The sequence below is a fragment of the Triticum urartu genome, chromosome 2, assembly GCF_003073215.2.
Source record: "Triticum urartu cultivar G1812 chromosome 2, Tu2.1, whole genome shotgun sequence".
Classification (NCBI taxonomy): Eukaryota; Viridiplantae; Streptophyta; class Magnoliopsida; order Poales; family Poaceae; genus Triticum; species Triticum urartu.
The window spans coordinates 139,456,753-139,527,966 of NC_053023.1; the positions used below are offsets into that span (position 1 = coordinate 139,456,753).

Here is a 71,214-nt window from a genome sequence, read left to right on the forward strand (position 1 = left end):
AGTACAGGTGGTAAAATTTGTTGAAAGTTGACAAACATAACATTGGTCAATGATGCAATTCATGAAAGAATTAATAAGGGAAGAGAATATTCACATGCAAATACACTATCTTGGACATCTTTTATGATTGTGAGCCCCCATCAAAATATTATATGCCAAAATTGTTGAGATTGGACAAGGAAGACAATGTAATGATTTATGTTTGTTCATATTCACATAGAAGTTATATTGTCATAGATCCTTTAACATGTGGTGCTTGCCCAATATCTTTGCTAGCCAAAAATTCTGCACTAAGTAGAGATACTACTTGTGCATCCAAAAACACTTAAACCCAAAATCTTGTTTTGAGAGTCCACCATACCTACCTATTGATTGAGTAAGATCCTTCAAGTAAGTTGTCATCGGTGCAATAAGGCAATAAAAATTGCTTCTAAATGTGTTGGATCATTTAGTGTAAGAGAAAATTGGGCGTTGTATGAACTTGTGATGGCAAAATAATAATGACAGACTGCATAATAAAGGTTGCTATCATAAGGGGCAATATAACGTGACATTCTTTTGCACTTAGAGATTGAGCATACAAATCGAAAAGCGCATGACAACCTCCGCTTCCCTCTGCGAAGGGCCTATCTTTTACTTTTATGTATTTACTTTCATGCAAGAGTCAAAGTATTCTTCCCTATTCCTTTTTATTTTTCTCTTTTTGCAAGCATCATGTGGTGAGGAAAGATGCAGGCACATATATCCAGTTGGATATGAGTGAGCATGAATTATTATTGTTGACATCACCCTTGAGGTGAACACGTTGGGAGGCGAAACTATAAGCCCCTATCTTTCTATGTGTCTGGTTGAAACGTTTTGCTCATGTGTATGAGGTGAGTGTTAGCAATCATAGAAGACTATATGATGGTTGAGTATGTGGACTTGCCAAAAGGCTCCGATACGAGACCCTTCCTGAAAAGATGATGAATTGTAGTTGCAAAGTTGTCTGAGAACATAGTTTGTTGGTTTTCAATAGAGTTTATGCTTTTACTTCGATGTTGTGATGAATTGTTACTTGTTCATGAGAAGTTATGTGATAAAGTTCTACGATAAAAGTTTGTTGATGTTATAATAATAAGCATGATGCTTCTATGTTCGTATTTTGTTTTTATCGACACCTCTCTCTCTCTAAGCATGTGGGCATGTTTTTTGATATCGGTTTTTCGCTTGAGGACAAGCGAGGTCTAAACTTGGGGGAGTTGCTACGTCCATTTTGCATCATGTTTTCCTATTGTTATTTACAATGTTTTTATGCATAATAATGCTTTATGGAGTAATTCTAATGCCTTTTCTCTCATAATATGCAAGGTTTACACAAAGAGGGAGAATGTCGGTAGCTAGAATTCTAGACCTGAAAAAGCTATGTCAAAGTTACCTATTCTACACATCTCCAAACGAGCTAAAAATTTATGAAGAATTGTTTTGGAATAAAAAATACTGGAGCAAATAACTACCGGAGGGGGGCACCTGGTGAGCACAAGACACCACGGTGCGCCCTGGTGGGTTGTGCTCAGCCCAGCCCACCTCCGGTGCCCATCTTCTGGTATATAGGTCATTTTGATCTAGAAAAAATAAGGGGAGTACTTTTAGGATAGAGCGCCGCCGTCTCGCTGCAGTACTTGGGCAGGAGCATTTTTGCCCTCTCGCGGAGCGATTCCGCTAGGGGAACTTCCCTTCTGGAGCGGGAAATCAAAGCCATCGTCATCACCAACCACCCTCTCATCTTTGGGAGGCCAATCTCCATCAACATCTTCAATAAAACCATCTCCTCTCAAACCCTGGTTCATCTCTTGTGTTCAATCTTTGTACCGGAACCTCAGATTGGTACCTGCGGGTGACTAGTAGTGTTGATTACATCTTGTAGTTGATTACTATATGGTTTATTTGGTGGAAGATTATATGTTCAGATCCATTATGATATTTACCCTCTGATGTTGAGCGTGATTATCATTTGTGAGTAGTTACTTTTGTTCTTGAGGTCACGGGAGAAATCTTGTTGCAAGTAATCATGTGAACTTGATATGTGTTCGATATTTTGATGATATGTATGTTGTGCTTCCCTTAGTGGTGTCATGTGAATGTTGACTACATGGCACTTCACCATCTTTGGGCCTAAGGGAATGTATTGTGGAGCAGTTATTAGATGATGGGTTGCTAGAGTGACAGAAGCTTAAACCCTAGTTTATGCGCTACTTCGTAAGGGGCCGATTTGGATCCAAAAGTTTAATGCTATGGTTAGATTTTATCTTAATACTTTTCTCGTAGTTGAGGATGCTTGCGAGGGGGTTAATCATAAGTAGGAGGTTTGTTCAAGTAAGAACAACACCTAAGCACCGGTCCACCCACATATCAAATTATCAAAGTAGCGAACATGAATCAAACCAACATGGTGAAAGTGACTAGATGAAATTCCCGTGTACCCTCAAGAACTCTTTGCCTATTATAAGAGACCGCTTTGGCATGTCCTTGACCACAAAAGGATTGGGCTACCTTGCTGCACGTTACTTACCGTTATCGTAACTTGCTCATTTCTTGCTATCAAACCACCTGTTACCGACTATTTCAGTTCTTGCAGAAAATACCTTGTTGAAAACTACTTGTCATTTCCTTCTGCTCCTCGTTGAGTTCGACACTCTTACTTATCGAAAGGACTACGATTGATCCCCTATACTTGTGGGTCATTAGGAGGAAGGTGAAACTTCCCTCCCAAGTGAGCGGTTGATGGATGAAGAGCACTCCAAACCAACACCTCCATCCTTCAAATATAGTCTCACGAACTTGATATGGAGCGCGCTCCATAAGTTATGACAATTCATAGTCGAATGACAACTCCGCTAGAGTGTCATTTTGACCTAAAATCACCCTATTGACGATTATTATGGTGATCGGCCAAATATGGCAACTACTTCCTCCGTCCCGTAATATAAGAGTGTTCTTGACACTAGTGTAGTATAGTGTCAAAAATCGTATATTATGAGAGTATATTAGGGTTGCTTAAGCCAAAAAAGGGCTTGATGAATACTCTAAACCTAATAGCATCTCCAGCCATTTGGACCCCCAGCGCACCCGGCGAATGCCTCTTGGCGTTTGCACCAGCGGTTTTTTTCACCATGGGGGCGATCGAGTTTCCAGCCGTGCCCCAAGGTTTAGGCACCCCAGACGCCCAAAAAAATTGAACTTGTCTTTCCCGCTGCCAATAAACGCCACAGGTTTGGTGATCATCATGCCATAGGTCGGCGATCAAACATACCCAAAAAGTGGCAGCGTTGTTGGGAGATAGAAGCAGAACAGGTCAGCGATCAAACATACCTAGCGTCGGATTTCTCCTCCCTCTTGGAGGCGCTGTTCTTGGCATCGGTGATGCACTGCTCGATCGATGATTGCAGCCGTTCAACAACTGGTGCCGCGTCCCTTGCCACGTTGGCTCTTTTGTTTCCATCAGGGCGCCCTTCTGCCCCCGCTGGGGCAGGCGCGTCCGGCTTGTAGGTCTCCTTGCCTTGGTGAGAGCGAGCCGACACTCCCTCCACTTCTCGCATGACTCGATCCTGGAGAACACCTGAAGGAACTTGAACTCTTGGTCGATGTTGTCCTAGTGAAACATGTTGAACATCCGAACCATTTGCACAACCAAAGAACAAGTGTCAGCTAAGTACATAGCAAAAGAACTGAGACGACGACTGGCCAAACATGACCCTCGACATTGGCGCCACTTTTCGGGCGAGCCGCGACCTCCTCTAGGATCCCATGCCACTTATTACAGGCCGCCTGGATGGTCGCCAAATGGTTCGCCATGGCCTTATCGCCGTGATCCATGTGGATGTTGGCGAAGTCGGGGCCGACCAACTTGCGCTCGTCGAACGTCATCTTGATCCTTCTCTAGTACGTGTCGGCGTTCTGATTCGAGCCAGTGATCAGGTCGATGCTGACGGTCTTCGATGCTTTGGCGAGGCACTCGTCTTCCTTGGATGTCCACTTGACGTGAGGCTCGCCCGGCCTGGTTTTGGCCGCCTGCTTCTTCTTTCTCCCTTTCGCTGCTGGCTCTGGCTCCGCCTGTTCTTCCTCCTCCACCTCCTCCTCGGTGTCGTCGAGCTCATCATGAGCGGCTCGGTCGTCGCCGCTTCGTGGCCCGGGTTCCGCGCGCAAGACGAAACGATGGACACCGCCGTCGACAGGGATGACGAGCTCGACAAAGCCGAGGAGGGGGGAATGAAGAACATGTGGAGGAGGAGACGGAGCCGGCGCCGACGACGAAAGGGAGAAAGAAGAAGCGGGCGGCCAATGCCAGCCCGAGCGAGCCACGCGTCAAGTGGACGTCCAAGGAAGACGGGTGCCTTGCCGAAGCATGGAAGACCGTCAGCATCGACCCGATCACCGGCTCGAATCAGAACGCCAACACGTACTAGAGACGGATCAAGACGACGTTCGATGAGCGCAAGCTGGTCGACCCGTACTTCGCCACCATCCACATGGAGCATGGCAACAAGGCCATGGCGAACCATTGGGCGATCATCCAGGCACCCTGCAACAAATGGCATGCATGGGATCGTCGAGGAGGTCGCGGCTCGCCCGAAAAGCGACGGCAACGTCGAGAGTCAGGTATGTCCAGCCGCCGGCTCACTTCTTTCGCTGTGTACGTCCCCGACACTTTTTCTTCGGCTGCGCAGATGGTTCGGATGTTCAATATGTATCGCTAGGACAACAACGACCAAGAGTTCAAATTCCTTCATGTGTTCTCCCCGATCAAGTCGTGCAAGAAGTGGAGGGAGGTCTGACTCACACTCGCCAAGGCCAAGGAGACGTACAAGCCGGATGCGCCTGCCCCCGTGGCGGCGGATGGGCGCCCCGATGGCAACAAAAGAGCCAGGAGGGCGAGGGACGCGGCACCCGCTGCCGAACGGCTGCAATCATCGATCGAGCAGTGCATCGCTGACGCCAAGAACTGCGCCGCGAAGAGGGAGGAGAAATACAGCGCGCGGTGGTCGGCGTTGATGACACAGGACGTGAAGCTCGACCTTCTCAGGACCGACGTCGTCGCGAAGAAGAGGAACACCGACCTGGCGTTCTTGATGGTCGCAGACATGTCGACGATGGATGAGCAGGTCAAGGCGTGGTACTTGAGAGAGCGTGGCCTCATGTTAAACCAGATGCCCGGGCCAGCACCGACCACCGCCCCTACGCTCACGCCGACGCCGGGCCCGAGCGACGAAGTGGTGCCGACGCCGACCAACAGCCCGAGCACAGAAGCCACGTCGACACCGAGCACGTCTGCATCCATGTCGACCCCGGCCAGTCCCACGCCAGAGGAGCCCGCTGTTTGATGTGCTCCGTGTCTATGCTTCCTTCCTTTTGATCGTCGAACTTACGGGCATGTTTGATCGCCGAAGTGTGGCATGATGATTACCGACTTGTAACATGGTGATCATCAAACTTGTGGCGTTTTTTCGCAGTGGGAAAGATAACTTTGATTTTTGGGCGTATGGAGGCCGAAATCTAGGAGCGCGGCTGGAAACTTGACGCAAACGCGAAAACGCATTCGCCGAGTGCGCTTGGGGCTGAACGGGTGGAGATGCTGTTAAAGATCCCAGGGAAATGGTTACGTCCTCGCCGATGCGAGCGAAACAAACAGCTATCAACCAAAGGTCACTGGGAAACGCGGCCGTGCTATTGAGCCCCACAGTGACAGGAAGGCAGTGAGTCAGTCGGTCACCCCGGTCCAGCATGCAGTCCCCTGCCACTGCCAGTCTTCCCCATGGCCTATAGCTGCTAGCTTCACGTGAGCGCCCAAAGAAAACCAGCCTTCCCTCCCTCGCTGCTTGATTTGCTTGGCTTCGCTCCCCCTCCACCCCCCGTAAATCTGAGCAGCGCCGCATTTAATGCCCCTTCTCTCCTCCGGTCTCCCTCCCAAACCCCTCCTCCTCCCCCCCGTCCCCTCCCACAGATCAAATCCATGCGCCGGCCGCCGGCCGGCCGCGCGACTTCTTGATTCCTGGAAAGGCCGGTCCTTTCTCCCTCTCGCACTGATCGGCGGCGCCCTTTGACGCGAGAATAAGAAGAAGGAAGGAGGGTTCCGTTCCGTCAGGCGTTTCTTCCGTCTTCTCTCAGCCGTGCTGGTTGTCAGGGGCGGGGCGATGAGGCGGCATGGGTGGCAGCTCCCTTACCACCCTCTCCAGGTCTGTTCTTGCCTCCCCAGCGGTGAAATTTTGTGCATTTCCCCTTCTTTTCCGCGGCGAAGGACCAATGGACGGATGCTTGCGTGCTGCAGGTGGTCGCCGTTTCCGTGTTCGTGGCGCTGGCGTTCGCGTTCTACGTCTTCTTCGCGCCCTTCGTTGGGAGGAAGGTCTTCCAGGATGCCGCCATGGGGCTCTACACTCCTCTGGTAATTATCCTCTTGCCTGCCCCCTCTTCGTTGCTGACAGGGTGAATGAATGAGTGAGAGCCTGAGTGCCCTGTGGTTTGGCACATTTTGGATCCCAATCTTGGTGCTGCATGATGGGCCCATTAGGCAGTGGTTGCTGAACTTGGGGGAAGTGCCCAAACAAAGTAGTAGTTCTCACCTTGAAATGGGCTATTTAGCAGTCCTCTATATGCGGTTGAATTTCTGTATTTGCTCGTTTGTTTGTTGGAGGGTGGTACAAGCTCGCTTTGAGGGTAGTCTTCTGGCCAATTCTGGCATTGCCATGTGACATGCCTAACCCTGCAAGTCATTGTCCTGCACTCGTGGTTGGTAAATTTTGCTTTCTTCTCAAGGTTAAGAGCGGTATATGAGGGCTACTTTCTGAGTTTCTGTATGTGATGGCGGTGCAAACAATGTCATATTATTAAGGGCAATCATGAATTATGCATTCTGTACTCGTAGTGCTTCTTTGCACAATCCAGTTTAGCAGTGCCTTTGGGCAGTTCAGAATTTGTACACTGTATGGTTGGTAGGATTTTGTTGGACCTTGTGGCTGTGGTGGTTTGCTTTATATATAAAGCGGGGCAAAAGCCTTTTTCGGTAACTCTGTTTAATGTTATGGTTCATTGATCCGAGGGCATAGCCTAGGCCAGGAGGAGCCTATGGGCTGATGGATATGCGCAGGAAGATAACGGGGAGAAGATATACAGCAGATTGATAGCTTCTGGAAACTTTATTGGTTGATAGCTTCCAGAAACCAATGTGATTGCCTCCTTGTATAATGGGTGGCTACACAAGACTGTACTGCAAGGCTGCAATACAAATAGAACTCTTTCTCTTGCCCAATACATACTCAAAATTAACTAAGGCTCCTGCCTAAGAACATAAAAACTGGAAGGTCCTAGACCCTGAGGTCCTAACCAACCGGGCCACGCCGGCCATAGGTTAATCCCAACATAACAGTTTAATCGAGAGTGGCGTGATGTAAGTTGTATTTACTACAATTATATTAGTTGTTTCTTATGGTCCTATCTTTCCGATACCATGGTATGGTTTCGGTGCTGTCTTGTTATAATCATGCCAAGCTGAGAAAGGAGTTTCCATGGATTAGGTAATGTTATATCCTGCAAATGGGCTATCCCTGCATTATTCTTTACTTCTTTGTAGCCCACCGAGTGGCAGCAACATCATTGTCCTGCCCAAGTTCTTTGGAAAATGTTGTATCTATGCTGTAATGAGTTGGTAATATTCATGAGGGCACCTTTTTGGTCTTCAGGCATCTTTTTTAACATCTGTATACATGTATTACAGAGTGGCATGCATCATCATGCCAGCACACTTTTCCTTTCTTCATGATTAACCATGTATATTTCTTGTTCTTCGGGACGAATATTAACCATGTGCTATTACAGTCAGAAATCAGGGAATCATGGTCTGCTTACGATTCTGGATGAATTCTGATTTTCTTCAATACATTACATGATTAAGTTCACAAAACTGAAAATTTATTGTGATGATGGAAGGCACTAAAGCATGATTCAACACCTGGAGGTTGTCGTAGATACACTTCTTTGAGCACACTTAATGCTAACTGCACCTTTCCCTATTTTTTTGCCTGATAACACCTTTTCACTACAGTTAAATTCTAAACTGTGATTAGGAATTATTGTGAATATGTGGTGATATGACTATTTTATCAAGCCATACCCTTTATTATTATAGAAAAGAATCTATTCAGCAGAACTTGATTCTGAATTTACTTAGCACTGCAATGGTCGAAGCAGCTGTTTAACTTAACACCTGATAAAAGCGTGTAATCATCTTTTCTTTAGGTTTTATGTGTATTCCTTCTGTACATCTGGTGTGCTGCGACGGATCCAGCAGACCCAGGGGTCTTCAAATCAAAGAAGTACCAAAGATTGTATGGAGGCTGCAAGCATAGGCGTCTCAAGGAGTCCATACAAGGTGTTTCAGATGTTGGATTACAACTAGAGGGAACTGGAGAAAAGAGAGGACATGAGGTTGCTGATGCTAATGAGAAGTCAATGACTGAACTGAAGAACAAAAGCTCATCTTGCTGCAGTGCAACTTTCTCTGCATTTCTCCTTATATTCAGCCCTCTTTCTTTTGTTTTTTCCTGCTGCCGATCACGTGAATGGTCCTCTGAGCAGCACGACAGTGAAGACGGGATGTTTTTCTGCAGCCTTTGTGAAGTCGAAGTATGTTTCTTTCACCTGCTGGTGTTGATGTATGCTTTTGTATGCTAGTATTTAACGTGTTGCTTTTTGTGTAGGTGTTGAAGTACAGTAAGCATTGCAGAGTTTGTGACAAATGTGTGGACGGTTTTGATCATCACTGCCGGGTAACATACACCTAAATAAATATATCTCTTTTTATATATGATCATGAGCAATTCTCTTCTTATTTCGATTAGCGAGTATATATTAACTCGCATGAATTTCTCAATCTCAACAGTGGCTCAACAATTGTATCGGAAAAAGAAACTATAGAAGGTTTTTTCTTCTAATGACAACAGCCCTTTTCTTGGTAAGCTCATGTTCTCTATCATGCTTTGGTAGATTGTTTTTACAGAAATGCTGCAGATGGCTCTGATCTTAGTATAATCATGTAAGCATTTTCCAGGCATCAACTGCATTCTACAACACAGTCGTTCTTATGCATTTGAATTTGGTCATCATTGTTGGAGAGAGCATTTTATTCCTGGTCCTTTTCATCCTAGTTGACCATTGACAGGTCTGCATGGTTTGTGCACTTTGGACCAGCTTATCCTGCAATCAACAACTGGAGTATTGGTGCTAGTTCTCTGCTTTGTTCAGCGAAAGGAATTCTCTATGCAGATTGTGTCAAAGCTAGGAAGCAGCTTCTCTATAGCGCCTTTCATCATTGTGGTGGTATGTTCAATCATCCTACTTCTTTCTAATTCACTGTTGAAAGTGCTAAGTGTTTTACTCGATCTTTCTTGAATTAGTACTAAAATGATTGATCCTCGTTCACGCAGGCATCCTGTACCATCCTAGCTATGATTGCTTTACTGCCGATTGCTCAACTTCTCTTTTTCCACATCCTTCTCATCAAGAAGGCAAGTCCTGTCACCCATCTTATATTTGTAACCATTGTTATACTAGCGATTCCATTACTATCCCTGTGCTGTTGCCGATTAGCTTATATTTCAACTAATCAGACCACCTCACTCAAATATTTTGTGGACAATGTGAACTTGTGACACTTAGCCTGACACTGGGAACATTCATTTGATAACATGCATGTAAATATTGAGCAAACAACTGTTATATCATCGGTCCATAACTTTATGTTATCATATCACTGATAAACTGCAAAGAAAACAGTGAAAAATGATCTGATTACTTGGTTTTTCTCTGAATTAGCAAATATATTTTGATATCATGGATAGTTTGTATTCTTGCCTTTCAAGGTGGTCTCAAATTTTACAACTAAGTACCATTTTGTCAATTTGATGCAGGGAATCAGTACCTACGACTACATCATTGCCCTGAGAGAGCAAGAACAAGAAGAGGTTAGTGGGGAGCAGAGTCCACAGATGTCTCATGTAAGCTCCTATGGTGGGCTTAGCAGTACTAGTTCCTTTGGTGCACTCCGTCGTGGTTCATGGTGTACCCCTCCAAGACTGTTTCTTGAAGATCAGGTGAGAACCCTACATCATCAAACTTAATGAATAACGAGACAAAAATTAACATTAGAACTGGCGCTGTTGCCGGAAAAGTGAAGGTGGTTGTTTGCACATCATGTGTTACATTTATAGCCTCAGTAATTACTCATGTGAAGTGAAGTAATCATAGCTGTTCGATTATTATTTAAACAGTCATGCTGATCGTTGGTATGACTTGGAACATCTTGAAATTTCTTGACCTGTTATAATTTTGCATTTGTAAATGGCAACGAATGCACTTAGGTGCCATCATGAGTTCCACACACATGGTTATAGTAGATAGATGTATATGACCTTTTCTGCATCAGCATTTTCCCATCAGCTCACAAATAATCTGAAGCTACTCAAACTCCTTTGCAGTTTGACGTTATTCCATCAGAGGCTGGCTCTTCACATAACTCCGCTACCAAGAGAAAAGACGAAGAAGTAAGGAGGAAGAAAACCTCAGGGGCTGTGAAAATTAGTCCATGGGCACTGGCTCGTCTTAATGCAGAAGAAGTTTCTCGAGTTGCTGCCGAGGCAAGGAAGAAGTCCAAGGTTTTAGTGCCCATCAGAAGAGACGAGTACTCACTCGGTCATGAAACAGACAGTAGCTATGGAGGCATGAGCAGCAGGATTGATCTGGGATCTGATAACACAATGAGAACAAATAGGAGAGGAAGGCCCCATGGTGATCTCTCTCTTAAACCTGTTGCAAAAATATCCTCAGATGCCATCGACAGTAATGGCAGTGACATGATCAGTTTAGCACCGTTGCAACTTGAGGCGCGAAGTGCTTTTCATCCAAGTAGAGCCGCATCCTCCGCCAACATCGATGGCTCGTCTCCAGATAGCAGTTTGGATTCGCCTGATCTGCACCTGTACCGATTCTCAGGTGTCTCCTCGTCCGCAGCTGAAGACTTGCAGCTGGTAGCTCTCACTGCCCCGGGAAGCACTCCACATCACGGCATTCAGCTGTCTAGATCGACCAGTGACGGGTACGAAGCATCAGGCGGTGAAGACAGCGATCGCATCCCGTCAAGGATAGTGCACCGCTCCTCCAACTGGGCAAGCATCATCCTCAGCACCGATCAGGGTGTTCCCTCGTCGGGCGCCCTTGTGCAGAAGAACAGATTGCCTTAGACTTTCCATGCTCAGCTTCCTTCAGACCCAAGAATGTAAATGGCCCGCATCGTGTCCTAACTTGTTTGACGCCACCTCCTGTTCCGTAGTTTCGAAACCTGTTGTCTCAGCTATGCATTTTTGGAATTCGGTAAGGTAGGGAATGTAGAATTGTTTCGTTTCACCGAGTGCTCAAGTGCTTGTAGCTTTTGCTGTGAGATGACAATTTCAAAGATGTTGATATCTTCAGTATCTATTAGGGCCTCGGTTTGTTGGTTCGAAACTGCTCTTATTACATCTTTAGAGTAACCATTGCTGAAGTTGACTTGGTAGCTTCCTGCCACGTGGCGTGTGAGGAAAACAATGGCATAGTTGTCAACTAGGGTGCCTTAAGCATTATAAGAAATGGTACGGCCGTGCAGATTCAGTCCTCTGAATCATATTTAGCAGCCCATGTTAAGTACCATCTGACAACGTCCTGATATAAGTACTCTGATTAACCCTTTAGTCACAACCAAGTCAAACGTGCCCGACACACTAAGTAGATCTGAGACTAAATAACAAATACTGTCATATTGGACGGCACATGAGATAAGGTCAGCTAATTGAGTCAATTCTGCTTTGGTTAGTGGAAATCAAATTATGCTACCAAGCCCTAGCACGTCAGCGTTGCAAGCTTGTGATTGGTCAGATTCAGAACCTAGATTCTTAAAGAAAATGGGGAAGAAAATGAGGGGTTTTCAGGCTAACTCTCTGATACATTTCTTCAGTTCAGTGAAATTGCACCTCTGATGTATGTTTGTTTCAATTTATAAATTGCCTTGCACAGGCAAAAAAAAAGGGAATTATTCAAATGTTTTACAGTCATTTTGAGGCAAAAATGCAGTGCAGCTGTCGGTGCGAAGTATCCACTCGACAGGTGGCAGACACGAAGCTGAATCTTGCAGTCTTGCTTCATTTGGTTCTCTGCTAAATATAATCGCCTGATTCAACGAATACTACCACAAGTTTATCTTGGGAATAATGCAATCCAGTAGTACTAAATGGAAGTCAATATACCGTGTTCATGATCTAAGGTTGGAAAAGGAGTACATCTGTCATATAAAAACAGCGGTTATCAGTTCAAGTACCGCCTCGAGAAAGCATCGATAGTAAATAAACAAGATAAAAGATGCTTCATATGCACAATCTAAGCTTGAGAGTTGACAAAGTTTTTACTAAACAATGAAAATAGAACACAAGAATCATCATGGACATTTTTCTTGAACCTGGGTTTTCTAGAGTCCAGCAAAGCAAATGGAGAACTCCAATTCTGATGCAAGGAGAATAATTAACCATGTCTCAAGCTCAAAGGCGCTTACATGGCAGTGATCTGTAATGTTGGCACATCAGACTTCTGCAGTTGAAGAATAGGCCAACAAAATAAGAATGAAATCCATATCTTATGTGGTTAACAACAAGCATCGTTTAGAAGACAGACTTGAAGTTCACTGTAAAATAAATTTGGATAGAGTGCAAATTCATGAATCAAGTTTCAGAGCCATCAGTACCTTGCTATTACAATATGTTCCCTTCCGTATAGCCAAAAATGTGTTGAGGTGACAAAAATCCACAACAATTGAATTGATATACTAGTTACATCGTTTCAAAAGAATGCTACACACATTGCCAGCCCTCGAATCACCGCTGAGACAGATCAAGAATACACCAAATCTAAGTTTTCCCCGGTCTTCTCTTTTGCATCCGCGCCATTACATGAGCCTCGAAGAACCCCAAATGACTGCAAAAGGATTCTATCACCATGAACATGAATCGATCGTGGCACATTAAGCGTGTAATCATGGTGACACGACCACACCCTTCAATCTTGGCAAAAACCGGATGTTGCCCACCTCACTTATTTCCCACCAGAATATGAACAGATACACCTTGAGAAAGAAACCTATAATCTTCTTAATCACCTCACTGCATCTGACTTGTCATCCATCATCATCTCAATCTCCTCGACTGAGCCGCCCTCCTCATCCAGAATTGCCAAGCTCGATGATCGGCAAGTGAAGTAGAACACCGCACTCATCATCGAATCTATCAGCATCACGAAAGAGTACATGAGGATCAGCAATGGCCCCTCCCAGAGCCGAGATGAGCCATCCCCATAACTCAAGGTCTTCACCCTGTGCTCAAACAGCCCCTCGACGAAGGCCAGACCAATGGTGGACACAAGAAAGATGAGCAGACCGACATGGGTTTGGCCACGCATCAGCTGCACCGACCGGCGCAGCGCATTGACCCCGGCTACGTCCTCGAGAACGGCAATGACTCCGCCGAGGCTGCACACTATGATGGTGTGCGCGTACACGATGGAGAACGCAAGGACCGTGAGGAGGCCGGCGCAGACGACAATGTCCGGCGGGTAGAGCATGGACTTGAGCATGGAGCAGACGGTGACGAGGAGGGCGAGGAAGGCGGCGAGGCAGGCGGCGACGGCGGCGCACGAGAGGCCGTAGGTGGCTGCGAGGCGCGGCCACGCGCGGCGCGCGAGGAGGGAGAGGTCCGCGGCCGGGAGGGGCTTGCCGGCGTACACGGCCGCCACGGTGTAGGCGACGGCGGCCCGGGCGGCGAGGAGGAGCGTGAGGAGCGCCGGGAAGGAGACGACGGCCGCGACGAGCGTGGCGGCGAGGTGGTGCGCGAGCTGCTTGACGAAATGCGTGACGGGGACCCCCGAGGACGCGGCGGCGACGAGGAGGCGGCGCGCGAGCGGCAGCACGACGGCGCCCTCGAGCGCGGCGGCGGACAGGAGGAGGAAGCCGGAGGCCGGGCAGAGCAGGAGGAAGAGCACGTAGGTGAAGGCGTGCGGGTCGGCGCGCAGCACGCGCACCGTCTCCCGCAGGATCTCCAGCGCGTTCATCGCCGGCAGCCGCACCCCCGCGGCCCCGCCCCGCGGCTGCGCCATCCCGCCGCTCCCTCCGGGCCCGCGGCCTGGCCGGGTCAGATCCGAGGCGAGATCAGGCTCTTCGGACGACGACGTGCGCCGAGCAATGCGCGGCTGCCCTGCCGCGGCGCGGAATGCGGCTAGGTGGTGGGCGGCGCGAGGTGGGATCCCGGGGGGTGGCAATGGGGTGGGGGTGGAGTGGAGGGAGAAGCTTCTCTAGAGCAGAGATCGAGGGTAGGGCTTTTGTTGAAGGGGGGCGACGACGCGAGGGGAGGGCGAGCCACTGAGCCTGACACAGACTACCGACAGTTTACTGGTTTGTATGACACGCGGGACCCACCAGGGGGGTTCGTCTCCGGGCCTGCGGTATCGGTATGCCATGTGGGGGCGGGTGGAGGCTGGAGCTCGGTGAAGCTTCGTGGCACGCTCGTGGAGGGTGGGGTCTCGTCCCTGGGTTTCGGTGCTGTGCAGTTTTCTCGTGTGGGTCAGTGGGGAGGCCATGGAGAAGTCATTTGGGTCGCCTCCGTTTTGACACTCATGAACAGCGATGGCCACTGGTCTAGAAAACACTTGCAAATGCCGCTTTGGTTGACGCACATGTAAGTCATTATCGTTACCGCTATAGGAAGACTACAAAACCGGCCCACTTGTGGTTGGAGGGAGGGTCTACCATAGAGAAGTCAATGATGCAATTTTAATAGCTACTCAAGTGTTGAATGCAATAGTTTCTTGCGTGATCAATATCTATTTTTTTGTGCGATCGATATAACTTTTATTCTCTCCATTCACAAATATAATAGCATGTTAACTTTTTTTTGTAAATCAGATGTATATAAACACATTTTAATGTGTTTATTCACTCATTTCAATCCGTATTTCGTTCATACTGAAATATTTAAAACATCTTTATATTTGCGAATGGAGGGAGTAATAAATGTGAATGGTATGACGATGGAGCTGTGATAGTAAAAAGAACCAAGTCTAGCAACACAAATAAATCAATGAACTAAAGCTTACATTAGCATATGAGCAAAAGCAAAGTGATCAGATTAAGGCGGTCAACAAAACAGATTCTTTGATTGTCCCTAGCGTCATCGAGGGAATGCCCCATTAGTAAAAGTGAGCAAGATTGCTTTGTAGAGAAGCATCATATACTTTCCTTGCTTCACGCTCTTTAATGAAACAACATTTCCCTAGCATAGTGTCCCCTTTTTTTAATTAAAAGGAGGAAACCCTCAGTAGGCATTAGCAATGATACACACACTCATTTTTATTACATTATTCAACAAAGCCTGATAAAAAGAATACGTCGCCGAGACCCGCCATCGTCGATGCGGTAGAAGCACCACCGCCCCACTTCCTGGACCCTCTAGCCACCACCTGCTCTAAAACAATGCCCCGAGACTCTAGCATCCCCTCACCGCCACCTCTACGTGTCACCGACCAACCAAGAGCCACACCAACGACGGATCTGGGCGGGGATCAGATCCACGACCCACCGCCGGGACAGGGCATGGATATGACAACCGCCACCGCACAACCAGGGGAGGACGCCCTGGCCGACGTGCTCGATCTCCCCGCATGCACCGCTAGAGCCGCACCAGGGAGTCACTATCGTGAACCACCTGCCTAGGCACCTTCGGCGCCACGCCCGCCGCCACCGCGACTGACATAGGTGACAACAGTGGTAGGGGAGACATCAGGGTTGGGATCTTCTGGCAATGCTAGTATTGCCCCTTGACATCGTCCTGGGGAGCGACGCGAGGAGCATTTTTTTTATGTCCTATTAGGATATGTACTCGCTGAAGATTAGTCATGTTTGTTTGTGTTGTGATAAGAGTACAATGTTGAATTTGCATCGACATGTACATAGGCTAGTTTTTGCTGCAACAGTTACTCCTAGTCTCGTGATGCGATCCTAACATATCGCCCTTATTTTCCCATGCCCCTGCATGTGGGCATTGTACTAAATACACACGGTGAACATTGTCTACTATCCTTCTTGGTAATTAGAGCCTCGTCTCTTCCCCTAACTACCATGTGTCCAACAATGCCTTTCCTCCCACAACCCTTCCTAGTCGTACCTCCCATGACGACATTGATCTTTCCGTCAACGAGCTATCACCAACCCCCAAGACTGATGGCTCCTTGGCTTCTTGCCCTCGTGCACCCACCACGGTTGAGCTCTACACGTTTGGCGGCCTTCCTCTTACCACCTCTGCCGTATCCGCCACCACCCATCCCCTTGCGTCTTTCATCGCTGTAGACGCCTCCTTGTGACGCCCTCGATTCAATCGTACACTAATCATACATGCAAATGTGTACGATCAAGATCAAGGACTCACGGAAAAATATCACAACACAACTCTAGACACAAATCAAAATAACACAAGCTTTATATTACAAGCCAGGGGCCTCGAGGGCTCGAATACATAAACTCGAATACACAAGAGTCAGCGGAAGCAACAATATCTGAGTACAGACATGAGTTAAATAAGGTTGCCTTAAGAAGGCTAGCACAAAAGCAGCAACGATCGAAAAGGCAAGGCCTCCTGCGTGGGAGCCTCCTAACTACTCCTAGTCGTCTGCAGTCTTCACGTAGTAGTAGGCATCCTCCGGGTAGTAGTAGTCATCAGTGGCGTCGTCTGGCTCCTGGGATCCGTCATCTCGTCGCAACAATAAGTTATGGGGAAAAAATAAGTAGCAAAGCAACCGTGAGTACTCATCCAAAGTACTCGCAAAACTTACATCAGATCTAAACTAAGTATGCATCTGTATAAAAGGAATGGGTTGTATATGTGGACTGGGCTGCAGAAATGCCAGAATAGAGTGAAGGCCTAGTCCTATCGAAGACTAGCATCTTCTGGAAACCACCATCTTGCAGGAACAGGAGGGAGTAGAGTAGCATAAAGTAAAGTAGTAGTACTGTTATCAACCTCGGCCAGAGATCCTTTCTCGACTCCCTGTGAGAAAGCAATCCCAGAGCCATACTATCCAAGTGTCCACACATTCCAATTCTCATCACCATCCAGTTCTCATCACAAGTATCTAGTTCTAGTTGCATCGATCGGGATACAACTCCAAGTGTCCGTTACTGTAGGACAGGCTATCGATAGATGTTTTCTTCCCTGCAGGGGTGCACCAACTTACCCACCACGCTCGATTAACTCCAGCGGACACACTTTCCTAGGTCATGCCTGGCCTCGGCCAAACAATATGCCACAACCCGACCTAGACTTAATAGAGAGGCCAGCACGCCGGACTAAACCTATGCCCCCAAGGGTCATGGGCCATCTCCCCGGGAACTCCTGCACGTTGCCTACGCGGCCGATGAGCAGACCTAGCTACCTCCTTCAACAAGGCAGGAGCTTACGCAGTCCAACCCGGCGCGCGCCGCTCAGTCACTGATGTCTATTAAACTTCGGCTGATGCATACGACACAGAACGCCCATACTATGCCCACGTGATGGTTAGTGCTATCAGTCCAAAGGCCCCTCGGATCAAATATCCAAATCGTAGTGGATTAGGAACGCGCGGTAACGAGTAGAGACTCACGATCGATGTGACCCCGTCGCCCGTCTCGAGTACTTGCGGCAAGGGCTAAGAATGCCCGGCCACGCCTCGTAAGTATCTCGCGGGCACCTTCCAGGTCAACCCGACACCACATCACTCGCTATTAAGCTCGCACGGGTACCCCCTCAGGGTCGACCCGTCTTTAGTAACATGGTTCAGTGTAAAGTCATAGTAACCATAGTAACTGTGTGTCTAACACCAAAGGGAAAACCCGAGGAATCACCCCCGGTGAATTCCACTCGATGTTGTCATCAAGGTGAACGTAAGAGGATCCACCCTCGAGGTTCACATTTGATGGGTTGCACGACAGAGCCGTAACGGAAGTGGTTAAGGAGGAAATCACCCTCGATGACCTCGACCGTAAAGCTACACTACGGAGATCTCATCAGGAGTGATGTAAGAGGTTCCACCCTCGGCACTCGATGGTAACTCTGCAGAGTCGTACAACTAGGGGGGGTGATGTGCGGTGTCGGGGCCTGGACGTCGATCATGTTGATCGAGTCATCGAACATAAAGCGGGGCAACTGGGATAAGGTGGGGGTCATTGATGTATCACTAACCAACCTATACTAAGCAGTTTAGGATAAGCAGATAAGGTATGAGAGCAGGTAACAACAACAGGCTATGCATTAGAGTAGGATCATACAGAAAGCAGTAGCAGTTCTAATGCAAGCATGAGAGGGAAAGAAATGGGCGATATCGGAATGCTGAAGGGGGGTTTGCTTGCCTGGTTGCTCGGGCGAGAAGAAGGGTCATCGTCGACGTAGTCAATCACTAGGGTAACATCGGTCTCGGGGTCTACCGGAGATAAGAGGGGGAAGAAATAGTAAATATAAAGCAACATAGCACCACAAAGCATAACATGGCAATAAGATGTGCCGGGTGTGATCTAACGCGGTAGGAGGTGATACCGGCGAAGGGGGAAACATCCGGGAAAGTATCCCCGGTGTTTCGCGTTTTCGGACAGATGAACCGAAGGGGGAAAGTTGCGTGTTCACTATGCTAGGGATGCGTGGCGGACGAACGGGTTGCGTATCCTAATTCGTCTCGTCGTTCTGAGCAACTTTCATGTACAAAGTTTTTCGATCTGAGCTACGGTTTAATTAAAATGATTTTCTAAAGTTTTTATTAATTTTTGGAATTTTAATTATTTAATTCAACATTGTCCAGAATAGTAAAAGATGATGTCAGCATGACATCATGCTGACGTCAGTAGTCAACTCTGCTGTTTACTGGGTCGACTACGTGTGGGGCCATTCTATCATAGTCTAACAACTAATTAACATTTTTAATTAACTAATCAAGTTAATTAGGTACTAAATAGAGTTAATTAAGTTAATTAATTACCTAATTAATTAATTAACTAATTAATTATTTTTATTTTTAAATTACATTTTTAATTCATTTTTTATAAACGTTCTGGGGCCTGGGCCCCACATGTCATTGGCCCGAGGCCATAGTGGGTTCGGCGCTAGCGGGTGCCTAGAGCGGGCGCTGGGTACCCGCCCAGATCGACAGGGAGGAAACGGCGCTGGGCGCCGGCGGCCACAACGACGAGCGGCTTGTGGAGGCGCGTGAGGCGGACGGGGCTGTGGCCACGGCGGGGTGACGGGCGAGCAGCGGGCGACGGATGAGCAGTGGGGCCCCGCGAGGCCGTGGTGGAGCAGCCAGGTGCGGCCGAGGCCATGCGGGGGAGGCGCGGCCGGGAGGAGCTACCGGCATCCAGCTGCAGCGTGCAGCAGGGAGCGGGGGAAGAGGCAAAACGCGGCGGCGGAGCAAGCGAGCCGCAGCGGTAGCGGGGCGGCGCTGGCAAGATGGAGCGGGCGCCCAGGGGGAGGACGCAGTCGAAGCGCGCGGGCGCAGGAGCCAGCGTGCGTGGGGCGACGGTGAGCACGCGCGGTCGACCCGTGGTGACCAGACGGGGGGAAAAGGCACAGGGCCTCACCGGAGGTGTAGACGACCAGGGGCGGCGAGGCTCGATGGGGTCCGGTGAGGGGGAAGCCGGGGACGACCGGCGAGTTAGCGAAGGGGACGGCGTCATGCGCCAGGGGGGGGGGCGATGCGGGGATGAGGCGAGGTCGGCGGAGTCTGACGAAGAGGAGGTCGAGGATGGGACGGCGTCGGCGTGGACTAGAGGCGGCGACGGAGCCGTGCCATGCGAGGGAGGAGAGGCCGGGGGGGCGACGGGGTCGTGCCCCGTTTCCGATCTGGTTGGGGAAGGAGACGAGGGAGCGTGAGGGGTTCGTGGGGGTAGTGGGGGGGCGTGCGAGACGAGTGGGGAGGGGGGCTCCTGCGGGAGGAGTAGAGCGGCGCTAGGGTTAGGGCGCTCGTGGTGGGCGGTTGGGCCGGCCAGCTAGGCCGGCTTTGGCCAACTGGGCTAGTCGGCCCACTTGGGGGGGGGAGTCTAGTGCTTTTTTGTTTGAGTTTTAGTGTTTATTCATTTTTCCTATCCCCTGTTTCTTTTAACCTTTAATCTATTCTATTTTTATAATTTATAAAGTGTATCCCTAAAGTAGTGTTACAACATAATCCAATGCCACAAAAAGTTTTACCCCAAACAAAATAGTTTAGTATTTTATAAATACAAAAGGCATTTAATTAATGGGTTTAGCTACTATTTTAATTAGTTTAGTGCACTAAATCTTTTTACAAAAAAATGTGGTTCCTCCACCACTATGACTTAGGATTTATTTGTCCCATTTTGAACATTTTAGTTTTAACGTTTGAAAACTTTTGATGTTTGCCTTTATTTAAATTTGAATTTGGACATGATTTGAACCTATGCAAGTTTAGCAACAGTAATACCACTGACGTGGTAACGTTTAGCAGACGGTTACTGTAGCTTAACTATCCGGGTGTTACAATTCTCCTCCACTACAAGAAATCTCGTCCCGAGATTTAGGAGGGGAAGTGAGAGGGAAAGATCTGGTTACGAAATTATAACGAATCTTCTCGGTCTTGATTGCCCTTCTTGAATAGGCCGATCCATTACTTTGATGTCTTCCTTTCTCTGCTTCAGGTCAACATGATGTAGTACACATCCTTTCTTCAGGAACTCCGTCATACTTACGAAAGAATAAGGGGGTATACCAGAAGAATGGACCTCTGCAAGGTAGACTATCTAGTAGATATCATCGAGGAAGGTGGCAGAGAGTAACTCTCGAATTGAAACTTAAGAAAATATCATGAGCAAAGTAAGGAGGTGTCATGGGAAGTTTCAAGCAGGTAGGCAGTCGTTCGTTGCCTGAAACAAAGTGTGAAAGGGGTCTAGATCAACGATAATAAGCATTGCGTCTGATAATAGAATAGATCATCTATAGGACGGTGACTCATGAATTACATGTGAAGTTAAGTGCAAAGGATACTTCAAAATCAAGGATGTACAAGAGAGTCAGGTTTCGATCCTGGGACCTGTGGGTTATGGGCCCACCATGTGGGTTAAAAGTAGAAAGGGCGCTAGCATATGCACAGTCATGATAGCAAGGTAGGTCAGAGGATAGCCTGTCAGTTATGTTGGAAAGAACGTTGGTACCAAGGGCGAGGGACGAAGAGAACCATTTTCCTGCTTGTTAAGACGAGGCGGACCAATAGACAAAGTTCTCGTCCATCGGCGGCTACGAGAATGTCATCAACAATAGTAACAGGGTCTTACTGACAGAGTGATACAACGAGGTGTTTACATAAACAGGGAAATATTACTGCTTATATAATATAGATCACAATAAGGTTTAAACAAACCAATGGAAAGGAAAATGTAATTGTCAGATTAAACAGAACAATGGAAAGGAAAATGTGTTTAAACACAACTGTAAGGAGTATTCCCTTCCCAAGGACAAGTAGAGGATGATATCCATGACAGGATAGTAAGTAGATAACCAATTAGGTAAAGGCGTGAGGGAATTCATGATGTTACACGTACAACGGTGTTTGGATAAATGAACAAAGAAACATTTAACATTATGCTTCCAATGTTCTTGTGGGAGATCGGATTACCACAGACATGCTTCGAGATAGCATTGACATGGTTTCAAGCAAAGGTCAGACTTTGGATACACCAAGGATCCATCGGAAACAATTTAGAAAATAAGTCATACAATTTTAGTAGGGAAAAGAGGAGGGTGTGGCTGACGGGCTCAGTAGCAATCCATCGACATGTCAAAAAGGATGTATTTGGGAAATTATATGAACAAGTTTGTGTTGGGGAAGGCAAGAATGTTGTGATGATGACATAAATCATCGAGGTTGAGGATTGTATTTATCACCATGAATTCGATTGATATCCTGGAAAGCTCATAATGTCGATGATGATTACGACACATTTGTCGAAGGATTTCATGAAGATGTCACCGCGCAGAAAAGGAAGGAAGAAGTGAAAGGCTATGAGAACCAAGGATTCGACACAAGCTCAAAGTCAAGCTTGTTGTTCGAGGTGAAATGATAAGATGAGGAAGATCGACGTAAGCTTAGCTCATCGTCGAAAGTTGCTCCGGGCATAAGGACCAGGTAGCCCAGTTAAAATTAGCTTGATAATGATATAGCCGATCAGGCTAGGAATGATGTGATGGAGTATCATTCCAATGAGAATTCACAAGAGGTAGTGCAATGACACAATATCCTCGAGACAACAGGGGGCAATACTCGAGGTAGATCAAAATAGAGGTTTGACAGATGAGATGATATGCAGAAGACAAGTATTTTAACTTGTCCGGGAAATGGGATCAAGGAGAAAATATGGTCGGAACCACGATTGCAAAGATTCAATTTACAGATGCAAGATGAGCTTATACCAAGGGAACATTTGATTATAAGAGAATCTTCTATGATAAGATCTACATCGTTTTTATGGGCATGAACACAAAGTTCAAGGTCGACTCCCACTTCTTCAATGCATAACCTCTCATTTACTTCTCGCTTTTGACGAAGTTGTAGTGTAGAAATTTTTATCCAGCGTAACACCAGTAGAGTATGACCCATAGAAATTTCCGGGTTCACACAAATTAGGGAAAACATTAGTTCAACCCATCGGGGCATCTTAGGAACATTTGCAAAAACTTCAGAGGTAATTAACTCAAGCTCGGAAACAGAGCATGGTAGACAAAAGTAGGGGATACAATTTACCAAAGGCATTATGTATCAGGGAAGAATTCACAAGGTGATTAAGTATGAAGGACACTGCCGGATGGTAGTCCAACAAAGGATCTGATGACCCATAATAGAGCTGATGTGGGTATCGCTACCCAATCAGACAAAGAAAGAATGCAAGGAGATGAGATTATAGAAACAACCGACTAATTCAAAGTTTAATTAACAAAGGAATTAGGATTTCCAAAATGAAGGATCAGAAGAAGACGCTCTGAACAAATGATGGCTAAGTTGAATAGAATTAGAACGACAATCAATTAAGGTTTGGTTTGCCGAGAACCAGCTCATGTCCGGAGTGACGTCTGAGCCGGAAAGATCATCTAAAAGGATCAACTGATGATTGCGCGCATTCGCTCACCTGTTGAAACAATAGGAGCAAAATGACGGTGTCAAAGGATACTAATGAATATTGCTAGACATATGAGAAGCATCCATAATGTAAGCAGACAAGTAATTGCCGAGCAATAGTTTGAAGAGAATTCTCGGAAGATCAAATAGTATTTCAGAGAATCTTATGAATCATACGAACAACTGGGGATGTACGGATACTCGATAAGTGCGAGGAATTATCCATAGGGGTATTCATGTGGTAAAGAACTGCAAGGCAGTAAGCTCAAAGGATTCTTGGAAAAGGAGAGCAGTTCAGGGCATCTTGTAATAACAAGATAAATGGGATAGAACGTAAGATTGGTAAGTGTGTGTAGTTATCCATAAGGATATTTCGGTGGTAGGGAATTGCAAAGGCAACAGGCACAAAGTCTCGAGAGAAAATCGTCGAGTATCTTCGGAATCTTCTGATGCAGCAAGCGATCATCTGAAATAAGGGGCTCTCCGGGCGGATGTGATCACGAGATCCTAATGTTCGAGTTAGTAAAACCATTTACCCGAATAGAAGAGAGATCAGAGTCCCAGAGTATAGACAAGGAATAAAAGATCCTAATACCACCCAAATGACGACGTGGGCCCGTAAGACACACAACCATGTTAGTAAAAGTTTTTGTAGTGACTAGACTCAACTTCGGCCAAGGAGTTGGAAAGGGGGCTACCTACAGGCAGTCGGCTCTGATACCAACTTGTGACACCCTCGATTCAATCATACACGCAAATGTGTACGATCGAGATTAAGGACTCACAGGAAAAATATCACAACACAACTCTAGACACAAATCAAAATAACACAAGCTTTATATTACAAGCAAGGGGCCTCGAGGGCTCGAATACATAAGCTCGAATACACAAGAGTCAGCAGAAGCAACAATATCTGAGTACAGACATGAGTTAAACAAGGTTGCCTTAAGAAGGCTAGAACAAAAGCAGCAACGATCGAAAAGGCAAGGCCTCCTGTCTGGGAGCCTCCTAACTACTCCTAGTCGTCTGCAGTCTTCACGTAGTAGTAGGCATCCTACGGGTAGTAGTAGTCATCAGTGGCGTCGTCTGGCTCCTGGGATCCGTCATCTGGTCGCAACAATCGGTTATGGGGGAAAAAGAAGTAGCAAAGCAACTGTGAGTACTCATCCAAAGTACTCGCAAGACTTACATCAGATCTAAACTAAGTATGCATCTGTATTAAAGGAATGGGTTGTATATGTGGACTGGGCTGCAGAAATGCCAGAATAGAGTGAAGGCCTAGTCCTATCGAAGACTAGCATTTTCTGGAAACCACCATCTTGCAGCAACAGGAGGGAGTAGAGTAGCATAAAGTAAAGTAGTAGTACTGTTATCAACCTCGGCCAGAGATCCTTTCTCGACTCCCTGCGAGAAAGCAATCCTAGAGCCATACTATCCAAGTGTCCACACATTCCAATTCTCATCACCATCCAGTTCTCATCACAAGTATCCAGTTCTAGTTGCATCGATCGGGATACAACTCCAAGTGTCCGTTACCATAGGACAGGCTATTGATAGATGTTTTCTTCCCTGGAGGGGTGCACCAACTTACCCACCACGCTCGATTAACTCCGGCCGGACACACTTTCCTGGGTCATGCCCGGCCTCGGCCAAGCAATACGCCGCAACCCGACCTAGGCTTAATAGAAAGGCCAGCACGCCGGACTAAACCTATGCCCCCAGGGGTCATGGGCCATCTCCCCGGGAACTCCTGCACGTTGCGTACGCGGCCGGTGAGCAGACCTAGCTACCTCCTTCAACAAGGCAGGAGCTTACGCAGTCCAAGCCGGCGCACGCCGCTCAGTCACTGACGTCTATTAAACTTCGGCTGATGCATACGGCATAGAACGCCCATACTATGCCCACGTGATGGTTAGTGCTATCAGGCCAAAGGCCCCTCGGATCAAATATCCAAATCATAGTGGATTAGGAACGCGCGGTAACGAGCAGAGACTCACGATCGATGTGACCCCGTCGCCCCATCTCGAGTAATTGCGGCAAGGGCTAAGAATGCCCGTCCACGCCTCGTAAGTATCTCGCGGGCACCTTCCAGGTCAACCCGACTCTACATCACTCGCTATTAAGCTCGCGCGGGTACCCCTCAGGGTCGACCCGTCTTTAGTAACATGGTTCAGTGTAAAGTCATAGTAACCATAGTAACTGTGTGTCTAACACCAAAGGGAAAACCCAAGGAATCACCCCCGGTGAATTCCACTCGATGTTGTCATCAAGGTAAACGTAAGAGGATCCACCCTCGAGGTTCACGTTTGATGGGTTGCACGACAGAGCCGTAACGGAAGTGGTTAAGGAGGAAATCACCCTCGATGACCTCGACCGTAAAGCTACACTACGGAGATCTCATCAGGAGTGATGTAAGAGGTTCCACCCTCAGCACTCAATGGTAACTCTCATCAGGAGTGATGCAGAGTCGTACAACTAGGGGGGTGATGTGCGGTGTCGGGGCCTGGACGTCGATCACGTTGATCGAGTCATCGAACATAAAGCGGGGCAACTGGGACAAGGTGGGGGTCATTGATGTATCACTAACCAACCTATAGTAAGCAGTTTAGGATAAGCATATAAGGTATGAGAGCAGGTAACAACAACAGGCTATGCATCAGAGTAGGATCATACAGAAAGCAGTAGCAGTTCTAATGCAAGCATGAGAGGGAAAGAAATGGGCGATATCAAAATGCTCAAGGGGGGTTTGCTTGCCTGGTTGCTCGGGCGAGAAGAAGGGGTCGTCGTCGACGTAGTCAATCACTGGGGCAACATCAGTCTCAGGGTCTACGGGAGAGAAGAGGGGGAAGAAACAGTAAATATAAAGCAACATAGCACCAGAAAGCATAACATGGCAATAAGATGTGTCGGGTGTGACCTAACGCGGTAGGAGGTGATACCGGCGAAGGGGGAAACATCCGGGAAAGTATCCCCGGTGTTTCGCGTTTTCAGACAAATGAACCGGAGGGGGGAAGTTGCGTGTTCGCTATGCTAGGGATGCGTGGCGGACGAACGGGTTGCGTATCCTGATTCGTCTCGTCGTTCTGAGCAACTTTCATGTACAAAGTTTTTTGATCTGAGCTACGGTTTAATTAAAATGATTTTCTAAAGTTTTTATTAATTTTTGGAATTTTAATTATTTAATTCAACATTATCCAGAATAGTAAAAGATGACGTCAGCATGACATCATGCTGACGTCAGCAGTCAACTGTGCTGTTTACTGGGTCAACTACGTGTGGGGCCGTTCAGTCATAGTTTAACAACTAATTAACAGTTTTAATTAACTAATCAAGTTAATTAGGTACTAAACAGAGTTAATTAAGTTAATTAGTTACCTAATTAATTAATTAATTAACTAATTAATTATTTTTATTTTTAAATTCATTTTTTATAAACGTTCTGGGCCTGGGCCCCACATGTCATTGGCCCGAGGCCATAGTGGGTTCGGCGCTAGCGGGTGCCTAGAGCGGGTGCTGGGTACCCGCCCAGATCGACACGGAGGAAACGGCGCTGGGCGCCGGCGGCCACAACGACGAGCGGCCTGTGGGGGCGCGTGAGGCAGACGAGGCTGTGGCCACGGCGGGGCGAGGGGCGAGCAGCGGGCGACGGATGAGCAGCGGGGCCCCGCGAGGCCGTGGCGGAGCAGCCAGGTGCAGCCGAGGCCATGCGGGGGAGGCGCGACCGGGAGGAGCTACCGGCATCCAGCTGCAGCGTGCAGCAAGGAGCGGTGGAAGAGGCAAAACGTGGCGGCGGAGCAAGCGAGCCGCAGCGGTAGCGGGGCGGCACTGGCAAGATGGAGCGGGCGCCCAGGGGGAGGACGCAGTCGAAGCGCGGGGGCGCAGGAGCCAGCGTGCGTGGGGCGACGGTGAGCGCGCGCGGTCGGCCCGTGGTGACCAGACGGGGGGGGGAGGGGAAACGAAGAGGGCGGAGGGGGGAATAGGCACAGGGCCTCACCGGCGGTGTAGACGACCAGGGGCGGCGAGGCTTGATGGGGTCTGGTGAGGGGGAAGTCGGGGACGACCGGCGAGGTAGCGAAAGGGACGGCGACATGCGCCAAGGGGGGGATGCGGGGATGAGGCGAGGTCGGCGGAGTCTGACGAAGAGGAGGTCGAGGACGGGACGATGTCGGCGTGGACTAGAGGCGACGACGACGACGGAGCCGTGCCGTGCGAGGGAGGAGAGGCCGGGGAGGCGACGGGGTCGTGCCCCGTTTCCGATCTGGTTGGGGGAAGAAGACAAGGAAGCGTGAGGGGTTCGTGGGGGTAGTGGGGGGACCGTGCGAGACGAGTGGGGAGGGGGGCTCCTGCGGGAGGAGTAGAGCGGCGCTAGGGTTAGGGCGCTCGTGGTGGGCGGTTGGGCCGGCCAGCTAGGCCGGCTTTGGCCAACTGGGCTAGTCGGCCCACTTGGGGGGGGGAGTCTAGTGCTTTTTTGTTTGAGTTTTAGTGTTTATTCATTTTTCCTATCCCCTGTTTCTTTTAATCTTTAATCTATTTTATTTTTATAATTTATAAAGTGTATCCCTAAAACACTGTTACAACATAATCCAATGCCACAAAAAGTTTTACCCCAAACAAAATAGTTTAGTATTTTATAAAGGGACATTTACATTTATGGCCCTAATTTGCGCCCACTCTCAAATTTATCCCTAATTTCAAAGCCTGCTCAAATTTGCCCCTCTGCCGTTATGTGCACTTATAGAAATGCCCTTTTGTGCCGTTACCGTCCGGTCAAAGTTGGTCAAAGGGCTTTGTCCATCCTGAAAAAATAGCAAAAAAATCTAAAAAATCTAAAAACTTGTGGGATCAAATATACTCAGGTTCGCAAGGTGCATGCAAATTTTTGTGCTGTTTGGACATTCCAGGAGCTCATGTCAAAGGAAAAACAATAAATATGTAAGTCTGTGAACAGTAAAATCAAAAAAATATGAAATTTTTTGGCATCAAAGAGGCTCGGGTCTGCAAGCTGCGTGCAAATTTTTATTGTGTTTGGACATTGGAGGGGATTTTGGAGAAAAAACAAAATTTGGCTCGGGAAAAAACTTGGGAAAAAATGACTATTTTGTTTTTTCTTGCTAGAGCTCCTCGCATGTCATTTGATCACAAAAACTTGCATGTACCTTGTGCACCCAAGCCTCTTTGATGCCCAAAAAATTCATTTTTTTTTAATTTTCTTGCTATTTTATTTCAAATTTACTGTTCACAAGCATGCAGATTAACTGTTTTTCCTCGCCACGAGCTCCTGGAATGTCCAAATAGCACGGAAATTTGCACACACCTTGCGCACATGAGTATCTTCTATCTCACAAAATTTTAGATTTTTTAGAATTTTTTTTCTATTTTTTTCAGGTCAGTCAAAGCTATTTGACCGAACGGTAACGGCGCATAAGGGCATTTCTGTAAGGGCACCTAACGGCAAAGGGGCAAATTTGAGCAGGCTTTCAAATTAGGGGTATATCTGATTAGGTGGTTCGAGTTAGAGACAGAAATGCAAATGGACCTTTTATAAAATACAAAAGGCATTTAATTAATGGGTTTAGCTACTGTTTTAATTAGTTTAGTGCACTAAATCTTTTTACAAGAAAATGTGGTTCCTCCACCACTATGACTTAGGATTTATTTGTCCCGTTTTGAACATTTTAGTTTTAATGTTTGAAAACTTTTGATGTTTGCCTTTATTTAAATTTGAATTTGGACAGGATTTGAACCTACGCAAGTTTAGCAACAGTAATACCACTGACGTGGTAACGTTTAGCAGACGGTTACTGTAGCTTAACTATTCGGGTGTTACACTCCTCCTCCTAGGTTCATCCATCCATGGCGTGAATATCATCGGCCTCACCCAATTCAAGCTCGACCTCGCTGGTATCACCATCAATCATTGATGCAGTGATACAGGGAAAACTACATGGGTGGTCCGATCTTTACGAATTGGAGGTGGTTTATAGAAGAAACACAAGGATAAATTACAAGCAAAAGGGAAATACAAAGATGAAATCACTCAAGGGACAAGATTCACATCAATTACTCTTCTAAACCCAAACCCAAGTCCTTCGGGAGCGTTCGAAATCTAGCATCAACTCCGGAGTAGGTTCCGAAATTGGTCAGGAGTTCTGTTGGCTCTCTGTTTAGCTGCAGAACTGTAAGTGCATCTAGTACCCCTTAGTGATTTTGGTGTATTGAAGACTTATAGGTTAAGGGACTAATGTGTTTGTGAGTGTACACAGGTCTTATAAGTCTCTGGGGAGTTTCATATATCCTACGAATGCCGACCCCTAAAAATGAACGTCTTCATCTGAAAACTTCGTGCTTTTCTTGAAGACTTTGAAAATGAGGAAATTGGTGTGACCTTGAAGATATTAATGCGAGGACTATGAAGCGTGAAGAATTTTGTTTTCGTAGTTTCATTTCCTTCCTTTGAGTCATAGGAATCATCGTACTGTTAAAGGGGGTTGAGGTAATACTAAGGAAAAATTTCCAAGTGATGGTCATCTCAAAGCCTACACATACCAATCTTTCGAGTGAAGCCTTTCGAAATCTCTTGTAGTTCAGTCAAGTTCTTCAGTAACAGAGCCGAAGTTCTTCTGGTCTCTGAGGAATTTTTTCTGACTGAGGAGTTAGGAATTCGCCAGTGCAAATTGCCTACAGTGAGGAATATGGTAGCCCCGATGACTTTCATGGTTCGAATTTCTGACCGTTGATGTGCTTCACGCCAGGTGTCCAAATATCTTATCCACATATCGGTCATATCATTTGGGGCATTTATGTAATATCATGTCGGGTCGCACCGTGGCTATAAATAGTCGCCCCACAACCACTAGCCGGTTGGCGACTCCAAGAAAGATTGACAAGTGTCATTTAGAGCAACCCCTCCTCCGAGGACTTTGAGAGAAAATCATTAGTGAGGAAAACCCCAACACCTAAAACCCAAAGTGATTGAGCATCACTGAAGAGATTGTTCCTGTGTGGAACCGACGCTTTTTATCTTTGAAGACTGTGCATCTTCCAGACGGTTAGGCATCATGGTCTAGAGCATCCAAGAGGAATTGTGGATCGTCGGGTGACCAGGTTTGTGAAGGTTTGGAAGTCTACCTTGAAGACTTACCACGAGTGATTGGGCGAGGTATGTTGGGTTCTACGGTAGGGTGCGTCGATTGCAAATAAATTTTTTCCTACGCGCAGAACAACCAAGAACATGCTACAGGAGATGGATCACAGATCGTTACCACTAGATGCGCAATGCCGTGCAGCGGAAAAAGAGTTGGAGCAGCGCGTCTCCTCCTCGTCCGATCTCCCTCGAACAACTGGTCGTCGGTTCTCACGTACAGGTTAGCCAGAGTGGCGCAGGTGCACCGCCTCTAACGGTATCCGTGCATGCAGGAGGAACACCGTGCGGCGGACTGCTAGGTCCAATCACACAGTCAGCGGTCGAGTGGAGGTGGCTATTCGCAACACATGCAAACCCTAGTGACAGCGCCGAAGCGATCAGTCGCATGAGTGTGCCGCACCCCCACTTTATATAGGCATCCGTCGTGGGCTCAACACTTGGGCCTCGCACGGACCCTAAAGCCCATAAGTCTACTCAGCCAGAATTCGAACATAGCTCGGATCACATCTGACAAGTGTCCTCGGATTCGACCTCGTAGGTTCCTTCCCTTAAGCGCGCGACCCCTTAGGTTCAAGCCGGCTTGGTCGCAGTTCGGATCACCTCCGAACTGCACGGTTGGTAGCGGCCCCAAGCAAGGCATGTCGAACACCAAGCAGACTATGAAGCTGGTTAGGCGAACTTGTACATCATACTTCCATTCCTTTTGCCACATGATATATGTTGTCGAGCTCAAGGCGAGTCTGTCATCCTTGTGCTAGTCTGACCTCTTTCTCATTCCAGTGATGCCAACCACAAACCAGATTATCTCATAATCCTTGTCGCATGGCCATGCTTATCCTGGTCGGATCACACGAGGGGCCCAGAGTATATCTCTCCTAATCGGAGGGGCAAATCCCATCTTGCTCGACCATGTCCCGCAGCATGGGTCTGGACAAGCCCGAAACCTACCTTTGTAACTACCCAGTCACGGAGTAGCGTTTGGTTGGCCCAAAGCAAGTCTGTCACCATCCCGAGTACATGCGCGAGCTCAGGTCTCAAGACATAGAACGTATGTTGTACAAGAGACTCACAGATGACATATCGCTGCGTCTCATAGTTGGATCTGTCCGACTCGGACCTTGTCTCAACCCGGATCCGACTACGTCAAATCTGACCAGATCCTTCCAAGTCCATATTATCCGGTTAGCATCCAATGCTCCATGGTTAGTGAGACCAAGTCATCGACTGAGGGGGTCCTGGATTAGGGGGTCTTCGGATATTAACCGTGAAGGAAAGCCATTTTGACATCCATCTGCCATATCTCGTAATCGAAATATGCAACTATAGCTAGTACGATCCTCACCGACTTTAGCTTCGCTACCGGCGAGTAAGTCTCGTCGTAGTCAATTCCTTGAACTTGTCCATAACCTTTAGCGACAAGCCGAGCTTTGTGGATCTGAACATTTCCATCCACATCGGTTTTCTTCTTAAAGATCCATTTGCAGCCAATGGCTTTTACGCCAGGCGGCAGATCAACCAAGTCCCAGACTTGATTTTCATCCATGGACTTTAACTCGGATCTCATGGCCTCTAGCCATGCCTCGGAATCCGGGCTCACCATCGCTTCCGCATACGTGGTCGGCTCGTCGCTTTCTAGCAACAATACCTCACGCACTCTGCGCAATCTTTCTGACCTCCGTGGTTCCGGTGCCGCTTCCACTACGGGTTCCCTGACCAACTCCGGTATGATCTCATCACTCGTCGAGCCGTCCCCGAGTGGTACTCGAATTTCTTCGAGTCAGACCGTCCTCCCACTAGCCTCCCGACTGAGAAACTCTTTCTCCAGGAAAACCCCATTCCGAGCAACAAACACTTTATTCTCTTCCCGGTTGTAGAAGCTATATCCCAAGGTTTCCCTCGGATATCCCACGAATATGCATTTATCCGACTTGGGCGTAAGCTTGTTTGACATAAGTCGCTTGAAAAAGCTTTACAACCCCAAATCTTTAGAAAAGACAAACTGGGACTCTTCCCGGTCCACTTCTCATGTGGTGTCTTATCTATGGATTTTGATGGTACCCTGTTAAGTGTGAAAGCTGCGGTTTCTAGAGCATATCCCCAGAATGACAAGGGTAAATCCGATTTGCTCATGATTGACCGGACCATGTCCAACAAGGTCCTATTCCTCCGTTCTGACACGTCGTTTCTCTATGGCGTACCCGGGGGTGTGAGATGAGGTACTATACCTCGGCTTTTCAGATGATCATCAAACTCCTCGCTCATGTACTCACCTCCACGATTTGATCGTAGTAGTTTTATAGTCTTGCCGAGCTGATTCTCAATCTTATTTTGAAACTCTTTGAACTTTTCAAAAGTTTCCGACTTATGCCTCATCAAATAGATATATCCATATCTACTCAAGTCGTCGGTAAAAGTCATGAAGTACTGATAGCCACCTCTGGCAGTTGTTCTCATTGGAACACACACATCACTATGTATAAGTTCCAATAGATCGGATGCCCTCTCGCAACTCTTTGCGAAAGGAGACTTAGTCATCTTGCCGAGCAAGCATGATTCGCATGTGTCGAACGACTCAAAGTCGGATGAAGTTAGGAGCCCATCATCATGTAGCTTCTTCATGCGTTTCAGACTAATGTGTCCAAGCCGGCTATGCCAGAAGTATGTCGGATTTATCTCATTAGGCTTATGCCTCTTGACATTCACGTTATAGACCGGTTCCTGTTCTAGATTCAATATAAATAGCCCATCAACAATGGGTGCATAGCCGTGGAACATACCATTCAAATAAAATCGAACAACCATTGTCCTTTAAATTGAATTCATAACCCTGACTCATCAAGCATGAGGCAGAAATAATGTTCCGACTAAGTGCAGGAATGTAATAACAATTATTCAATTCCAAAATAAATCCAGAAGGAAGCTGGAGCTGCATCGTGCCGACCTCCAACGCAGCAACTCTTGCTTTGTTGCCGACCCTGATGTCAATCTCCCCTTGTGCCACACGCCTAGTTCTTACCAGCCCCTGCATCGAGTTGCAAATATGAACAACCGATCCGGTATCAAATACCCAAGAGCTGCTAGGTATGTCAGCAAGGTAAATGTCTATAACATATGCAACAAGTGTACCTTTGCCTGAAGAGCATTCCCGGCCTTCTTGCCATGCTCTGCAAGCCACTTGCTACAGTTCCTCTTCCAGTGACCAGTTTCCTTGCAATGATAGCAAATGGTCTTTGAGTCCGGTCCAGACTTCGGCGCAGCGGCGGAGGTTACCGTCTCCGTGCCCTTTGCCTTAGCCTTTTTCTTGGACCAACTCTTCTTGAACTTAGCCGATTTCTGCACCATCAACACTTGATGCGTGCCTTTCTTAATATCCTGCTCTGCCACTTTGAGCATCCCATGCAATTCAGTGAGCTTCTTATCCATGCCATGCATATGATAGTTCGAGATGAACGTCCCATAGCTGGGCGGAAGAGAACCCAGAACTGCATCAGTAGCCAGCTCATCCAAGAGCGGGAAGCCCAACCGATCCAAAGCTTGCACATATCCGATCATCTTGATCACATGTGGGCTAGTGCATCACCTTCGTTCAGCTTACAATCCATCAAGGATCGCCAGACGTTGAACCTTTCGGTCCTAGCCTGCACCTGAAACATGCTCTTGAGACTCTCGATCATATCGAAAGCCCCAACGTCTTTGAAATGCTGCTGCAAATCGGGCTCCATACAAGCCAGCATGAGGCAGCTGATCTCGTTTGATTCATCAACGAGTTTCTGGTAGGCATTCTTAGTTGTGGTACTAGCATTATCGGCAGTTTCCTCTGGAAGCGGATCCTCTAGAACATATTCCTTTTTATCATGCTTGAGAACAATTCTCAAATTTCTATACTAGGTAGTAAAGTTTGTTCCATTCAGTTTATCCTTTTCCAGAATTGATTTCAATGTAAAGTTGGGTTGAGCAGGTGGTGCCATTGATCTACAATAGAAAATATGCAATCACTAAGCAATGTGTTTATGTAGAGTAATTCTAGACTTAAACAGAAATACACCCACTGAAGTCAACATCCCTCCGGAAACTCTCAGTGATTTAGGATCCAACTAGCACATGCGACTAGTGAGCTTTAGCATCACTGCTAGACAACATGTTTATCCGGTAAGCAACTCCTTGCTAATCGTATCTCTATACGACTCCTGTCGGTCGTGTAGGTATCTCATACCCCGGCTCCCGACCTGTTTTGCCACAAGGCCCAAAACCGTTTTGATAGCCTTGTCAAGTTAACCTAATGCAGTGCATGTCCGTGTCCAACACAACCCTTCAGTTCAAGGAAAACTATCAGCACCCCGATTTTATGAGCCCACTACTAGACGTACTTGACGTGTGAAGGTGCAACATCTGGAATGGCAATTTACTTGATATTCATGAGGGATCTTTCTACCATTGTAACATGCATAGAAACAAAGAAGCATAACAATCACAAGTAAAACATATATTGTGAAATAGTATGGCTCCTTCATGGATGTTCTTCCAGGTTGGCTCCAACTCTGATGACCATCTAGAAACTCCATCTTGTTTGTCACGCCGGGCTGCCAAGCCGCCAACCTGATCTCTATTATCCAACTACTACAACTAGTAATGAATTTTACATAGAGTCATAAGTAGGCACACAGGTCGTTATACAATATAATGACAACACTTTGGCTCCTGCCGGCTGACAAACATGACACGCAGGCCATGCATAATTTACACACATGCATCACATACACATGAGCCATACTATTCACATCAAACCCTGCAAAATAAAGTTATGCATAGAATTGCATTCTACTGGTTTTGAGTGATCGTGTACGAAATACAAGGCGCTACGCACGCAGCGCCCCTCACGGGTGTGGGCAGCGCCCGACATTTTCAGAAATCACAGATCACATCTGAACTTCGATCACGCCAAATTTTCCGATCTAACCGATCTTATCGATCATCGCGGGCCCAATTCAGATTTACGTTTCATTGTTAACCCTGATGGCAGATACCGACCAGTAGGGGTAGGTTGTGTCACGACCTCATCAACTCCAATCATCAGAAAACATAGCCACATCGATCCCCATGTGCAGTTGATCTCATCAACCATGCACACAACCGATCTCATCAACGACAACATATCTCATCTGCCGCCTCCACATATCTAATATGCATACGATTCGAATTCAAATCCTATAGCAGATACTCTGATACCACTGTTGGGTTCTATGGTAGGGTGCGTCGACTGCAAATAAAATTTTTCCTACGCGCATAACAACCAAGAATATGCTACGAGAGATGGATCACAGATCATTACCACTAGACGCGTTGTGCCGTGCAGCGGAAGAAGAGTTGGGGCAGCGTGTCTCCTCCTCGTCCGATCTCCCTCGAACAGCCGGTCGTCGGTTCCCACATACAGATTCGCCGGAGCGGCGCAAGTGCACCGCTTCTAACGGTATCCGCGCGTGTAGGAGGAACATCGTGCGGCGGACTGCTAGGTTCGATCACACAGTCGGTGGTCGAGTGGAGATGGCTATTCGCAACACATGCAAACCCTAATGACAGCACCGAAGCGATCATTCGCATGAGTGTGCCGCACCCTCACTTTATATAGGCGTCCTTCGTGGGCTCAACACTTGGGCCTCACACGGACCCTAAAGCCCACAAGTCTACTCAGCCAGAATCCGAACACAGCTCGGATCACATCCGACCAGTGTCCTCGGATTCGACCTCGTAGGTTCCTTCCCTTAAGCGCGCGACCCCTTAGGTTCAAGCCGGCTTGGTCGCAGTTTGGATCACCTTCGAACTGCACGGTTGGTAGCGGCCCCTAGCAAGGCATGCCGAACACCAAGCAGACTATGAAGTTGGTTAGGCGAACCTGTACATCATATTTCCATTCCTTTTGCCACACGATATATGTTGTCGGGCTTAAGGCGAGTCTGTCATCCTTGTGCTAGCCCAACCTCTTTCTCATTCCAGTGATGCCGACCACAAACCATATTATCTCATAATCCTTGTCGCATGGCCATGCTTTTCCTGGTCGGATCACACGAGGGGCCCAGAGTATATCTCTCCTGATCGGAGGGGCAAATCCCATCTTGCTCGACCACGTCTCGCAGCATGGGTCTGGACAAACCCGAAACCTACCTTTATAACTACCCAGTTACAGAGTAGCATTTGGTCGGCCCAAAGTAAGTCTATCACCATCCCGAGTACATGTGTCAGCTCAGGTCTTAGGACATAGAACATATGTTGTACTAGAGACTCACAGATGACATATTGCTGCGTCTCATAGTTGGGTCTGTCCGACTTGGACCTTATCTCAACTCGGATCCGACTATGTGGAATCCGACCAGATCCTTCCAAGTCCATATTATCCAGTTAGCATCCAATGCTCCATGGCTAGTGAGACCAAGTCATCGGCTGTGTCATATGCTAGTCTAGTTGGCTGCGCGTCCACACAGCCCTTTCGACTAGGGACCTTTTAGGACATTCATCATACAATGCATAGTCCCACAAACAAGTCACGTACTTGCTGATACACACCATTGATAATTCCCAAGGACTATCTTTATTCATAAACACATAGGAAATATCATCATACATGATTTCCTCTAGAACATATCTCCAACAAGGTCTGTGTAACCTTAGCTCAAGGAGAATACGATAAGGACTGTGTGTCCTTTGATTTAAATACCAAGCCAGTCCAACCAGACATACAACTGTCACAGCAGTTGGAATGGTCTACCAAATCACTATCTTCACCGAGCTACCAGTTCTATTTCCTCAATCCTTTCAATTCCTCATTGATGAAATCGATCATTACCGTGTGAAGACTTTGACTGAAGAGTTTCTCAATTTCCTCAACCCAAATTCTCCAGTCACCTTGTCTTCCGCTTGCTTATCCTGTTCACACGCTAATTGTGCTCTTGTATGTTTCATCTCATCATGATGACTATGCCACTGCCATGTTATGCATGCATGTGAGTACTTTATCCGCTGCTTGTATTTAGTCACTTAGCAAATTCCTCAAGTAGTAATTCCTATCGCCTATTCACCCCCCTCTAGTCGATATAACGCACTTTTAGGAACCTATTCCGGAAGATCGAAATCCAGACTGTCCGAAGTGTTGCTCCGGAACTTCCGATGCCACTTTCAGAATGGAAGCAAGACTTATAAGTCCACCTCACTTATTTAGTGTCGGCGATTGCTCCTTGCCTTGCATCCGCACTCGTCAAATCTTTGCCTAGCCGTCACGGGGACCCATGGCCGGTAATCATTTTTCGTCTAATTAATCTAATTAATAGCACGGACCCCCCCCCCCCCCCCACACACACACACACACACACACATACAAACAAAACAAAGCCCATTTGATACTCGAGAGCAAAACTACAAAGCAAGCCATGTGCTTAAAAACCCGCTTAGTTTGGCACCTATATTGTACTAGAAGTAAGCAATGATACTTATACAAAACTTGATATATTTTTCAAATACCTACTTAAACAACTTGCATTGCATTGCATTGTAGTAGTACAAGCCATCGGTAAATCCAAACCACGAGTCACCATCGACCTCAAGCACCACATGAAAACGCACAATTTTTTCTCGATAATAACATCTCAAACGCAAATTGAAAAATCAAACCCAGTGGCTGCAGCGGCAGCAGTGGCCATGGACGAGAGGCTCCCCCAGCCGTCGCCGCCGCCGCCGCCGCAATTCCAGCTCGGGAACCCCATGTCCGCTCCGGCGTCGCCCTACTCCGCGCTCCACCCTCTCCTCCTCCCGTCCACTAACCCGCACCTCCTCCTCAAGCCCAAGACGCTGACCCTCTCGCTCTCCTCCTCCTCCCTCGCCTCCATGCCCTCCTCCTCCTCCCCGCCCGCCCCCGCCTCCGACGCATGGGAACTCGTCCACCCAACCGTCCCCGTCGCCGCTGCCTCCCCCATCGACGGCGGCCTCGACGACTGCGCCATCTTCCCACCGCGCCTCCACGAGGGCCTGGGCCTCGAGGAGGAGGCCGAGGAGGCCGCGACCAAGGAAGAGAAGGAGGAGGAGACTGATGACGAGGAGGAGTGGCTGTGGGGGTGGGGGAGGTGCCGCGCGGCGGCGAGGCGCGCGTGGGCGGCCGGGTCAGGGGCCGTGCTCGTGCACGGAGAGTGCGGATGTCCCGGGGTGAGGCCGGCCGTCTGGTCGGCCGCGGCGGCGGCCGTTGTGGTTGGCGCTCTGTTCTACGTGCGCCGGCGAGACAGGAGGGAGAGGGACCTCCTCGTCCTGCTCTCGCAGGAGAAGGATAAGGTTTGTGGATCTCGACAACCATTGGTCATGATGTGAATGTCATCTCTGTGTTTGGCACATCTTGAACTTAAGCTGAATTGATTGATTGGACCCAAGATATCTAATTGGCATCTATCATCATTAGTATTGCTGACATTCAAACAATTGATAATTTGGGAAGCCTTGATGTATGGATGAACCTTTGAGAAGCCGTTTCTATATTTGTTCTTACAATTGATATTTGTTCTTACAACGGTTGATGTTGGGGATCACTGGGAGATGAACAGATATCCTTTATTCACTCCATTTGAGTGTATTTAGACAATTGGTGTGTCAGTCATGGATGATTAGAGGTCTTGCTTTTGGGGCTGGGTTCAGGGAAGCATATGATGTAGAAGACTTTGTATCCTTCGTTTAGGTAGTGTTTTTGCCATGTTTCACAGGTTCCAAATAAACTGTACATCTCCATCTTAGCATTTATCTTGTTATAATTGATGTGTACCTTTGTCATAGCCTTCTGTCTAAACATACTCTACCAAACAACTGTCTGTATTTCTCTCATCTACGGTTGCTACTGTTGAGTCTTGTGAATAAGGTAGAAATGCATTTGGCAGATTGGCACTACTACACATATGATCGTTTTTCGATGCCCCCCTCATTATATTCTTATTCTTTCTTGTTGCAGAGGATAGCGCAACTGCTGCATCAAATTGCTTTACTGAGTGACATCAGAGGCGGCAGCGAAGCAGTTAAAATTATGAGGAACTCTTAACCGTTGCTTCACTGTAGATGAGGTTTGGTTGTAATACTGTGTAGCACTTTGGTTAGGTAGTTGCAGCATGTTTTCATCCGGAAGTGCTCCAGGACCGTGTACCTTGATCGAGTAATTATAGCTCAGTGCAATTGGAGAACTGCAAAATATCAGCTCTGGACCCCCCCCCCCCCTTGTTTTTAAGATTTGTAAATAGATGAGTGATAGCATTATCAGTTATAAATTTGTGGAAAAGATGTTCAAATTATTATGCTGGACCCAGATCGTATATATGAATAATTTATATTTTCAATTATTATCTTGATGGATCTGCTGAACCTTGAATTTAACGAGTACAGTTATCTTTGATCTTAATGAGTACAGTTTAAGCGATCATAAATGAACCTCTCCAGTGATTCATATGACCAGGCCACTCATTTTTGGAGGGAACAGATTGATACTGGTTATATGGGAGAAGAAAATGAAAACAAAGAACAGATATACACTTCGCTGCTTCTTTGTTTCATTACCTTTTAAACGGCAGGAGCTTCGAATTTGAAAGTTTACACACAGTTTGGAACATTTCCACGTACAAAAACAATGGTCGAAGTTGCACCATCTTGCATATATCTGATGTTTGTGTAACTGGAGAATTGCAAACATCAGATCTGGAAACCCCCCTTTGTTGTTAAGATTTGTAAATAGATGAGTGATAACATTATCAGTTATAAATTTGTTGAAAAATTGTTAAATTAATGCTGGACTCAGGTCCTACATATGAATAATTTCTGTTTTCAAATATGAACTTGATAGATCTGCTGAACCTTAAATTTAACTTGAGTACCATGGTGATTTTCTTTGATCTTAACTACAGTTTAACCGAACATAAATGATACTGACCAGTGATTCATATGTCCAGGCCGCTCATTTTCGAAGCTAAGAACCCCAGTGTTCATGAACGGAACAGATTGATACTGGTTATGTACTGGAGAAGAAATGAAAATAAAGAACAGATGTACGCCTCGCTGCTTCCTTGTTCATTCCCTTATAAACATCAGGACCTTCAAATTTGTAAATTTACACACAGTTTCGAAAGATGCTGTGCACTGTTGTTCATGCAATAAGCAGAGATGTAATCGGCTGTTCATAAGCAAGAAATGTCTAATTGTTATTACAAAAACCAAGTAAGAAATGGCTTCCTTGAGGGCTCGAATCAGTGGGAAATACCATGCACGGACCAATTCACCATTCTCTCAGACATGCCATCATTCAGAAAAGAGCTCAGCTCTTTGCCTCCTTAACACGTGGTACTAACAAATGCTTTTGCACAAAAAGAATTCTAGACGCAGTCAAGAGATCTGCAGAAAATCCACTCGTAGCAGCGCAGCAAGATTCACATCCAGCAGAACCAAGGAATCAACAAACGAGCAAGAGAACACATGTCCGTCTACTTTATACAGGGCGATCTAGCATCCTTTGGGAATGTTTTGACAGCACGGCGATCACACGGGGACTCGTCTGCCTCTGAACCGGGTGAGCAACTGCGAAATTCGAGTAGGAAACATCAGTAAGAACTAAGAACAATGGGGACTGAGATGTAATCATATGGTTCATCAATCTCCATATAAACAATCTCTCGCAGAAAAAATCTCCATATAAATAAAGTTGCGACCAAATTAGGTCGGGCTTAAGGAAAATTCAGGCAGAAAGCAATAGCAAAGCCGCAAAGAACAAATACATTATCTTACCGAAGTCACGTAAGGGTGCTGGAAAATCCAGCCGACGGTGGGGTTCTTTTGCAGGTAAACAGCAGCAGTAGGCCAGAAGCCGCTGTGAGGAAATTCAGTAGCAGTCAGATACAATACCCAAAGGTTTCTACCATTTGTTAATGCACACTGAAAACCAGACATCAGATGACCATATAAATGCACAACACAGGATTTACAAACCTGAACAGCACGGCAAAGCCATACGATTCCGCCATCATTCCGAAGACAGGCCAACCAATGAGGACGAGGAAAAGTCCGATCCCAAAAGCAATCGAACCCTGCACATTCAGGTGAATCTTGTCAGCTCACAACTGAACTGGAACTGAACAGTTTGTATATATGACCGAGCTTTCTTTGTTACGTGTATATGACCTTGTGATTCTTAGGCTTGGTGAAGAACTGTACAGTTGACTTCAGGCCAATGGTTAGTGAAACACCAGACACGAAGAGAATCTGACAAGAAATACATGATAGTAATTAGAAAGGAATAGGTTGCAGCGAAGTATACAAGTAAACCAGGGGGATGATTCTTACATTCCCCATTGCCAAGAACCCCTTGTCAAACAGCATGAGGATCCCAAGAAACGAGAAGAGAACTCCAAACCCAGTCAAGCCCAGCCCAATCTCTGTTGGAAAATGTGAAACAACTTGAGCAAGAGTTCAGAGGTGCAGTACATGACAAGTGCCACTTGATTAAATTAGACGCCCCAAAATACAGTCATACTAAGAAACTACTTGTAGTTTGAGCAAGAGTTCAGAGGTACAGGTGCATTGTACAAGACATGGAAGGAAAGTGTCACTTAGACAGCCGATTTCAGTCATATTAAGCATTTAGCATCTATTAGATGGTGCCTCCTGATTATATCTTCCTGACAATTTGTTCAACAACGAATGACCAAACAGGAAAACACCTAACAGCACTGATGGTCCTTATTCTGAACATGCACGTAAGCCCAAGTTAATTTTGTCAACATCTGTCAGACAAACATTAGAAATCACACTGTTCTAATCCTACGCAGAGGCAATGATAGAAGAATAGTCTGCCACATTTAAATAGTGGACCAAAAACATTTATGCAACCGCATCACGATCATACCAACGGCACTAAACAAACCCTGAGACAAGACATTGCTGAATTTGGGCGAGATTCAACACACCAAACCAATACTGTTAACTAGCACAATGAACCCATCGGACTGTAAAATTCAGCGTAGAAGAATTTGTACACCAACTATTATATTTAGCATTTAGCAACTATTAGATGCTGCCTCCTGATTATAACTTCCAGAAAATGTGTACACCAACCAATGACCAAGCAGTAAAACACTGAATAGCATGAGTGGTTCATATTCTGAACAGATGTCATACTCGTAACCGTTAGTTGATTTTCTACACATGTGTCTGCCAAACATGAAACATTAGAAATCACACTGTTGTAATCCTACACAGAGGCAATGATAGAAGAATAGTTTGCCACACTTAAACAGTGGACCAAAAGCATTAACGCAACGACATCATACCAACGGCGAATAATTCACACTAAGCAAAGCCTGAGACAGAACATCGCTGAATTTGGGCGAGATTCTACACACCAAACCAATACTGTTAACTTGCATAGTGAGCCCATTGGATTGTAAAATACGGAGCAGAATTCATAGCAACCAAGACGCGAAAGGATCAATCGTAGTCTCTGAAAACGAAACAACCATCTGAATCTCCTACGGGTTTCGACACAAGAGCGGCAGACGGGGCCAAATGTGAGACGAATAATTTACAGGGCGCGAGAGAGCAAACGCCTCCCAATCTCGCAACGAACGACACATGAATCGCGCCAGGAGGAGAGAGGGAGAGGAGGGCGGCTGTGAAGTCACGTACTCTTGCGGTCGTTGATGTCGAAGGAAACCATCGCGTCCGTCCTCCGCCACACGCGCGCGGCGCGAGCAGCGACCGCCTGCAACATCAACGAAACACGAACCCGACTGGAAATCAAATCCACAACGCAATGCGACGAAATCGACCAAAGCAATTCGCACCGATAAACCTCGGGAAAACACAAACGAACTGGGGGAGAGGGGATCGATCAAAGGGTCTCGCGCGCACTCCCGCGGGCGACCAGGGGCAGGGGGGACGAACGCGCACGCACCTCTCTCGAACACCCGGAAGACCGCGGCGCCAAGGGCGAGCCGGTGGAGACGGCGAACTGGAGGAACTCGAGAGGGAGGGGAGCGAGTGGCGAGAGACGAGAGCGGAGTCGAATGGACGGAGCGGTTCTCGCAGAGAGGACGCCTGCCTTCCCCGTCCGTTCTTATATTGTGGGATCGGACGAGAGCCGGCGCCGTCGGATCGGTCGGCGCGCGCGGCCGAGGCTGCGATCGGACGGCCACGGCCGGTTCAAGACGGCCGTTGGGCTCGTGCGGCGCTGAGCAGAGGAGGGCCGCGGGCTGGGTGCGCGTGCCGGGCTGGATTTGCTTGCCCTTGAAGCAACACGCGTCTCTTCGGCTCGAGGGTTTAGGGCGATGAGGCCATCCGGCCAATGGTGACCGTACACGTGGAGTGACTCACAAGATTAAAGAATGCTAGTTTGAACTAGTAGACGTTCATTTGGCTAGAGTAAACGTCGTGTGGAATTTCTCTTAGTTTTATTTTATTTTAATCTTGGTTTTTTTATAAAGGTCATCATGGATAGCTTTATTAAGATGAAAAAGCGGATACATTGTCTACGAGTGGTCACCATAGTCCTCATCAATCCCCGAGGGTCCCACAAGCCCTGGGGCGCGCCTCCTCAAGGCGCGCCCCTACGGCTTGCGGCCTCCTCGTGGGTCTTCTGGCCTCTTCTCCAAGTCTCATGGGTTTTTTCTGGTCCAAGAAAAATGATCGAAAGTTTTATTTCGTTTCGACTCTGTTTGATATTCCTTTTCTGTAGAAGTTAAAAACAAGGAAAAACAGAAACTAGCACTGAGCTCTAGGCTAATAAGTTAGTCACAAAAATAATATAAAATAGCATATATTAGCATATAAAATATCCAAAACAGATAATATAATAACATGGAACAATAAAAAATTATAAATATGTTGGAGACGTATCAAAGTGGGATGGCCATTTTTGTGCTGGCACACGCTGTGTGCCGTGCCATGAGTGTGAACTAGATGATACCCCCACGTTGATGCAGGAATTGGTCACCGCCGATGTGGATCATGGCCATCATCGCCTCATCGGTGGTCGTCATCAAATTTGGGGGAGGCTCTCCGCCAAGCAGTGACCGAACACCACTGGACAAGGGCTCCTAGGATGGAAAGCGCGTCTGAACGAGAGTTGGCGGCATGGTGAACACATAGTTAGAGTTGATATCGATAATGTACATGTAGAGGGTGGTCGGAGGAGGCGGAGTGCTGTGACGATTACTACGTGCTGGGATGACCGTACTACCGAGCGACGAAGTAGTACGACGCCAGTAATATAGGAGGGCTAGGCCTACGATTGCCTGTGCGACACTGACACGGTTGTCCAATATGGAGGATGGGATCGGGCCTGATCCGGTTGGACTTCTCCAGATCCGACGAGGCATCGAACCTTGTGATGGAGTTCGATGAATCCATCGTGACGGTGGCATACAGTGGGACTGGCTAGAACACACAAAGGCAATAACAATCCGGACGGAGAAGGCAGGGTTCGGTGTGGAAGAGTGTGTGTGTGGGGGGGGGGGGATTGTCAAAATGAGCAGGCCCCGGTTGGTTTTGGGGGTGGATCAAAGGTGAGGAAGTCCAATATGGTGGACGTCCGGACTCCCCCACAACTCCCCTGGTTTGAGGTCCGACAATGTGATTTAAGGCGCCTAAACCAGTTCAGCTTGATTTGGTGAACTGCGTTGGACTGCTAAAAGTGACTGGACCGTTAGATCCAAACATTTTGCTTTACCAGCATTTAGTGAGTCGCATTGGAGATTCCCTTACCTATCTACTCACTAGGGTTCAAGGATCGGAAAATGTGACCACGCGTCACATGATTCATACAATAAAATGGTTGCGTTAGAAGGAGGAGACCAGGGCTTGGGCACTCAGAAAGTGCATTTGGTGTCCGGGCTCGAGGGAGTCTTTTAAAATAAAATGGATTTCCTGGAGCCCGTCCTATAAAACACGGCATTGATTTGAACCAAATTATACGACGGTGTATGAGCCGGTGACAATATCCCAAAGTGTTCCATGAATCATCCTTGTCGCTCTATAGTTAGGCGAATGGTTGCATCTTGAGGTGCACATGACGAAAAAAAGTTAGCCTACATAATTTATCTTTTTTCAGTGGATAATTTGTCTCTTAACGTGTTATCTTTGGTAGAAAAAATTAGAGACAATCATCCCAATAAATTGTATCTTATGGTTTGTACCTGAATAATATTGCATTGAATTGTTTTTTGTATTTTTTTTTTGCATCTCAACATTGTGGCCCAGGTGTGAAGAGAAGGATAAAAGAGAAAATACAGAAAATGATTGGGCCATTAATTACACGCAGTGGAAAATGAGCTATGAGCCCTATCTTCCTAATACACAATTTCAATCTATTTTCTTTTTTATTACAATGCCACATCAATGTTTTGCCTATGATAATGTGTTAAGAGTATCTTCAAACAGATCTCGTATTATCCCCTCCTCCCCACAAAATAGTTGGGAAAGTTGGACAGAAAACAACTACCCCCTCCGTTTCATAATATAAGAGCGTTTTGATACTAGTGTAGTATATAAAAAACACTCTTATATTATGAGACGGAGGGAGTAAGGGGGTGTTTGTTTCCAGGGACTTTTTTGTGTAGGGATTAGAAAAAGTCCCTCTTAGAGACTTTTTTACCAAATGGGAGGGACTTTTTAGGGACTAAACTAGGCATTTGGGACTAAATGATGGGACTTTTCCAACAATGCCCCTTCATGCACTCATTGGCCCGTCACCCCATGGTGTTGTTTAATTGTTATTTTTCTATATACTAAGGGCAACATGGTCATTTAATAATCTCTAGGAAGGGACTAGAGACTTTTTAGTCTCTTGAAACAAACAGGGAGGGACTTTTTAGGACTAGGGACTTTTTAGTTGAGACTAGAAAAAATTCTAGGACTAGAGAACCAAACACCACCTAAATTTAATAATGTGACATCAGCTTAGAGTTTCTTTTAGAGAACGTGATATCACATGTTCAGTCCCGTGTACAAATCTCAAAATAAGACGTGTGGCAATCACTGTTTGCTCCCACGCACCTCGTTGAGCGAACTACAAACTTATAACACTAATCGATTTGCTCATGATGGCAATCTGAGCATACACATCCGGGATGACAAATTCTGATTCTAGAGCATGACAATTTTCACCAGTTTCCTTTGATGTGGCATGGCAAATTTCTTCTGCCGGTATGGCAAATCCTGAACAAGTTATAAAATTAATTTTTTAGGCCCGCACTTACCTTGGTGAAGCATGATAAATTCCCGACAATCTTTATGCTACAACATGACAAATCTTTATAAATAGCAAGGCAAATACATCTGTTTCGGCATGACAATTTTCAAGCGTTGAACGCTCGCAGATCACGGCGTTTGCTCGGATGACCTCAATGAGAGAACCTCAATGCAATATTTGAGTTTAAAAAAACGCTCCAACCGATTTTGTTAACGCGATTTTTTAAGGGGAACCCCTACAATCTGCCCAAGTTCTCCATCTAGGAGAAGATGATCTTTCTCGTAAACATTCCTCTAAGAGTGCCACGACAGTGCGCCGCCCTTGAAGTCCATCGCACCACTGCCGCCAGACCACTGTGTCGTCACCGCTGCATCACAGCCATTTGTATATTATTTTAAACAGAAACAGAAGAAAAAAGTAACTGATTTTAGGGGAATATGTTTACGAGATCTGCTAAATCACCTCACATGTAAAACTCTCTTGAATTATATGGACACCTCATAAAATCACTTCTAGATGTAGTTCTTTTTCATTATTTAGAGGGAGTTTTTTATGGCACGGTCGAAGATGCTCTAAGAGCCTAGCATTGAGAGTGCCTTAAGATCTCCTATTTAATCCCCCGCTAAAAAAATCACTGATTGCTGCTAGTTATTTGTTACGGGTTGCTGCACATCTATACGATGTATGGTTCGTTTGCTTTTGTTTCTGATTTTGGTAATGGACGGTCAAGAGTTCTTTTAATCTTTTGCAAAGTGATGTCCGCTTGCATTATTTGCATTGGACCAAAGAAGAACAAATTGATCTTGAAAAGCATGAAGAATAACAAACTGATCTCAAAGGGTCCGAAGAAGAACAAATTGCCTCCATTATATAGAAAATGAGGCAGAATAGGGATTGTGAGAGATATGAGAGGTGATCATGTATTTATATACTCCCTTCGTCCAGAATTACTCGTTGAAGAAATAGATAAAAATGGATGTATCTAAAACTAAAATACATCTAAATACATTCATTCCTCCGACAAGTATTTCCGGACGGAGGGAGTAGATCTGAATAGCAGACGTTGGGTTTCAAATGGTAGTTATAAAATATTCTTAATATAGAACAAGGGAGATGATTTAGGGGAACTGCTGGAATCAGAAAATTTTTAGGAGAGAATATTATAACTTATAAGGGAGTCCCCGATTTTAAGATATAGGGGAAATTTTTTAGAGGAACTGCTGAACTTGCTCTAAAAAAAGATGTGTCTACAAGACTAAACTCCCGCTTTCTTAAAAAGCCGGCCACAGCAGCACTCGGTCCACTTCTCCCGCGACAACCGCAAAAGACGGCGGCGGCCATGCCTAGTTCCAAACCCTGGCATACGCCATCGTTTATACCAACGCCGCGACATCATGACCTCTTTGTTTCTATCACCGCCCTTGCCACTAAAACCACACACATCATTTGTATGCTTCTGCTCGCGACGCCCATTACTTATATACCCGCGATTAATCTGTAACACTGCACACACGAGCTTCGACCACCAGTCGAGGTAGCACAGCAGGCATCCCTCGGTTTTCTGCAACCATGAGCAAGCCACTCCTCGAGCTGATGGCGGCCGTGGACGCCAGCCCTGTTGCCGCGGAGGACGACGGGGCTAACCTGGTATCCCGACGCCGTGCGAGCTACGGCCGCAGCCGACAGACCGTGCCGGTGGTGGCACCGCAGACCCCGCCCGCGTCGTCGACGGAGACGGACGCCAGCTTCGAGTTCAGCGCCGTGATCAGCAACAGCTCGGCGTCGCCCGCCAGCATGGTGTTCTCGGACGGCCAGCTCCGGGCGCACCAGTTCCCCGCCGTGCGGTCACCGGCGGGCTGCAGCCGGGTCGCGTCGCCGGTGCTGGGCTCATCCGTGGGTGGCACGACCGGGAGCAAGAAGCGTGTCAGCTTCGCGGCGGACGGCGCGGGGAAGACGGCGGCCAAGTCCGGCGGCGCGCAGAAGAAAGGCGGCGGCATGCTCGGGTGCATCGGGTCAGCGTGCGGGCTGTCCCGTGACGAAGTGGTGGAGCCGACCATCAACGCTAATCGTAAGGTTGTGTGTGTTTGATTGTTGAATTTGGCAGTAGGTGATCTTGCGTATGCCCGCTTGTGCATTCCAGTTTGTGTTGTTTTGTCCGCCCTGCTTTGATTAATTTTCCTTTGTCGTCACGGCCTCACGGGTGATGGATTCTTTTGGCGCTGCTGTCATCAACCTTGATGAGTGTCAGCTGTATGTATTTCCACAGCTTTCCCCAAATGCTGAGCGTTGCAATAAAAAACGTTTCAAATGGCCAAACCCAGGCAGAATTGTACTCTTTTGCATTGCTGCCGGCTAGTCCTTTTATCATCCTTGGCACAGGAGCTAAGACCATCTTCAACTCAAAAATAAAAAAAATAGGCACCCAATCCTCCTACTCGAGGTGGACATCCCGGACAGGAGGAGAAAAAAGCCTACCAAACCAAGGGCTCCAAATCCCCCTCATTTGTTCAAATGTATCACGTATGCAAACCCCCCTCATTTGTTCAAATGTATCACGTATGCAAATCCTCAAACGCATCCCAGACAGAACCTGCTACTCTGGAGGCATGCGCGTGCAGAGAAACTTTAGCTCTTGCGGAGAACCTGGCCGTCTCAAAAGCACACATTGCATCCGACTCTCTGAGAGTCATAAACGACCTAAAGAGCGAGCGAAACTTAGACGAGTACTGCATGATCCTAGAGAGATTGACGATAGAAAGACGAGACTACAAAGTTGCGAGTTTGTCCACAAACACCTCGCAAGAAATGATGAGGCACAGAGATTAGCTAGATCATCCACTACACTTGTATTGGTAGACATGTGTGGCTTATTGATCCACCGGATCACATTTGTATCCCTTTAAACATTATTGAATGAAATAGAGTGCGGTGTTCTTCTCAAAAAAATGTGGGGAGGAAATGGGATATCCATGCATGTTCAGCCTGCCATGTCGAACACAGTCCACCTCAGGACCACAAATTATATGCACATGTCCGGACAATTTTGGGGGACTTGACTGTGTACATAGATAAATAAGCGTCCGGAGCGGACACATCTTGCCGGTGTCAGCAGACAAATGAGGGGCCAAATTAGCCTAGCTCAACTGAAAATGCTCTATTAACCGAAATATAGAGAAACTCCATTGAACAAACTAATTTAATTAGTTCCTAAAATATCTATAACAAGAATGGATCACATCACAAGAAAGGTCACAAAGAAGCACGACTACTCGACTAGGCGTGGCTCTAGCGGTGTAATGTTGCATGATATAACAAGACAACTAAGAGTGGAGCAAACATGATCACAATGGCTTAACATGATCATTTTTAGTACTATGTGTTTTTACAACTAACTTGCTTTCAGACTTACTTTTTTTTAAAGAAATCTCACCACTTTATTAGATAATACCAATGTTCATAGGTACACGAAGCTGGTCATGAGGGACCCCCAACCAAACATGCCGACCTACCCTACAAGCAAACTTGGCGAGATTGTAAGCCTCGAAATTATGATTTCTACGCTCAAAAATAAAAGTAACCGAATTGAAACTGCTTCTCCGAAGCATTATTTCATGTACAATAGCCGAGTGTGGACCTCCCGTTCCTTCGTTTATATCAAGAATTACTCCTTTGCAGTCTGAGGCAACCATCATGTTTGTCACCTGAAGATCCTCTGCAAGAGCTAAAGCCTCCCTGCACACAAACGTTTCCAGAGTTGTGCGGTCAGTAATGCCTCGGTAGACTGCCGCCAAAGAGCCCAAGTATAATCCTGTGTGGTCTCGACACACCGCTGAAACTGCCCCGCCACGTCTATGACGCCCAACAGCTCCATCAACATTGATTTTTGCAAAACCCACAGGTGACGCTAGCCAACTCCTTGGCCCTCCTCTTGGTGCGGCTACCTGTGCATGATGTTCACTAGGTTTCTCAAGCTGCTGCAGCTTATTAGTGTAAGAGGACACAAACGATGAAGTGTGCATCGGGGACTGAAAAATGCCTTCGTGGATCGCCTTCCTTCTAGCAGAAGATAGAGAAAAGATAAGTGTCGTCCCCTATTCCTCGGCCATAGGGTCTATCATGTATGCTATGCTGTGTACCAGACCTGATGTAAACCTTGCCGTAAGTTTGGTAGGAAGGTACCAAAGTAATCTCGGCATGGAACACTGGAGAACGGTCAAGAATATCCTGAAGTACCTGAAAAGGACTAAGGACATGTTTCTCGTGTATGGAGGTGACGAAGAGCTCGTCGTAAAGGGTTACGTCGATGCTAGCTTCAACACAGATCTGGATGACTCTAAGTCACAAACCGGATACGTGTATATTTTGAATGGTGGGGCAATAAGCTGGTGCAGTTGCAAGCAAAGCGTTGTGGCGGGATCTACATGTGAAGCGGAGTACATGGCAGCCTCGGAGGCAGCACAAGAAGCAGTCTGGATGAAGGAGTTCATTACCGACCTGGGAGTCATACCCAATGCGTTGGGCCCGATGACTCTCTTCTGTGACAACACTGGAGCTATTTCCCTTGCCAAGGAGCCCAGGTTTCACAGGAAGACCAGGCATATCAAGCGTCGCTTCAACTCCATTCGTGAAAGTGTTCAAAATGGTGACATAGAGATTTGTAAAGTACATACGGACTTGAATGTGGCAGATCCATTGACTAAACCTCTCCCTAGAGCAAAACATGATCAACACCAGAACTGCATGGGTGTTCGATTCATCACAATGTAACTAGACTATTGACTCTAGTGCAAGTGGGAGACTGTTGGAAATATCCCTTGAGGCAATAATAAAATGGTTATTATTATATTTCTTTGTTCATGATAATTGTCTATTGTTCATGCTATAATTGTGTTATCCAGAAATCGTAATACATGTGTGAATACATAGACCACAACACGTCCCTAGTGAGCCTCTAGTTGACTAGCTCGTTGATCAAAGGATAGTCATGGTTTCCTGACTATGGACATTGGATGTCATTGATAACGGGATCACATCATTAGGAGAATGATGTGATGGACAAGACCCAATCCTAATCTTAGCTCAAAGATCGTGTAGTTCGTTTGCTGTAGCTTTTCTGAATGTCAAGTATCATTTCCTTAGACCATGAGATTGTGCAACTCCCGGATACCGTAGGAGTGCCTTGGGTGTGCCAAACGTCACAACGTAACTGGGTGACCATAAATGTACATTACAGGTATCTCCGAAAGTGTCTGTTGGGTTGGCACGAATCGAGACTGGGATTTGTCACTCCGTATGACGGAGAGGTATCTCTGGGCCCACTCGGTAATGCATCATCATAATGAGCTCAATGTGACCAAGTGGTTGATCACGGGATCATGCATTACGACACGAGTAAAGTGACTTGCCGTTAACGAGATTGAACTAGGTATTGGGATACCGACGATCGAGTCTCGGGCAAGTAACGTACCGATTGACAAAGGGAATTGTATACAGATTGATTGAATCCTTGACATCGTGGTTCATCCGATGAGATCATCATGGAGCATCTGGGAGCCAACATGGGTATCCAGATCTCGCTGTTGGTTATTGACCGGAGAGGCGTCTCGGTCATGTCTGCATGTCTCCCGAACCCGTAGGGTCTACACACTTAAGGTTCGGTGACGCTAGGGTTGTTGAGATATTACCATACGGTAACCTGAAAGTTGTTCGGAGTCCCGGATGAGATCCCGGACGTCACGAGGAGTTCCGGAATGGTCCGGAGGTGAAGATTTATATATAGGAAGTCAAGTTTTGGCCATCGGGAAAGTTTCAGGGGTGATCGATATTGTACCGGGACCACCGGAAGGGTCCCGGGGGTCCACCGGGTGGGGCCACCTATCCCGGAGGGCCCCATGGGCTGAAGTGGGAGGGGAACCAGCCCCTAGTGGGCTGGTGCGCCCCCCTTGGGCCTCCCCCTGCGCCTAGGGTTGGAAACCCTAGGGGTGGGGGGCGCCCCACTTGGCTTGGGGGGCAAGCCACCCCCTTGGCCGCCGCCCCCCTTGGAGATTGGATCTCCTAGGGCCGGCACCCCCCCTAGGGACCCTATATATAGTGGGGGGGAGGGAGGGCAGCCGCACCCTAGCCCCTGGCCTCTCCTTCTCCCTCCCGCGACACCTCTCCTTCTCGCAGTGCTCGGCGAAGCCCTGCCGAGATCGCTGTAGTTTCCACCACCAAGCCGTCGTGCTGCCGGATCATCATCAACCTCTCCTTCCCCCTTGCTGAATCAAGTTGGAGGAGATGTCTTCCCAACCGTACGTGTCTTGAACGCGGAGGTGTCGTCCGTTCGGCGCTAGGTCATCGGTGATTTGGATCACGACGAGTATGACTCCATCAACCCCGTTCTCTTGAACGCTTCCGCGCGCGATCTACAAGGGTATGTAGATGCACTCCTCTCTCCCTCGTTGCTAGATGACTCCATAGATTGATCTTGGTGATGCGTAGAAAATTTTAAAATTCTGCTACATTCCCCAACACTTGAACTGTCGGGGCGTTGCCTAGTCCCCGGCAGTTCCAGCTTAGACAACTCATTGTGCTCGGCGGTCCTCCGCCGGGGAGGCCGCCGTTTTAGCATCAAGATTCTTCAGACCCGCCGAGTTCTTCCTCCCGCTTGAGATTCAGTACCTTCTCTGACTGCTGCGAGAGTCTTGATCGTTTTGGGTCTTTTTTCGGTGGGGGGCTAAGGGGTAGACCTGCTGCACCACCATTGTTTTTCTCCAAAGGGACAATCTCCAGGTTTGAACTAACAGTTGCACGTGCGATCAGACCCACAACCTCATCAAATGTCCTTTTGCGGCTAGCATCGTTCTCCTCGATGTCGGTATCGTCACCCTCCTTTTCATCATCATGTGTTTTCAATCCCGAGCTGCCTCCTCCCTCTTGACCCCTAGTTTTCTGCCCATAGTTGCAACATCTAGAGCCCCATGCCGTAGTAGCTGGTGCCCTCAAGTTCTTGAAAACCAGGGCGGAGGGAGGGTGCACACCATCACCATGTTCTTTAAATTCATGGCCCATCATACCACAAACCTGGTACCAATCCGGGAGTCGCTCATATTTCACCGCAAAAATCTCTCTGGCCACCCCGGACAATAGAGGTCGCTTTCTTCAGTTGCTTACAAACATCCATGCGAATTCTCACTCTATAAAAGTTCCCTTCGAAGTCAAAGGATGATGGCTCTGACTCCACAAACTCACCGATCTTTGCTGCCAAGGCGTTAACCTTTCCATGGTAAGCAATGGGGAGGTCAAGAATTCTCGCCCAAATCTCAAACTTAAACAGCTCGATGGATGTGGGTTTGAAGTAACCATCATAAGGGACAATGATCACAGGGTTGCCCCGAAAGTGCCATGGCCCCCCTTGTGTCACTCTTTCCCAGTCCCCTAGGCACTCAAACTGCATGATGAACAAGTTCTCTTCTAGGGTTTTGATCTTGACCCTTCTTGCTAGATCCCATGTTGACTTCATGTTGCGGAAGAACCAATACGTGCTGAAGGTTTTGTCAATATGAACAGGGACCAGGCTCATCCATCGGAGATCCTCCTCTGGTGGCGCGCCGTCCTCCTCGAAGACGATGTCATCTAGGTCGTCCTCTTTAAGGGCGAGTTCCTCCATGAGATCCTCAAGCTTCCCCTTCCCCTTGCTCCCGGACGCACCCGGAGTGCCTTGCTTCGCCATCTTTAGAAACCTCGGATCTGATCTTGCAGCTTCCACGCCACCCGATCAAAGCCAAACCCTAACACCATCGGACTCACCTAGCCTCCCATCAAGGCCGGGAAGCAGTGCTAGACTGCCCCGTTGTCAACCCGAGCGTAAGAGACCAGGCGAGCGGCAGTGAAGGACAAAGTTTTTCTCAACATCGCCGATGGCGGCGAGAGGAAGCCGAAACCCTAGCGAGAGGGAAGACTATTGACCAGTCAAGCAGCGATGGATGCGTGCGCACGATTGCAGCCTGCTTTCAGACTTACTGGCTGGGGAGCAAAGAGACATCTATTTATTTATTTTATTTTTCTTTCCCGGCCCTTATCGCTTCAATGGCCCAGCTCCGGTGGAGAGGCTGTCACTGATCTGAAAAGTGAGTCTATGGTTCAAATAGACTAATTCTGCAAATGCCTAACACCTGGAATCAATTTTAAAAATTCGTGTCAAGTTTCCATAGCAAGTCATGGGTATTTAGCTAGTTATAAGGCTAATCTAATTGCTGTTGATCATCTATCTGTACCAAGAAGTATCACGTCAGAGTTCACGAGGAAGCACGGCCAAGTGTGACTCTAGAGGTGTAATGCCATAGGTCAGAACATAACGTGACAGCACAGCAAGATGTAGCGCAAACATGAGCCCTTCACAATGGCTTAGCATGATCAGTTATGGGTATTTTTTGTAGCAAATCACGGGTACTTAGCTACTAAAACCTAATTCAACTGCCGTTGGTCATCTATGCCATGACCATGTTCTTTGCTTATTTAGTCCAAAGAATGTACAAAATGAAGTCACTGAGGTAACTGAAATCCAACATGCACTTCATAAAGTCTCCGCAACAGCAAGAATTTAGAAACACATGAACCAGCAACTTGATCTTTCAGTACCAGGCATGAGGGAAAAAACGACTTGGTTTCTTTGTCAGGAAAGGTCATAACAATATGTTGAACACGCCCAACAAATGCACAATCTTACCTGCCAAGCTCAGGTTTGCGATGCTATACCAGTTACCTACAGAACCACTCTGGTCTTTTGGAAAGTTCGAGCAAACCTCAGACGAGAAACAGAAAGAGGTAAATACACTAGAAGTCAAAGAACTTGCACGCAACGTTCAGTTTAGTGCATAAACTTGTAAAATACGTGTTTCTGGTCATCTAACTTGTCCTCTTGTTTATATACGGTGCTTTCTACGGTATCCAGTCGTATCCCTATGCATGCCACATGGAGGGGCCCACTGTCAGTGGCTGAGATGGTGGTAATCCGCATGCACTTTTTTTAGATAGCACCCTATTTGAGACTCCTAAGATATATATCAAAGAGTAAAAGTACACATTCTGAACTATGTTTTCTCTTATCTAGATTATTAATTTAAAATTATTTGAATTCAGACAAAATTTCCGTTGATTTGTCCGAATTTTTTCATTACTAAAACCAAAGTTACTTGGACTACTATTATGAAAAAGTTCAGACCTCGGGCTCGAGGATGTACATTCATTCTACACTATATTTTCTTTTATCTAGATTTTAAATTTAATTTTTTTCAAATTCAAACAAAAAATATTTGATTTGTCCAGAATAATTTATGTACATCCATTCTGCACTGTACGTTCTTTTATCTAGATTTTTAAATTTACATTTATTCGAATTCAAACATAAATTGAGTTTATTTGTCCGAAAACATACGTACATTCACTGTGCACTATATTTCCTTTTATATAAATATTTAAATTTAGAATTATTCGAATTCAAACAAATTTTTTTTGATTTGTCCAAAAGAATTTACGTATATTCATTCTACATTTTATTTCCTTTATCCAGATTTTATAATTTTAAAAAATCAAATTCAACCAAAATTTTCGTTGGTTTGTCCAAAAGAATTTGCATTCATTCATTCTGCACTATTTTTTGCGGGAATATATATTTAAAGTTAGGTACTATGTGCAAAAAAAGATCTATCTTTGCATAAAAAAATTAAACATAGCTCACTGCCATTGGAATACATAAATTTTATACTATACAATACATAACACTTTTATCATTTTTATCTCTATTTATCACTGATAAACTAAAATCAAATCTATCTTACATGGAAAAAACAATATACAAGATAAAATTTGTTTGTGTTAATAAGTGTCGGTGTGGCCTGATGGTTGGCACTTGTACACGATGTCATAGTATCAAACTGGGGCTTTCCCTTTTCAGCAAACCCTTTTGTCGTTTTAATTTCTATTTTTTTATGCAGTACGTGTTAAATAGCTTTAACTATGCATTTTAGCGTCAACTGTTAGATTTTCTTTTTTGAGGAAGCGTCAACTGTTAGTTGGTCTAGTCGCTCTCTACGCTAGGCGGATCGTGCTAGCTCATCGGTTTGAATCCCATCATGCGCTGCAGCTTCTTTCATTTTATTTGAGGATGAGGTAAATACACCGCAAGTCATGGAACTTGCATGCGACGGTCAGTTTGGTGTATAAACTTGTAAAATACATGTTTCTGGTCATCTAACTTGTCCCTCTGTTCATATACGGTGTTTTCTACCGTATTCAGTTGTATCATGTGTACACATGGCACGCCAATGTGGCAGTGGCCCACTGTTAGTAGTGGGTAATCCGTGTGCATGTTTTTTCTTCAGTAAGCACCCTTACATTTTATTTATTTATGCAAAAATCCTCATATGAAATGAAAAATAACGAACGGACAATGGGATTCGAACAGAAGACCTGCTACGAATCACCTACCACTTGACCGACATATTGTTCACGTTCATAGAGTACGATTAGCTTTATATAAGACAGACTGTACGAGTTAAAATAGAAACCTAAACGAGAAAAGGGGAAGACACCGGTTCGAACCTATGACCACATAAGCTCGCCGAGTGCGCGAGCACCAACCATCCGGCCACAATGAGTTAAAAAAAACCTCAGCCACAATGACATTTAAATAGATAAACACAATTTATCTAATGTATTCTTCTTTTCTTTATTTAAGAAAATTACTTATATTCTAGATAAACATTTTGGACAAATCAACTAGATATTTGTTTGAATTCGTGTAATTTTAAATTTAAAAATCTAGAAAAAACCAAATATAGCGCAGAATGAGTGTACATAATTTTTATAGACAAATCAACTAAATATTTGTATAAATTCGAATAATTTTAAATTAAAAATTTAGATAAAAAATATAGTGCAGAATGTATGTACGTAAATTCTTTTGGACAAATCAACAAAATTTTTGTTTGAATTCAAATAATTTTAAATTCGAAAATTTAGATAAAAGAAATTATAGGTGAGAATGAATTCACGCAATTTTTTTTGGACAACTGAACTAATTTTCTGATTGAATTTGAGTAATCTGGATAAAAGAAAATATAATTCATAATGAATATGCGTCAATTTCTTTCGGACAAATAAACAGAATTTATTATAAATTCGAAAATCTAGATAAAAAATTATATGTAAAAAATAATGTACATAAACTTTTCAGAGAAATCAACTAAATATTTGTTTGAATTCAACTAATTTAAAATTTAAAAATATGGATAAACGTTAATATAATGCACAATGAATATACACATTTTCTTGGGACAAATTAACAAAATTTTGTTTGAATTCGAATAATTTAAAGTCTGAAAATCTAGAGAAAAGGAAATATGGGTCAGAATGAATGTAAGTATTTTTTTCGGACAAATCATCTAATTTTTGCTTGAATTTGAATAATCTATATAAAAGAAATATAGTTCATAATGAATGTACGTAAATTTCTTTCGAACAAATCAGTAGAAATTTTGTTTGAATTTGAAAAAATTAAATCGGAAAATCTAGATAAAAGAAAATATAAATCCGAATGAATTTACGTATTTTTTTGGGAAAATCAAATAAATTTTTGTTTCAATTCGGATAATTTTAAATAAAAGTCTAGATAAAAGAAGATGTCGTGCTGAAGGAATGTACGTAATTTTGTTTTGAACAAATCAGCGGAATTTTTCTTTGCATCTGAATAATTTTAAATTTGAAAATCTAGAGAAAAGAAAATATATTCAGAATATGTACGTTTATCCAAGAGGTGATACGCCTTAGTAGTCCAAATAAAACAGCAAGCACGATTAGTTGCGGTGGTTAGGCCGCTAACGCCATTACAACAGTTTGCTTTTTCGATCCGTTCCATTTTTCCCATCCCAATATATTTACAGCAAATACTGACAGGTGGGACCAAGTGGGCAACTATTGTCAGAATGCTTTTATACAAAGTAAAAAAAATCAAGGGTGTTTCTGCAGAAAAAAACATCACGTGTACTAGCCGCTGACAATGGGCCCTGGCCACATTGGCATGCCATGTAGGCAGCAAATACACCCACATATGGGAAATGTGACCGTATTTGCACGCCTGCACAAGTTTGATGATCAAAAACATGTATTTTGCAAGTTTGTGCACCAAACTGACTGTCGTGTGCAAGTTGTAGAACTTCTAATGTATTTACCTCTTTGAGGATTGTTTGTGTAAAAATAAATAGAATGTATGGGTCCTTTCTTAAAAAAAACCAGCCTCAGCCACTGATGGTGGCCCTGCCACGTTGGCACTCGTAGGGATACACGAGAATGGTTGGAAGCACCGTATATGCACGAGATGACGAGTTAGATGACCAGAAACACGTATTTTATAAGCTTATGCACTAAACTGAACATTGCGTGCAAGTTCTGTGACTTCTAGTGTATTTACCTCAAACAGAAACTGATTCAACACAAATTTAGAAAAGCAGGATTTAAACAATATCGTAAAAATAAAACTATCTTCTCAGTGCAATGGTAAACCTCTATTTTTGTATGTCCTTCTAGTTCCATATTGTTAGTTATCACCCAACCATTATGCATGAATATGACACAGTGCCAGGTATGCGGAAGTACCAGAAAACAATCCACCATGAAAGAACAGTAGCACCTACTGACTGTGGAAACTAAGTAAGAAACATCAACTTAGCTAGCTTCAATGCCATGGACAGCCACAAGCCAACAAACACCATCAACATACATTGCTGGTAGCTCTGGCCTATCTGTCGCTGCGTTGCGTGGAAGGATATCAGAAATTTCACAAAAAGAAGACAAACATGACTATGTTATAAAATGTAAATATTGGTGAGCCTTCTATGTTGTCGTAAAATAAGCATTGAAGCAAAGCCTGCCAAATTAGTACCATTTTCAATCTAATAAACTATTACATTCACTTAGCTTTGAAGCACAGCTAAACCTTCTTCATTCATATAAACTCCAAGCTGGTTTTCCTAATGCATCCTCAGCCATCTTTCTAGATGAAAAGAAATATTCTTGACAGCTAGCATAAAGCATAGGTAGAAGAAACTGAAGCTTCACAATTTAGTATTTGGTAAACTGCACTTCTCATCTAGCAACACATGACCGACTAAATTAAAATGGCTCAATTCTGTATGCAGACGTAGCTGCATAGTGCAAACCTAGCATTGCAATCGGGTAGTCTTCATTGGAGTGCCAACTACTAGTAGTGCATGTTACTATGTTAGTTGTTGTCTTGGTTGCAATGCTAGCAGCTCCATTCAGTCATCCAAAAATTGACTATCATTGATCTATTGTACTCCCTGTAGTGTCAAAAACGCTCTTATATTATGGGACGGAGGGAGTGATTTAGAAAAACAACTGTAGTTTAAAGTTACATAAATACCTAAAAAACACTTCTAAACTATGAGTGTGGCCTTTTACTTTTAGAAAACAATATGTGCCTATTTTCAACCCAAAATAGATGGTACTTATGTAGTATTTACTTAATCAGCTCAGCAATATACTATCCTCTCTGTACATAAATATAAGACGTTTTAGAGACTTGTGTCACGTCTCTAAAACGTACTATTCAACAGAATGAAACCTACCTAAGAACTAACGCAGTCCAAGTGCATAAGGTAAAAATGAGCGAAAGCACACACTGCTGCACCATCCAAACGAGAACAAAGTCAACACGGAAGGAACAAGCATACAATTGGCACCATTGCTATGAATATTCATTGGTACAGTCTGCTTGCAATCTACTGCAGCCAGTACAGATGACCTGATGAATCATTCATGCACACCTTAAGGACAATGATGCACCCTTGATAGGCTGATAATAGCTTAAAGTTTGTAGCAAGGTACCAGGTTCATGAAACAAACATCAATTCCCCATCGCATAGGCATCTCTAATAAAGTAGTAGTAATAACAATAGATAATCCCCAACGAAATGCCAAAATAGCAGCACTCCTCGGTGGATCAAGGCTCGGGGTCAGCACCTTACTCCTCCGTGGGGGGCGGAGCAGTCACCGACGAACCCTCCGACTCTTCACCGCTCGGTTCCGCGGGGGTCTCTGGAGCTGCGGCGGCGGCAGCGGCGCGCGACTTGGCGAGCTCGAGGAGGCGGCGGCTGACCTCCTTGGAGTAGGCCTGGAGGACCTCGATCCCGTCCTCCAGGGAGGCGGGGGAGGCGGCGGCGGACTCCGAGGCGGCGGCGAAGGCCTCGGCCTCGACGGCGGCTGCGGCGACCTCGGCCTCGGGCTCGGGGATGGCGCCGTAGCGCTGGGAGAGGACGCTGGGCGCGGACAGGGTCTGCACGACGCGCCGGACAACGGCGTCGCGCGTGCGCTGCGACGGCGGCCAGATGCTGAGCGACGGGAGCAGCGTCTCCGACGAGGACTTCTCTGCCGACGCCGGAGGGGCAGCTGCGTCGGCGAAGGATTCAGTGGGCGCGGGGTGGATGTCCTCAGCGCCGGCGTTGGGGGCGTCCTCGGCCATGGCGTGGAGAGCGGGGAGCAAGGGGGAGGGGGCGGAGAGGGAGAGATCTGTGGCGTGGAGTGGGAGGAGAGCGAGGTGTGCTTCTGTGGGTTGGAGACTTGGATGGTTGGGTCTGGTTTGGTTCGCGTCACGGGTGAGGGTTACGGCTCACGTGTCACGTCACGTGAAGACGACCAGCGTGCCGCGTTCATATACACGCGCATATACTCACCCCTATGAACGCACACACGCACGTCCTACCCCTATGAACACCTCCGAGAGACTGAGCCGGCATATCATCTTGAGATTTACGAAGTCACCGTAGGCGCCTCGTCGTCGACGGGAACGTCTCCTCCCACTGAAAGCGTATCGCCGAAAATCCCGAAATAAATTCAGGAATAATGCGAGCACCAGGATTTGAACCCTGGTGGGTTGGGGATACCACTGTCCACCTAACCAACTCAACCATAGGTTGATTCGCGTGCGCCATGGGTTTTAGAGCATCTCCAGCCGTTGGCCTTCCAGGGACGCCTAAAATCGCCACCTGGGGTGAGTCAGCGCAAAAATTGAACCTAGGGGCGAGTTGGTCCCCAGCCGCCGGTCCCAGGGCCGCCAACAGATGTGTTTAAAAATAAAATTTATATAGCAAATTTCGGCACGTTTCGACGAAGTTCGGCTAAACACGATAAATTTCGGCAAACTTGGACGTATATTAGCCATGTTCGCGGATTTTCATTACATAGCAAAATAGATAACTAATCTAAAAAAGAACTGGCTGAACGCCGAGTAGTCGCCGTCGTCGCCGCCGTCGTCGGACTTCTCCTCCTTGACGCGGCCGTCCCTGGTGGACCCCTGACCGGCGTCGCCAACGCGGGCTGGTGGCGGCGGCGCGTCGTCGTCGTCGCTGTCGCAGATGACAACGACTCCGCCTTCGTCGCGGCCGCGCCGGCGCTCTGCGAAGTGGCGCAGGGCGGCGCACTGGCGCTCCTTCGCCTTCTCCAGGCGCTCCTTCTCCATCGCTATGGAGTCCCTGCGCGCCCATTCCAGGGCCGCGTCGTCGTCGTCGAGCTCCGTCTTCACCGGCGCGGCCGGCTACTTCTTCACCGGCGTGAGCCCCGACTCCGTCTTCACCAGCGCGAGCCCCGGCTCCGTCTTTGGCTTGACGAAGCGCGGAGGAGGAGCCGACGAGGAGGCGCGCTGGCCGCCCTCATTGATGACGATGCCGGCGCTGCGAGTGCGCCGGCCGAGCGGCGTCTCCGTCGCAGGCTCGGCCTTGACGCCGAGCAGGGCCGGAGTACCGGAGGAGTGCGAGCAAAATCGCGAGGAGGAAGAAGAGGAGGAGGACCCGAACCTCCTTGGCACCCATGGCCCGACGCGTCGGTGGTGCACCGGGGCGGCCACCCTCGTCGGGTACGCCAACGGCGGGTCGTTGCCGCCCTCGAGGTACGTCAGCACGCCCTCGAGTGTGCGGCCGGGGACGCCCCACCACAGGTGGCACCCCTCGCTGTTCTTCTGGCCGCCGACCACCGGCGCGTCGTTGGTGGACGCCAACCGCTGCTGCTGGCGGCGCTCGAAGTACGCCGCCCAAGCCGCGAGGTTGTCGGCGGCGTACTGGGGGAGGGAGAGCTGGGCGTCGGTGAGGGAGGCGCGTACGACCTCGACCTCCTCGGCGAAGTATTTGGGCTTGGCCACGGCGTCGGGCAACAGGGGAACGGGCACTCCCCCGTCGCTGAGTCTCCACCCCATCGGCCCGGCGCGCATGTCCAGCAGCGCCGGGATGTTCGCCTGGAACAGGAGCCAGGACTCCTGTTCGCGCAGCGAACGGCGGCCGAAGCCGTTGGCCGCCGCCTCGTCTCCGGGGAAACGCTCTGCCATGGCGACGGGCTCGGGAGAGGTGAAGAGGGAGAGGGAGGGGCTGGGCGGCGGCGCTCGGGAGAGGTAGAGGGAGGGGCTGGGCGGCGGCGAGGGGCGGGGCTGGTGTGGGCACAGGCGAGTGAGGCCACCGGCTATATAGCCGCGCCGCGCCCGTGTGAACGCATGCGAGGGAGGGGAGGCGTCGGCGCGCCGTCCCGTGACGCGCCACCCGTGAGAAATCAATGGCAAGGCTGACCGACGGCAGCATTGCCATTGATTCCTCGCGGGAATCGAGGCCGTTGGGGGAAGACGAGGCGCCGTGTCGGTGACGCGGCTGGCCCGCGGCTTTTTCGCGCCAAAACAGTTCGCCCCGGCGCCCTTGGGCTCCCCCAGCGCGCCGGGTTCGGCCTGAGTCCGCCAGCGCTGTTTTCGGCCCAGGCCGGCGAAAATCGGGCTCCTGAGGACGCGACTGGGCCGTTTTTTCGGCGTCGGCGCGAGAAAATCACCTGGTAAGGCCTTCCTGGGGCACGGCTGGAGATGCTCTTACCATCGAGCCGGGATATGGACTGCAGGGCCGCCCGATGCTCTCTCACTCCCACAGGTATTTGCCTTTGTTGAATAAAAAAATAAAAAGACATTTGCATTTGTTTTTCTCAAATGATAAATGTCACACATGTGACACAAAGCAGTCCGGCCATGACGTTTTATACACAACTAAAGTTTACATTCAAAAAATATACAGAAATTTGTCATCCGAAAAAATAGTTGTCATACATCACAACTAAAGTTATCATCCTCACTTTAGTAAACTTATCATAAAAATGTTCGGAGTTGCTTTGTGTTCGTCACACACGTATGACATTTACGAGGGTTCATGCCTTTTAGAGGGAAAGCATAGTTTTGACTGCCCTGCGGTCTTCAATGCTTTGCATGTTGATGGTGTTGGCTATGATCCTATAATTTATCACAGTCCATGTTTCTTTGAAGGGAAGCATAGTTTCATTATTATTTTTCAAATTTCCAAAAACACAACGAATTGAAAAATGTTCATGATTTTGAAAATTGCTCATGGAATTTGAAGATTGTTCCTGGGTTTATTTTTTTTCAAATTTAGAAAATTCTAGATTTCAAAAAGGCGCGTGCAACACATCCGCCGACTGATCTTTTTAAAATATTGTCTGGCTCGCGAGCCGTCAGATCTCACGCATTGAGCAACCGAGGTGTCCTCCACTATTGCACACGCATGTCTTGTTTTAAATATTTTTTGCAACAAAATATTGTTGCGGATTTTTTCTCTTTGTAACAAAGACCTTGTTGCACAAACTTGTGTCATAACTAGTAAGCGTGTACGTGCAAATGCACGTCCCATATATTATAAGTTAATTATGGTGGCATTGTACGTGCAAATGCACGTCCCATATATTATAAGTTAATTATGGTGGCATTTATCGTAATCCATCGACATGGTTGATATATCTAGATTTTTTTTGAATGGATTCTTATGTACAATAGCATAAACATTGCTACGGATTGTATATGTGTATTGTAGGTCTTGCTATGGATCAGACATGTGAAATCTTTGTGAATCTTTGTGTGATATTATATAGCATCAGAAAAATGAAAAATGGCATTGACATGTTGATACATACTCCTATATAACAAAAATTATAAAATGTCCTGTAGCATAGATACACAGCGAACTGTCTCAATACAAAGTGAAAAGAAAAAGAAGTCGCCATGATTCATGAACAAAGTCTGAATAAACAAAGGAACCACAAACTATCTGAACAAATCAATCTGCTTTGCATATTAACTTGTAACATCTACAATGGACAATAATATAAACCTGAAATCATAAAGAATCTAAATAACAAGTAGAAGTATTGCGAAAGAGAAAACCCACTCTCTTGCACTACTAAAGATGGTATATAGACATAGCCATCCATTGGCATGAGGTCATTATTTTGGAGCTCTGCTAACCTGTCAAAAAAAACATATGTAGTGCAAGTTAATATTCACACACTGATATTATCAGTAGTGTGCTTAGGGAACTTTTGCATACTTGTCTTGATAGCAAAGCCATGGCTAATGTATCTGATCTATGAAAAGAACACTTGTCACAAGTTATCAGCTAATTATTCCCTCCGTTCCTAAATATAAGGCGTTTTAGAGATTTCAATACAGACTACATACGGAGCAAAATGACTGAACTGCACTCTAAAATGCGTCTATATACATCCATATGTAGTCCGTATTGAAATTTCTAGGAGGTCTCATATTTAGAAACGGAGGGAGTACATCTTTCTTTCCAATTCTACAACTATGAGGCTCGTGAAACCTTACAATAATTTGTTTCTGAACAATAACTATGCTTCTGGCAAAACTGCAGTTAATGTGCTATCAGTGGGTGAGAAATAGAAAATATGTACACCATGTGAAATGAAATAATTAGAGGAAGAAAATAGTATTTGTATGTAATTCAATTACCATGATAACTATTGTCATCATACAGGTTGGCCAACTTGGTACCACAACAACGTCATACCATTTTCAACTGGGATGTTTTACTTTTTACTATAAAATAAAGTAGGACACCATGAGATAGGTAATTCGAGTTTGTACTTTGTGCAAAAGAAAACAGTTGAGAATATAATGATCATAACTAAACATGGAACCAACTAAAAATAGATTTTCTCATCCTATATAATGTGTTCCCATGACCCAAACACACAGCATAGAAGGTATATACGCCTTGGGAAAATATAGAGCAATAGACGATGGAAGCTAAACCCCATGGTGCAAAATCCTATATATAAGATAGGATTTGTGGCCGATCTGCTTCCTATTTTACTTAGTATACACCAAATAATCAAAACGGTAAATTAGTTTCCATGCATATAGGATAGTGCGAGTAAGAGTGAAAACAAAAGTGCAGTTCTAGTGCTACCTTAATATCCTATGTGGAGGATAATTCACCTGGTTCCAAAAAATAGCAAATCGAAGTGAAGAGTAAGAATGCCTTTCATGCTACTTGATCAGTGAAAGATAAAGAAGAATGTTGTTGCCTTTGGACAGTTTCAGAGAGAAGCATGTTTCAGTTTGGTTACCTGCAGAGAAAACTCATAAGCTATTCCGCATGCCATGGATAGAAAGATTAATGTTGGAACTGAAGGGCGTGTTCAAGTAGTAGTCCTGAAATACATAGTATCACAAACACAATTACGATTAAACGGCTAAGATCTCCACGTTTGCACTGTTGCGAGAATTTATACTGTAATCACCAAACAAAACAAAAAACAAGGTTAAGAGTGACTACTACTACAAAGATGATGAGTTGATGATCATGACTCATGGTTACTCCTCTTCTTGTCACCAAAACATGCTGGGAACAGCAGCACATGAATGCAAGCCACAACAATGCCCTGGATATTTGTCTAGAAATATGTGTTTGATTCAAAAATTGATCAATCATCCCAACTGGCGATTACTGCTTCAAATATTATGTGCATGCACGAAGAAAATCAAAAGCTGGGTTATACATTTATCTTATTATGTCTGATCATGACTGATTATTACTGCTAGGAAGATAATATCACACAAAAGCTTCTTTTTTGCTATCATCATCAGAGGACGCTTTGCCGGATGATTCAAGGAAAGATAAATCAGTTAATTACCATCAATTTCCCTGCAAAAAAGAAATTACCATCAATTTGGTTGTTGTGACGCTTTGAGTGCCTAATCCATGTCCTTTGGAGATTCGTGGCGAACTGGTCCAGGAGCGCCTGTGAGCGAGCAGAAGAGGCATGGTGCCGCAAGATGGTGCAGGCCACGAGGGCGATGAATAAATACTACGAGATGTTCGTAACTGTCCGTGGAGAAGACAGATCCATTACAAATAGGGAATATTACTATTTCATACCATTCATGTTACTGCTTTCAGATTAGATTGAGTTTGATCCTAATTTCTTACATCCCCTATGTACCAGATATTATTGATAATTTTTTAGAATTTCTGCATGACATGTCCGAATCTAACATTCTCAAGGAGTTGCTCCCCACTTCTACCTATTCTCTCAACATGCACACTATCCACATCATCTCTATGCCACATCATCAATCAGTTTGCAAAATCAGCCAATCACTCTTTTTCACCCTACGGTCATGGCATAGAAAAGAATTTAACTAATTTTTATTGGCATGTAGACATGCATGTCGTTGCTCAGTTTCCCTACTTAAATTAACACCGAAGGCCAATGGTGTCAATTCGCAAACAAAAAAGAAAATCCCAACCTCTTCTCCTTCCCGCCCGTCCCATCCCCTTCCCCTACAGGCTCCTTCCATCATTCAGTTACCACAGCCGAACAGGCACTACTCCACCTCTCCCCTTCGATCTATAAATGTTTGCCTGAAAAGCAAAAGCCCCATCATAGCGCTACTCTTCGGATTGCCCCTCCTCCTCCCTAAAATCAAAGTGTATGGTCTCTTTTTGTTTCTCTAATGTTTCTGCGGATGGTGACGCCCTCCTTTATATCTTGGTTTGGCTGCAGGTCATTTATAATCCATGGCGGGGAATGGAGATCATGCCAGCTATTCATACTTTTGGGTGGGGCGGATCGAGCAAGGAAGGGTAAGGACTGATGTAATGAAGGATCGAGAGGAGGTAGGTGCCCACCATCAGGCTGGATCTGATGCCCACCATCAATCCCACCCCAGCGGTGGATGGAAACTGCCCTCCTCACAGCGACTGTGTCTTCTCCTTCCTGCTCCTCTCTCTGGAACTTCTTCCCTTAGTTCTTTGTTTGTTGTCCTGGGCTCCTGGCTAGACAGAGTTTAGAATGTTTCTACAAGTGATTAGAGGGCAGATTCACGTTGGCATGTGCAACTGTCTGGCGCAACACTGTCTGTTCGTCAAATTTGGATGCCACTGACATATCAAGAATTAGCAAGATGTATGCACACCCACGCACATGAAAGAATGGATGTATTTGATCTATGTCGTACAAAGAGAGAGACTGAACCGACCAGTATTCCTTTTCTGTATGCAGAGGAAGAAGTAGAGGGTCATGGCCCTTGAGTCTGGGCTAGCCTATACAAGATTGTATACTGGGCCTTTGTTTCTGATTCATGTGATTTTATATCTACAGATTCTGTCAAATCAGTTCGCACATCTATTTTTAGTTACATTATGAGGGTAAAAAGTAATGCATGTTATATCTTTTGACAGCAGCAAAATAGAAAAAAAAACATTTTCTGCTCATACTCATCAACCTGCTTTTTGTTCACATTTCTTTCTCTTATTATAGAGGCATGGTGTTATGGACCTATCTGAATGTTTCATATGCAGCTCACATATAGAAGTTGAAGTGTTCTCTTTTATTTCTTTTAGAATTTCCTAATGAGACAACCTCACATGGTACAACGTTAACCATGCATGTAGCTTTTTACAAACTATACTCTGACTTCCACCTAAAAGTAGTAATTATGTTGCCTAAATTTAGAATGGTTATCAGTAATGTGGCCACATTTGTTTGTAATCAAGAAAAAACTCTCATTAGTACTATTTGGTTAGTTTCTACTTGCAACTGTGGCATACCAAATCCGTAATATGTTGTTCCTATCTATAGGGTAATCACTTTGATCTGTCTTTTTGTATTTGTTACGCTGTTAGCGACTCTGAATTATCCCACGGTAGATAGGGTGGTTTGCATCAAAGCATGTGGACCTTCCTGGTTCACAGTAACCGTTATCTCGATCTAACCATTATTGGAGAGATGAACGACATACCTAAAAAATATAGCTGCAGAGAAAGGACTAACATTAGAATCTGGCGAACGATCTCACAGCCCTTTTGTGCACCATTAGAGTGCAGGCTAGTGACTTTTGCAAGTGCAGTGATTTTGCGTGTTCTTGCCGACGGAGAGCGATGGAGCCACGAGCAGCGGAGGTTCTTTTATCTAGAATGGAAGAGGTGATGAACGATCAAAATCAAAGAGTCAAATTGTGAAGAACTTGCAGATGGAACCAATCTGAACCAGACTCACAAAAATAAGAAGAGTCAATTTGTCAATACTATTTATGAATTAGCTTTTCTTCTAACCACCGGTACAATGGTCACAACATGTCCTATTAATCTATCCTATGATTAAATTTGTATGAATAGAAATATAAAATCACAATGAGAAGTATAGGCCAAAATAGAAAAAACAACTACATGTTACAAAGTTCTTCATATGGTATTATTTCAGGGCAAAACAAGTAAGTTATTTTGTATCTAATGATACATATTAGTTTAACCAAAGTTGCCAATTATGCGGCAGCAGTAGCAGTTAAAACGCCCTATTGTTTTTTAACCTTCGATTGCAAGTTCCAAATGGAAGAGCCCATTTGTTGCATAATCCAAGCACACGACCAAACTCTGGATGCTGAAGTGTAAAGATCTGATCCAAGAAAATTCACCTTCAGAGCCTTGAATTTATTCGTAGTGATGACCGCACAACAGGTTGTTGTCTGGGCACATAGTCTGGACCAAGTAGGACAAGTTATGCTTATTGAAACTCCATGCAAGAAACACTATATGGCATAATAGAATTCATTTGCCCGAATTTCAAAATGAGGGAGAACACTGCTTTCATTTGCACTATTTTGTGAACAGAGTTTCAGCTTATATGCCAATAAATTTATCATCACTTAATTTGGTGCAGAATTCAAGCTCCCATGCTCCCATCAACATATCAATACTTGTATCAAAAATTCTAAACTTGGTTTGGAATCATTACGGTAGCACTTCCACTGGGAAAAAGGTATGAACATATCAGAAACCGATAAGACCACACATGCTTTGCTAGAACTGATGTGGCCATTCGGGATGGAACTATATATACAAGTAGACATGTCTCTTTCCACATAAAAGTCAACGGACAAATACATACAGTTGCTACTATGCATAAATTATATTCTTTGCGTGCTGAAATAAAAATGAAACAAAATCACCTTAAATGAACATGAGACATGTATTTCCACCCTGGCCCCATTGCCACTCCATTAATTAAGCATGAATTGGTGCTCATTTTACACACTCTACACTCTACATGAAGATAAACTTGTATGTAGTCTGTACATTTATTTTTGTGCTCATTTTACACACTGTATACTCTTACATTAAAATACATGGATGAAAGGAAGTAGCACAACTTAGAGTTGTATGTCAAAGCGTTTAATAAAAAGTAGCACTTGTTCTGTACATAGCCCCTATAATCCTATGTACTTAAAGGATTAATAAGTGATATAGTCAGTGCATTCAGTGCATAGTAATTTGGTTTTCTTAAAAATATATGGATGAAAGGTAGACCGCTATATGAAAGCACTTGAAATGCAAAATTAGCACTTAATGTAACCCTGCAATTCTGATGTGCTTCCAGAATGAATAAATTATTCTGAGGAAGCTGCAGCTTTTATACCTCTAATTGCCTCAAAGTCGCTCATTAAATGAAAGTATCCACAGACTAATTTTTCACACGAATCTCCAAACACAGTATGAAATATTTGGAATTTCTTGAACACCAACCAAATAAATCGTCAAAAAATGCATTCTACCCAGATATAAGAGGCAGAGAACTTTACTCGCAAATCTTGCTGGAATAACCAGCGATGGAATCTCCTTGGTGAACATGGAAATGCACGCAGAAATCCTCAAAGGGAATGACGACAGTATGGATGTGCCATGCATCCAGGCGAAAGACGTCCTTAAGCGTGCGATGATGAAATCTAGCAAGTGATGGCATCCTCCTTGGTGACGGCTCAAGCTGAAGGAACGTGCAATTGGATCAACGAGAGTACGCGGATGCATGAGGGGTTGATAGAGGCCAGGTCCGGCAGAAGCAATGCAGGGGGTGGCCAGATCGGCACCATGGTGTGCCTGCCGCCGGCGCACATGGAAACCATAAGGGGAGTCGCCATCCCCGGCATGGAGGTCCGCTTGCATCCGACGCTCCTCGTCGGCACGGCCGCCTCCCGCGGCATCCTCTAGATGAGGCACGCCTGTGCGTGAGTGGGGGCGGTTCCAGAGTGGTGGGATGCGTGGTCGGGGCAAGAGGCGTCCGCGTTGTGAAACAAGAAACCGTGTTGGGGGGGGGGGGGAGCCAGAGAGGGAGAGAGATCTCGCTCGGTGTGCGTGGTCGGGGCGCGGCGTGGTAGTAGATGCGTGGTTTGTAGCGTTAAACATTAAAAAATTAA

General features: G+C 46.0%; 5 protein-coding genes and 1 long non-coding RNA gene across 8 annotated transcripts; 2 read left to right on the forward strand and 4 right to left on the reverse strand.

Moving 5' to 3' along the window:
- The first annotated feature begins 5,809 nt into the window (after nt 1-5,809).
- LOC125536391 (probable protein S-acyltransferase 22) lies at nt 5,810-11,498 on the forward strand. 2 transcript variants are annotated; one of them, XM_048699603.1, is made up of 9 exons: nt 5,815-6,212; nt 6,305-6,418; nt 8,269-8,655; nt 8,730-8,798; nt 8,912-8,983; nt 9,220-9,348; nt 9,456-9,536; nt 9,939-10,121; nt 10,506-11,498. In XM_048699603.1, exons 1-9 carry the CDS (start codon nt 6,171-6,173, stop codon nt 11,265-11,267), a joined length of 1,839 nt encoding a protein of 612 aa, XP_048555560.1. In that variant the 5' UTR covers nt 5,815-6,170; the 3' UTR covers nt 11,268-11,498. The 2 variants fall into 2 exon arrangements, with proteins under 2 accessions (XP_048555561.1, XP_048555560.1); XM_048699604.1 differs by lacking the exon at nt 8,912-8,983 and having other exon boundaries at nt 5,810-6,212.
- A 1,225-nt stretch (nt 11,499-12,723) lies between these two features.
- On the reverse strand, nt 12,724-14,455 carry LOC125541283. The gene has a single exon (XM_048704732.1). It carries the CDS (start codon nt 14,197-14,199, stop codon nt 13,204-13,206), a length of 996 nt encoding a protein of 331 aa, XP_048560689.1. The 5' UTR covers nt 14,200-14,455; the 3' UTR covers nt 12,724-13,203.
- Nucleotides 14,456-38,009: 23,554 nt separating this feature from the next.
- Nucleotides 38,010-39,744, forward strand: LOC125536392. Its single transcript, XM_048699606.1, has 2 exons — nt 38,010-38,695; nt 39,360-39,744. The coding sequence occupies exons 1-2, from the start codon at nt 38,072-38,074 to the stop codon at nt 39,444-39,446; spliced, it is 711 nt and encodes a 236-aa protein (XP_048555563.1). The 5' UTR covers nt 38,010-38,071; the 3' UTR covers nt 39,447-39,744.
- A 697-nt stretch (nt 39,745-40,441) lies between these two features.
- LOC125536393 (vesicle transport protein GOT1-like) lies at nt 40,442-43,607 on the reverse strand. The gene is made up of 7 exons (XM_048699607.1): nt 43,338-43,607; nt 43,070-43,145; nt 41,729-41,820; nt 41,567-41,647; nt 41,375-41,472; nt 41,174-41,255; nt 40,442-40,966 (listed from the first exon to the last, which is right to left on the reverse strand). Exons 2-7 carry the CDS (start codon nt 43,098-43,100, stop codon nt 40,928-40,930), a joined length of 423 nt encoding a protein of 140 aa, XP_048555564.1. The 5' UTR covers nt 43,101-43,145; nt 43,338-43,607; the 3' UTR covers nt 40,442-40,927.
- Nucleotides 43,608-60,345: 16,738 nt separating this feature from the next.
- On the reverse strand, nt 60,346-61,259 carry LOC125536394 (MFP1 attachment factor 1-like). Its single transcript, XM_048699608.1, has one exon. The coding sequence runs from the start codon at nt 61,147-61,149 to the stop codon at nt 60,652-60,654; it is 498 nt and encodes a 165-aa protein (XP_048555565.1). The 5' UTR covers nt 61,150-61,259; the 3' UTR covers nt 60,346-60,651.
- Nucleotides 61,260-64,720: 3,461 nt separating this feature from the next.
- LOC125536395 lies at nt 64,721-71,083 on the reverse strand. Of its 2 annotated transcripts, XR_007295034.1 has the most exons (3): nt 70,603-71,083; nt 69,439-69,502; nt 64,721-68,936 (listed from the first exon to the last, which is right to left on the reverse strand). It is a non-coding gene; the product is annotated as an uncharacterized LOC125536395 (long non-coding RNA). The 2 variants fall into 2 exon arrangements; XR_007295033.1 differs by having other exon boundaries at nt 64,721-69,502.
- Between the last annotated feature and the right edge of the window lie 131 nt (nt 71,084-71,214).

Coding starts and splice junctions, on each gene's coding strand:
- LOC125536391 (XM_048699603.1), top strand. CDS start 6,171: ATGAGGCGGCATGGGTGGCAGCTCCCTTACCACCCTCTCCAG. Junction 6,419..8,268: donor TGGGGCTCTACACTCCTCTG/GTAATTATCCTC, acceptor TCTTTTCTTTAG/GTTTTATGTGTATTCCTTCT. Junction 8,984..9,219: donor TGACAACAGCCCTTTTCTTG/GTAAGCTCATGT, acceptor ACTTTGGACCAG/CTTATCCTGCAATCAACAAC.
- LOC125541283 (XM_048704732.1), bottom strand. CDS start 14,199: ATGGCGCAGCCGCGGGGCGGGGCCGCGGGGGTGCGGCTGCCGGCGATG.
- LOC125536392 (XM_048699606.1), top strand. CDS start 38,072: ATGGACGAGAGGCTCCCCCAGCCGTCGCCGCCGCCGCCGCCGCAATTC. Junction 38,696..39,359: donor TCTCGCAGGAGAAGGATAAG/GTTTGTGGATCT, acceptor TTCTTGTTGCAG/AGGATAGCGCAACTGCTGCA.
- LOC125536393 (XM_048699607.1), bottom strand. CDS start 43,100: ATGGTTTCCTTCGACATCAACGACCGCAAGA. Junction 41,821..43,069: donor CGACATCAACGACCGCAAGA/GTACGTGACTTC, acceptor ATTTTCCAACAG/AGATTGGGCTGGGCTTGACT. Junction 41,256..41,374: donor GGCTTTGCCGTGCTGTTCAG/GTTTGTAAATCC, acceptor ATTTCCTCACAG/CGGCTTCTGGCCTACTGCTG.
- LOC125536394 (XM_048699608.1), bottom strand. CDS start 61,149: ATGGCCGAGGACGCCCCCAACGCCGGCGCTGAGGACATCCACCCCGCG.